The 62,634-nt window shown below is 32.6% G+C and overlaps 3 protein-coding genes, 2 long non-coding RNA genes and 2 other non-coding genes across 11 annotated transcripts; 4 read left to right on the top strand and 3 right to left on the bottom strand.

Annotated features, from left to right (window-relative positions):
- Positions 1-37,448: 37,448 nt before the first annotated feature.
- LOC112295668 (small nucleolar RNA R44/J54/Z268 family) lies at positions 37,449-37,538 on the top strand. The gene has a single exon (XR_002973704.1). It is a non-coding gene; the product is annotated as a small nucleolar RNA R44/J54/Z268 family (small nucleolar RNA).
- A 98-nt stretch (positions 37,539-37,636) lies between these two features.
- Positions 37,637-38,523, bottom strand: LOC149987433 (uncharacterized). The gene is made up of 2 exons (XR_016498326.1): positions 38,462-38,523; positions 37,637-38,293 (listed from the first exon to the last, which is right to left on the bottom strand). It is a non-coding gene; the product is annotated as an uncharacterized LOC149987433 (long non-coding RNA).
- LOC149987434 (uncharacterized) lies at positions 37,652-38,174 on the top strand. The gene is made up of 2 exons (XR_016498325.1): positions 37,652-37,821; positions 37,953-38,174. It is a non-coding gene; the product is annotated as an uncharacterized LOC149987434 (long non-coding RNA).
- Positions 38,524-47,591: 9,068 nt separating the features above from the next.
- Positions 47,592-47,681, bottom strand: LOC112295674 (small nucleolar RNA R44/J54/Z268 family). The gene has a single exon (XR_002973710.1). It is a non-coding gene; the product is annotated as a small nucleolar RNA R44/J54/Z268 family (small nucleolar RNA).
- A 967-nt stretch (positions 47,682-48,648) lies between these two features.
- Positions 48,649-52,004, top strand: LOC112295358 (uncharacterized). Of its 2 annotated transcripts, XM_024546842.3 has the most exons (8): positions 48,649-49,060; positions 49,297-49,416; positions 49,859-50,077; positions 50,311-50,382; positions 50,609-50,662; positions 51,021-51,074; positions 51,364-51,432; positions 51,696-52,004. In XM_024546842.3, the coding sequence occupies exons 2-8, from the start codon at positions 49,366-49,368 to the stop codon at positions 51,759-51,761; spliced, it is 585 nt and encodes a 194-aa protein (XP_024402610.1). In that variant the 5' UTR covers positions 48,649-49,060; positions 49,297-49,365; the 3' UTR covers positions 51,762-52,004. The 2 variants fall into 2 exon arrangements, with proteins under 2 accessions (XP_024402610.1, XP_024402611.1); XM_024546843.3 differs by lacking the exon at positions 49,297-49,416 and having other exon boundaries at positions 48,855-49,060.
- Positions 52,005-52,084: 80 nt separating this feature from the next.
- On the bottom strand, positions 52,085-53,929 carry LOC112295357 (rubisco accumulation factor 1.1, chloroplastic). Its single transcript, XM_024546841.3, has 2 exons — positions 53,828-53,929; positions 52,085-53,608 (listed from the first exon to the last, which is right to left on the bottom strand). Exon 2 carries the CDS (start codon positions 53,554-53,556, stop codon positions 52,174-52,176), a length of 1,383 nt encoding a protein of 460 aa, XP_024402609.1. The 5' UTR covers positions 53,557-53,608; positions 53,828-53,929; the 3' UTR covers positions 52,085-52,173.
- Positions 53,930-56,034: 2,105 nt separating this feature from the next.
- On the top strand, positions 56,035-60,183 carry LOC112295621 (uncharacterized). Of its 4 annotated transcripts, none has more exons than XM_024547442.2 (10): positions 56,035-56,163; positions 56,467-56,716; positions 56,902-56,966; positions 57,266-57,399; positions 57,503-57,570; positions 57,944-58,157; positions 58,304-58,396; positions 58,626-58,754; positions 58,899-58,993; positions 59,244-60,183. In XM_024547442.2, exons 2-10 carry the CDS (start codon positions 56,502-56,504, stop codon positions 59,932-59,934), a joined length of 1,704 nt encoding a protein of 567 aa, XP_024403210.1. In that variant the 5' UTR covers positions 56,035-56,163; positions 56,467-56,501; the 3' UTR covers positions 59,935-60,183. The 4 variants fall into 4 exon arrangements, with proteins under 4 accessions (XP_024403210.1, XP_024403209.1, XP_073397008.1 ...); XM_024547441.2 differs by having other exon boundaries at positions 56,122-56,213; XM_073540907.1 differs by lacking the exon at positions 56,902-56,966 and having other exon boundaries at positions 56,122-56,213.
- Positions 60,184-62,634: the final 2,451 nt, after the last annotated feature.

Below are 62,634 nucleotides of genomic sequence, written 5' to 3'. Positions count from 1 at the left end.
ACCCTAGTGTAAATTCCATGGTCAGCTCCAGGACTAAAACAATTGTCGATTCGAGACTTTCCACATGAATTTCCCAGCACAGGACCAGGACTAAAGGGTTCACATGGGGAGCCGATCTCGCATCAAATGGCAATGTTGCCTGCTAAATAATTTAGCTATGAAGAAAATTGCCAATACATTTAAATTAACTCGTCTTTCACACGTACATACACCTAGAATTACGAGCCTCATCTCCCCCTAACATCAGAACACTGTTAATCTACCCTTCACGAAACAGGAATCAGAATCTAAGGCGTCCAATGCTTGTACCTCGATGACGGAAACTTACCTCGTTCAGAACTGTTTCAGCAATTAGGCATCATCGACTCTCTGGCTTTCTAGGGTTACAATGACAAGCATTGCAAAACCCAACAGCAGCTCCGGGTGTTCGTCCGTGAGAAGATTGAACCCCTTTCAAGGGTACTCTTCAAGGGTTTACATATTGTGGGTACCAGAGAACTGTTTGCAAGCAGAGATTATGCCGTGCTTTGTCTGGACAGCCCTGGGCAAACAGAGAGACTAGTTATGGTGAGCCTTTCACCTAACTTAACAACATATCTGTAAAACAATGGCGTACCAACATATGTTGGTATCATAGTATTCGCTGACGTTGTCATATGTGAGCTTCTGGGGGATGCCATTCCGTGCTTCTGCAGGAACAAATGCAGTCACAATAGTAGATTTGTGGAGCATTTCAACCATCCGATCTGTGCGATTGGGAGCATCAAAGGACTTGGGGAGCATGGTTTTCTCATCTCAGAAAGTAAATTAACGGAGCAAGGTGTTCCCCTAACAGCTCATGCACTCCGTGATCAACATGTTTGCTCTTGCAGTTCTTTACTACACCGTCCTGGATATCACTTGCTGCTGTGTACGATTCCCTGTGAATTGCAAATTTGCATTTATTTAAATTTTCATTGTTATTATACACAGAAACGGTTTACCCGATGCTTAAATTAGAGGATCATAGATATGGGCATTCCTAACACCCTTGAAAGAGGGCAAGAATTGAAACATTGTCACCTATTAAACTAACAGTTCAATTGCGAGCCTTGTTTTTATTGTTTCATGCACAATCAAATCACATAGAATTTTAGAATCCTAGAATATTGTTTTACCTATTCTTACTTCAATGTGTTAGCCATCTATCCTACTAACAAAATGGGGTCTTTTGGTTGTAAAATTACTTTTAGAGTATTTCTTTGATTACTCCCCACATCATAGTTCATAGAATAATTTTAAATGAGGTTTGATCAAATTTGCTCCATAGTGTATTGATTTGACTAAGACTCACAATTAGAAGAGAATCCATTTTGTCACATTTGTATTATTGAGATGTATGAACATCTCAAAAAGAAACAGATTTTTTTGAATGATCTAAACATAGAGGATATTTTTTTGTGGCAAAAAAAATTTGTTTCTACAAAAAAAATAAAAAAAAAATAAAAAAAATCTATGACCTCCAATAGCTTAGGCTAGTATTTAGTTTATATAGAATAGATGTGATTTAATCTTAAATTATTTTAATTTAAATATATTTTAAGAAAAATTAAATACTTCATTATAGAATCAATATATATATAAACTTGTTGAAAAAAAATTATTAGATTATTTTCTCTAAATATTTATCCCCACCCTACTATAGTATATTAAACATGTAAGCATTATTTCTTTACGAGCCCTTGGTTCTAATCAAGATTTTTCTATATATATATATATATATATTTAAATACTAATTATATTTTGGAGTCATTAATTCCTACAAAGCTTAATGTTTTAAAGCAATTGAAACCTAATTTATTTTGTATAAGCCATTATAATAATTTCTCACTTCAAATAGTATTTTTAAGATTAAAATTATAACCTTGAATAGTACTAAAAGAATAATTATATTTTTCTTTTCTTTTTTAGTAGGTTTATTCTTAATATTCATTCTAACAATTTTATCAAAACCTTGTATACAAACCAAATTTCATAAACCTTTCTTAACTTATTGAGATATAAATTGCTTTAAGAACATACTATCATAGTATAGAAAGCTCAACTATGATCTAACTTCATATATTTTTATCTTAATTAATTGAGATAATACATACTATTAGTAGATATTAATTCTTATAGCTATATTTGATACCTTAAGAACATAACATCAAAAAAATTTCTCATTTAAACTACAAAGATCAATCCAATTTCTTACTTTTTGTAGTTGTTATGTCTTCTTATATAAAGTACACCACTAATAAGAAACATTATTAGATAGGTATTCCTCAAAAAAACTATCTATAATAAAGAATAAAAAATTTGTCTAATATTTATTTTCTTTGCATATTTTTTATTCTTTGCATTTTGATTTTGTAATTTTTTAAAAGTCTTTGAATCTTTAAATGTAAATTATTTAATATATAGTTTTTATTTCACCATAAGAATCTATTTTATACTTTAAAAAAAATCTCTAAAATTCTATGTTCAAGAAATATGATGATTTTTATCCAAGATTGGTATATTTAGAGCCATAACTTTTCATTTTAATTTTAATTTGTGCTTAGACAACAAAGCATATTCAAAGTTGAAGCTTTATTTTTAAATTCCTTTCAGATTTTTTCTTATAAGTTAAATTCTTTAAAATTTTTGTAAATTTAATTCACCTAGATACTAGATTCAAATTATCCACTGGAAAAAGTATTGTTAAAGCTTCAATAAAATCAACTAATTGTAGCCTATTATCTTCAATTGACTTATAACATATGGGCCTTAGAACTTTAGTGCATATAAGAGTTTATTTCTTTTTAAATAGCTATGTTAAAAGTTTTACCAATATTAAAGAATATATAAGGGACGATCAAACAATCTTGCTTCATTCCACATTCAAATAAAAAAATATATATATATCAAATTTTATTCACACCTATTGAAGCTTATATACTAATCTATAGTAATTTTTTAATGTTTATAAAGTGAAGGTAAAAGCACAATTTTGTCATAGCATTACATAAAAAATGCCATATTGATTAGTTATATATATTTTAAAATCTAATATTTGAAGAAAGAAAGGTTGTTTAGATATGTTGGCCCAATTAATAATTTCGTGGATTATTATAATGTTGTCTAAAATATATATTATTAATAATAAAGCTATTTGTTTTAGATGGATATTATTAATGTACATCTTTTAAAGACTTTTTTAAAAAGCTTTTGCATAGATTTTGTACATAGTATTGAGTACAATAATAGATTTTCTAATTACTAAGTAAGTTTTATTTTCTATCTTTAAAGAGAAATATAATCTAATTTCTAATGAAATTACTTAGAAATTTTATTTTGATTAATATATCATTCATTAAATAAATAAATAAATAAAAAAAAAATATATATATATATATATATATTTTAAAATTATCTCAACAGATGTCAAAGAATTTAATTCCAATTCTATTTAAACTTAGTGGCTTTTTATTTTCCATGTCTTTTATTATTTTATTTATATTTTCAAACTTAAAAAACTTGATTAGGTTGGAAATTATTTGCTCCAATTTTTTTGGTGTGATTCTTATTAAAAAAATTACTATTTCTTTTTAAATCTTACTTATATTATTATAAAATAAAAAGAACCATATATAAAAATTGTATCATATTTTTTATATTTTTATTTAATTAAAGAATATTATAAATATAAAAAATATTAAAATATTTATTTGTAATAAATATAATGAAAAATTTACAATTGATAATATTATGTAATTTTACCTTTTTTTATTAAAAATAATAGGTTATTGTAAAAATTACATAATAAATATGTAAATAAATAACCTATTATTTTTAATAAAGAAGATAATAAATATAATAAAATTTTTATTATAATTTTTATTTTCTATTTAATATTATTGCTTCTTTATTTTGTGAATTTAGTTAAAAATATGTTTCAACTAATTTCAATTTTCTTTTATTTTTTACTTATTTTTCAGCCATTCAAATTTATTGGTTTTGTAAAAATTATTTTTCAAACACAATTTTTTTAATAAGTCTGGAGGAAGAAGAAGAGAAAAAAAAGAAAAAGAAAAGAAAAAAGAAATCAAAACCCATCTTGAAATAAAGACAATATCCAAATAACTCGTTCTTGTATTCTTTGGTTTATAAGAAAACATAAGTTTAATTTAACAAAATAATATTTAAGCCAAAATATGACTAATCAACTTATAAAATTTAGTATGAAGATGATGAAATGATAAGATTAAGCTATCTTATTACATAGCCTGTATTCTTTGAAAGATAATATTTTATAATGATGAACAATGCAAGTTAGATAGCTATACAATTTTAGAATTTTTAAAAAGATCATTGTTGATAAATATACGTTTATTTTTTGATTTGACAAAAATGTATAATCAAAATTTCTAATTTATATCTTATTCCTACTTATAGTACAATACATTATTATGGATTTGAACTTTATCATTCTTTAGATTACATCTAAGAAATTCTTCTTATTTGGTTGTCACTTCTGAAGCAACTCTCCTAAATTTATTTAAAATGCTTTGTATACATGCATATCCTTAATTCATTTGTGTATGTATACAAAATATCTTTCAATTATTTGAAAGATTTTTTAATTTAAAAATAATATAAAATATAGTTTATATAATTAAAATAAACAATTGTAATGAAAACTTTTAGAAAGTGATTGTATTAGGATTATTTTTAATTGTATCCATAAACTTAACTTTCAATAAAAAAAATCCATATATAATAATTTTACAGAATACTAAATTTTATCTACTATAATTTTTATTATAAATAACTTTTAAAAAGTATATGAAAAAAATATTAAAAATAAAAATAGAATTTCAATATAATTTTTTAAATGTTATATTCTGATTCTTGTTGAATCACAATCAATACACAATTTTTGTAGATTTGTATAAATATAAAATCTAATATAATTTTATTTTCTAAAAAATAATTTTTTTATGTGTAGCTATCATGGATATATATATTTATTTAAATAAAAAGAATTAGATAGAGATAAGTAGAAGTAAGTAAATTTTATAATATCTTGTGAAAAACTTCTTTAAAGCTTTATAAATGAAGATTTGACTTTTTACAAGTTTGTAGGTGATTGGTAAGAAACTTGGTTAATAAGTTGGCCATGTGCTACATATGTTGGTGACTTGTGGTACAAATTGGTCATGTGCGGTATATATGAGAAACTTGTCTTGCAAATTCGACATATATCTCACAAGTTGGAAATATATCAAAGATCCTATAAAACATTTTTATATAGCTTTTATTTAGATAGTATGTATAAAGGTAAGAGTTAGGCTTTTTTTACTCTTATCAACACCTTTCTTGTTCTTAATCATGTTTAAAGAGTTTTTAATCTTCTTGTCTTTAATAATATTTATTTTAATATTAATACTATACTATCTTCAAATAATTATGTATTCTTTTTTAGTGATATAAGAGTATATTAATGTTATAGTTCTTTGTGATCCATATCCTCCACAATTTGATAAGATTGTTAATTCACTATTCTTATTTTGTTTTAAAAGTGAATAAATTACTCTATTATTCCATCAAAACTAAGATAAAGAATCAATCATTTATTTTCTATGAATAAAAGATAGTTTAATAAAAATTGCATTCTATCTACTATCTTTGTTTTTGATTTTTATCTTATTATAGTGTTGAATACATAAAGCATTAATAACTAATAGATTCAACTTAGAAGCTAATTTTTGCTAAGTTATCAAATAAGGCATTGAAATTATTATAATCTTTAAGATAGCTTAATAGACATGAAGATCTTAAAAAATGACATGTTTTTTTTCAAATATATATGTTAAAATAATAGATATTTGGTATCACAATCTTAAAAGATACTGCCATTGTTTGGTGATAATACCATAAGTAAGAATCATTCTTGATGGTATATTAAATTGTTTTCTTGAAAGAAGTTATAAAGGCCTCAACAATGAAAAAATAATAGGATGTCCTTATATCTTAGTATATGATACTATTATTGAAAAAAAAATATCAATCACTTTTGAAAAGAATTAAGATTAAAATATGCTACAAATATAATTTGTTGCATCTTGGACTTCCTAAATATATAAATTTTTTTTTATTAAATTTATTTTAAAAAATAAAGATAATATCATAAATATATAAATTAAATTTAAATAAAATAATTTAGATAGAAATAACTAAAAATAGATGAATTTTATAATATCTTATATAAAAATTGTTTTAAAGCTTCATAGATGAGGATTTGATTTTTTACATATATGTAGGTGATTGGTAAGAAATTTGACTAAGAAGTTGACATATGTCACACATGTTGGTAAATTTTAGTACAAATTGATCATGTGTAATATATATAAGAAATTATCTTACAAATTAGATATATATTATATATGTTGGAAATATGCCAAAAATCTTGTAGAATGCATTAATGTAGCTCTTAGTTAAATATTATATTTGAAAGCAAGAATTAAGCTTTTTTCACTCTTAAAAACGTTATTTAAAAGGCGAGCCTCTTTGGAAGAATACAAAGTCATTCATTGCAAGTAGATTATAAGAAGCACAATGTTGCCTAAATGAAGTCAAATACAAAAGGATAGCCAAAGGCTAAGTACAAAAATTTATATTAATTTCTTTCTTGTGCCAAATTGTATTCAATCTTAACTCAAATCTCAAATTTAAATTTTATTTATTAAAATATCTATAATTTACTAATTATTAATCTAATTTAAGTAAAATTTAGATTTTTGAGCTTAAATTAAGCTATAATTTTAAATTATTAAAGTCCATATATAAAATATTAAAAAAATGAAAGCCAAACCAAGGAAAATAAAATTGGCCGCTTGTTGGAATCGCTGCTTTAAAACCCTTGTTTAAAAATTAGTTTAGATCTCTTTTGTCACAATTTTTTTTTTTTGTATGCTAAAGCTTGTTGAAAAGCTAACAATAAGATCTAGCTTTTTTCAAATTTTCAAAATAAAAAGAAGAAAACCTAGTAGATGGCATAAAAAGTTCTAAACTAGTGTTAAATTCCACTATCCAAAAGCTCCAATAAATCCCCTCCAATAACTTCATGTAAAATCTCCCTAACCATAGATTTATTTCTTGTATGCTATAGCTTGTTGGAAAGTTAATAATACAATCTAACTTCTTTCAAAATTTAAGAAAAAAAAGATGAAAATTTAGAAAATGCAATAGGAAACCTTGTACTAGTCTGTTAGGGACATAGTCCTTAGAACCTTCTAGAGACAAACTTCTAGAACCTTGTAGAAGCAAGTCTCTGGAACCTTCTAGAAGCTTCTTAGTTGGTAGAAGATGTTAGGGACATAGTCCTTAGAACCTTCTAGAGATACGTTTCTAGAACCTTCTAGAAGCAAGTCTCTGGAACCTTCTAGAAGCTTCCTAGTTCGTAGAAGTTGCTTGAGAAGCTTCATAAATAGGAGTGTATATTAGAATCGAGGCTAAAGAGTTCTTCAGTCTCGACAACACATCTCTTGGAGCTCTAGCTCACCTCTCTGGTGTTGTTCTTGTATTCATCTGATTAATCTAGTTCTTGCCAGTTCTTCTTGAACTTCTTGGTAGATATCAAGTCTTTATTCTGTGTCCGTGACAGTTTATCGAGACTTCACTCACCTCAGATATCAGAGCTAGTTTCTTTTTTGTTAGAGTGTAAATTACCCCTCTGCTTGGAAGTGTACTAATACTTTAGAGGTTGCGGATTACCCTCTTCTAAACTGATACTTCTTTTGTTACAATATTGGAGTCTTATTCTTCTTGGAGAGAGTGGATTATCCCTTTTCTTGAAGCTCTTAAGGCATTTTAGAGGTTGTGGAGTACCCTCCTCTAAACCAATATTGTCTTCTTGTAGAGTCATTTTTGTCCTTCTCTTAGAATGGTCGGGGGCCAAGACATTAGTATGACGGAAAGTTCAGAGTCTAAGTTAGATGCTATCATGAATGCCCTCGCTACGTTATCGCAAAGAACTACAGAGATTGAAGGAGTCGTGGCAAGGCTTCATAATGATGGAACATCTGGGATGGCACAATCTAGGTTGCACCAGCCTCAAACTTCTACACTTGGAGAAGCAACTTTGTCTCAGGTTCGATAAGCACCGTTGGTTCTACAACATAAGGAACCCCGAGTTAGCCTTCCGAACAAGTTCGATGGTACACGTTCCAAGTTTCGAGGATTCGTCAACCAAATCAGGTTGATAACAGTTTTATAACCCAAATGCTATCCAACGGAGGAGTCACGTGTTGGACTTGTTGGAACCTTACTTACAGGACAAGCTCTATCATGGTTTGCTCATTTGTTTGAGAAACGATTGTCCATACTAAACAACTTTGAAACCTTTTTGGAGGCATTTGTAGAAGCATTTGGTAAACACGACAAGGTTCGATGGGCTACAACAAATATCCGGTCACTACGACAAGGGATGCGTTTTACATCAGTCTATGCATCGGACTTCAAGCAATTAACATGCGACATCAATTGAGACGAAGAGGCGTTGATGAGTCAATTCTATTGGGGTTTAAAGGACGATGTGAAGGATTTGCTGTTAACTCTTCCTGATCCACAAATGCTCAACAAAGCTATTAGCCAAGCTGTGAAGTGCGATAACCGCCTATTCCAACGTCGCTAAGATCAACGTTCAAGACAACATACGGTTTGCCACATCCCAACTATGTCGGCAAGCAGCGTGAATTCACATTCAGAGGTAGAAGACATGCAAATTGATGTGGTACGTGTCAAATCTCTTACTCTAGAAAAAAAAAAGCGGCGTATGGAGGAAGGTCTATGCTTGTATTGCGGTGAAGAAGGCCACAAAGTTGGAAACTGCCCCAAGAAGCAAAATTGACGTACTATCAAGACTAGGGGCACGTTTATTCAGGAAAACGAGGATGCCCAGCCACAATAGGAATCGTGCGGCTGGACAATGAAATATCGCAACAACAACCAGGTTCCTTTCTTTCCGCTCAACCTGCCCTTTGTTTTACAATCTATTTGCTTATTGGCCCTCAAAAACTGAGAACCTTAGCATTATTAGATTCAAGAACATCTGCTTGTTTCTTAGACAAAGAATTTGCAAAGCGTCATAAGATCCCTTTAGTACAAAAATCCAAACCTGTTCACGTTGAGGTCATAGATGGACGACCTTTATTGTTTGGTAGTGTCACCCATGAATCAGAACCTATAGAAGTGACGTTTAAGGACCATAGTAGTCATATTATTTTTAATATTATTACAACTCCATCAAATCCTGTTATTCTTGGTCTTTCCTGGTTGGAAAAGCATAACCCATCAATAGATTGGAAGTTGCAGAAGATGACCTTTCCCACAAAACCACCCAAGAGCAAGCCTAGTAGAAAACCCCGAATAGAGAAATCCTTATTTATTGGAGCAAAAGCGTTTATAAGATTGTCTAAGGGAGGCACACCGTTTGTCATTTATGCGGCTCCAACTATCGGGGAGAAGATCTCGACAGTAAGTATACCGGAGCAATATAAGGATTTTAAAGACGTGTTTCAAAAGAAAAATGTCGACATGCTACCGGAACACAAACCATATGATTGCGCCATAGACTTACAGGAAGGAACACAACCGCCTTTTGGCGCAATCTACAATCTATCGCAGATGGAGTTGGCGGAGTTACGAAAGTACATCGACGAGAATCTAGCCAAGAACTTCATCCGTCATTCAAAATCGTCAGTTGGAGCACCCATCTTATTTGTGAAGAAGAAAGATGGCTCGTTGCAGATGTGCGTGGACTATCGAGGCCTCAACAAGGTAACAAAGAAGAATCGTTACACGTTACTCTTGATTTCTCGTCTCTTAGAACAACTTGGACGTGCAAGGATCTTTACAAAAATTGATCTAAGGGGAGCTTACAACCTCGTACGAATCAAGGAAGGAGATGAGTAGAAGATAGCGTTTCGTACAAGGTATGGCCATTTTGAATATAATGTCATGCTCTTTGGTCTTACCAATGCTCCAGTGGTCTTTCAACATACGATGAATGACATTTTTTGAGAGTACCTTGATGATTTTGTTGTCATCTATTTGGATGATATTTTGATATTTTCCAAAAATGAGGAAGAGCATGAAAAACACGTTCGTTTGGTATTGGAGAAACTACGCGAGCGAGGACTATATGCCAAGTTAGAGAAGTATTTATTTCACCAAATAGAGATGGAGTTTCTGAGGTTTGTTGGGACTACAGAAGGCTTGAAGATGGATCCCAAGAAGGTGGAAGCAATCGTGTCTTGGGAGGTTCCGAAGATGGTTAGAGACGTACAATGCTTTCTTGGTTTTACCAACTTCTATCGGATCTTTATGAAGAATTACTCTCAAGTTGCTGCTCCTCTCACTCGGTTGACATGCAAGGATAAGCTAGAATGGGGACCTCTAGCAGAGAAGGCGTTTCAAAACCTGAAGACCGCATTTACTATGGCTCCAATTTTGGTACATCCAGACTTTACAAAGGCCTTCTATTTAGAAACTGATGCTTTGGATTTTGCTCTGGGAGCTGTACTTTCACAAATGGGAGAAGACAAGAAGCTCCATCCGGTTGCATTCTATTCTCGAAAGTTCTCTGCTGCTGAAATCAATTATGAGATCCACGATAAGGAACTTCTTGCTATAGTGGATTCTTTCCAAGAATGGCGTCACTTTCTTGAAGGAGCTACACATCTAGTGACTGTATACACAGATCACAAGAATTTGGAGTATTTCATGTCGGCTCGAGTTCTAAATCGATGTTAAGCTCGATGGAGTATGTTGCTATCTAGGTTCCATTTTATTATCACTTATCGACCTGGAAAGTAGCAAGGACTATCTGATGCCTTATCGAGGAGATCGTATCTTGTATCAAAGGCTGAAGAAGCAGCATTTGATCAACAATGTACGACATTATTGAAGCCAGAGCAATTTCAGCTTTGCGCTACTATTATGCCAATTGATGCGGACTTCCTGAATCAGATACGTGCCGTGACCATTGAAGATTCAGTAGCCATTGATATTAAGCAGCGTGCCAATGACGACAAGTTCAAGGTGGAGGGAGATCTTTTATACTTTGAAGAGCGGTTATATATCTCAAAAGGACTAGCACGACTCCGAGTTCTTTAATCTCGCCACGATTTTCGAGCTGTGCGACATTTTGGATTCAACAAGACCTTGGAGCTTATTTCTTGAGATTTTTGGTGGCCCCAAATGTGGAAGGATGTGAAAGAGTTTGTCCTCTCCTGCGACATTTGTTCAAGTTCCAAGAATCCTCGGCATCGCCCTTATGGATTCCTACAGCCATTGTCGATTCCACGTCGACAATGGTCTTCAATTTCCATAGACTTCATTACGGACCTGCCATCATCGAACTCATTTGACAGCATCTTTGTCGTGGTAGATCAGCTTACAAAAATGGCGCACTTTGTCCCTTGCAAGAAGACATTGTCCAATGAAGTCACGGCAAGGCTCTTTCTCGATAATGTGTATTGATATCATGGACTACTAGATGATATCGTATCAGATCGAGGAATCCAGTTCGTATCAAAGTTTTGGAGATCTCTCTTTGAGATACTGAAGGTGGATATCAAGCTTTCTTCGACTTTTCATCCTCAAACTGACAGTCAAACGAAACGGGTGAACTAAGTCTTGGAACAATACTTACGATACAACATCAACTATCAGTAAGACTATTGGACCACATATCTGCCGCTAGCCGAGTTTACATATAACAACACCCTCCATGCGTCGACTCAATACACACCATTCTTTTTCAACTATAGGTATCATCCAAAGCTTGATTTATTGAGTCCATCAACAAATAACAATCCAGCATCTGAAGGATTTGCGAAACAACTATCAGAGCTTCAAAATACGTTGAAGCTTCAATTACAATCCGCTCAAGAATCCAACAAGGCGTCTGCAGATAGATTTTGGAATCAAGTACCTACTTTCAAAATTGGAGATAAATCATGGCTTCTTCAACGAAATATCAAGACCAAGCGACCATGTGATAAGTTGGACTATCGAAGATTGGGACCATTTATCATCCAAAAGCAAATCAATCCAGTGGCATACCGTCTGGAATTATCGGCTTCTATGAAGGTACATTCAATCTTTCATGTTTTTTTGTTGGAGCCTTATCGAGAGTCATCTTTTCCTGGAAGAGTGCAATGTCCGCCACCTAGTATTGAGATCAAGAACCACAAGGAATACGAGGTTGAAAAGGTGTTGGATTCTCGACGAAGGTGGGGCAAGTTGGAGTATCTTGTTCATTGGTGCGGCTACGACATTAATGAGTGAACGTGGGAGCCTACTGGAAATCTCACCAATGCGCCGCAAAAGGTACAGGAGTTTCATCAACAACATCCTCATAAACCTAAGCCAATTCGACAATAGCTTCTTTTTGAAGTAGGCTCACCCAAGAATATAAGAAAGGGGGAGAGCACTACCAAAATTCGTAGTTGATGTAGTTATTTTTTCCAAGATAAAATAGAATTTCTTCAGTAGCCATAGTTTGGTCTTCTGATATGGATAGCCAAGAGATAGATACTATACCAGTCAGATTATCTCAACCGACTAGCTCACGAAGGCGACCCCGAGATGAAGAACCACCTACACCACGATGACGATGGAGGATACCAAGTAACCGATCACTGGTGATTGTATTTGAGTCCGAGCCTACTTACGATGGTCAGCCAGAAGGCGTATTTGCAGGACAATTTCACAATGAAGACACAGAAGTTCATGCTTGGTCAGAAGTTGAAGGAGTGGGCCACTACTGTTGGCTTCAAGGGCCGATGAACAACTTACCTCGTGCACAACAGTTGGAGTTCATAGCAGACGTTATGCGACAGATCTTCATTTTCTTGCGTTGATATTGATTGACAACAACATCGCTTCTCACAGACCTCGAAGCTAAAGGAGGGGGTGATGTTAGGGACATAGTCCTTAGAACCTTCTAGAGACAAGTTTCTAGAACCTTCTAGAGACAAACTTCTAGAACCTTCTAGAAGCAAGTCTCTAGAATCTTCTAGAAGCTTCTTAGTTGGTAGAAGATGTTAGGGATATAGTCCTTAGAACCTTCTAGAGATAAGTTTCTAGAACCTTCTTGAATCAATTCTCTGGAACCTTCTAGAAGCTTCCTAGTTGGTAGAAGTTGCTTGAGAAGCTTCATAAATAAGAATATATATTGGAATCGAGGCTGAAGAGTTCTTCAGTCTCGACAACACATCTCTTGGAGCTCTAGTTCACCTCTCTGGTGTTGTTCTTGTATTCATTTGATTAATCTAGTTCTTGCCAGTTCTTCTTGAACTTCTTGGTAGATATCAAGTCTTTATTCTGTGTCCGTAACATAGTCTTGAATTTCGGCACCCAAAAACTCTAGTAACCTCCCTTTCATAAATTTGCATGGTTCTCCCTCTTTATAGCTCCATTTCTTATGTACTATAGCTTGTTGGAAAACTAACAATACGATCTATCTTTATTAAAAATTTCAAAATAAGAAAAAGAAAATACAAGAAATGGCATCAAAATTCCTAACTAGTCTTGAATCTTGCCGCTTGAAAACTCTAGCAACCCTTCTTTCAAAAATTTGCATGGTTCTCCCTCCTTTCAACTTCAGCCCCTCTCTTTTTCTAAAATTAAAAAAACATTGATGCCAAATATTTCTTATCTTAATCCTCTCCCAATATCCTTCTTAAACCATTATAGAGCCTAATATTTATCTTAAAAGATAATACCTTCAAACTCAAATAATCCATTCAATGCATCAATTTTACATTCTAAATTCTATTCAAATTATAAAATGTATTAATATTGTATTCTTCCTCATCCCTCTCATATGTAAAATTAATTATCTTTCAAATATCATTAATGCACTTAAATTAAGTGCATTATGACTCTCACCTCCTCTAAACGTGCACATACTCTTGTATGTACCAAAGAATTAGACCACAATACTTCCATCATCAAAATTAGAGTCATTATGAGCCATATCACTTTTGAAACTTTGATTTAAATATTGAGATTCAAAAACCTCTAAATCATCTTCATATTTCATTCCATCTCGATACTTGAAAACTTTTATTTGCTTTCTTTCAATTCTTCTCTTCAATGGTGTTCCATCTAACTCTCAAAGAGAATAAGTTACATTTTCATGTACTTCAACCACTACATAGGCTCCAAACCAACATTGTATAAACTTACAAAGAATAAAATATTGGTGTATTAAACTAGTTTCATAAATCAAAACTTAATCGTCTTTTTTAATTAGCTTAGGCCTTAATTAGTGAGTTTTATCAAACTTCTCTTTGTTATTCAACATTGCTGCCTTCATCCTCTCTATAGCAACTTGATGATCTTTAAACAATTTATCTAATTGGAAAATTCAAAGCTCTAATAATTTCTCTCTATCAATTCTATCTTCTTAAGACAAAAGTAATCAAGAAAAAATAGATTCTTTTGTCCCAATATCAATTCTATTGGCATATAGCTAGTAATTGTGGTATGAATGGTTTTATCTATCCTTAAAGTAAATAAAAAAAGCCTAGGCTATAACCTTGATTGATTCCTATATGCCTTAACCAGAGCTTGAATAATTATAAGGCGCTCTCTTTTACTCTTATCATTAGCTTTGAAATTATAAGAAGTGATCAATTTCAATTATACTTCTTACCTTGCAGAAAAATCACATTATCATATTGTAATTGTTTATAGTTTGTAAAAATTAACTTAAATATATAATATATTTATAAGTATTGATGTATATTAGAGGAGTTAGTAGATTAATTTAAAAAGAATTGACGTAAGAATATTTATTTTGAGATTTATTTATTTTGATTATAGTATTTAAATTATATAAGATTTAGATATTTAGTATAAAATTTAAAGAAAAGATTGGGACTCAAAGTTGAAGATTCAAACTTCTAAAAAATTTATTTGGAGGCATGAAAGTAAGGTATGGATGGATGAAGGCAAAAGATAAAGATCTTCATTCATATTGATCAAAGGCCATGCCAAATAGGTATTTAGTAGGCTATCTACAACCATAAAAAAGATTTTAGTAACTTCAAAAGGAGCATTTGACAATCAAAAACAAAGATTGTAAGGTTTAAGATTTGAGCTATAACTTTTGTATAAATTTTAGAGGATTAAGAGATAAGTTGATGAAGTTATAGCGATTTGAAGTTAAAATATCTTTTTGTGACATACTATTGTACTTTTGAAGATACGAGGAGTTTTATGATAGATTTTGGAAATCGGAAGGTGCAGTCGTAAGAATGATTTCAAGATCTATATCTAATAAAAAAGAATTTCTGCATTTGGAATTTGTATGAAGAAGTAATAGAGCATTGAAGACAACACATGTAATTCAAAGGCAATAAGTGAGTCATTTTATTGATAGTAATGGTTGGAGCCATAACTTGAATTTTTAAATGAATTTTTGGCTCAAATTTTTTAAAAGTGTGTATTATTAGGATATAAAGTTATATATCAATATTTTATAGTGTTTGAGTACTTAATTTGTGAGATATGAAGAAATTTTCACATGGATGTATGTAAACAAGGATTTAAAGCTATTATTAAAATTTTGGTAATATCTTGAGATCCATTGTCATATTATAATTGCTTCTAGTATGTAAAAATTAGTTAAAATATATAATATGTTCATAAGACTTGATGTGTGTTAAAATGGTTAATAGATTAATTTAAAGAGAGTGGATATAAGAAACTTTATTTTGAGTTTTATCTATTTTGATGATGGCATTTGAAAAACTATAGGACCTAAATGTTTAGTATGAAGCCTTGAGAAGAGATTAAAATCTAAAGATGAAAATCTAAACTAGTAAGAGGCTTATTGGGAGGGATGAAAGTAAGACATGGTTGGATGAAGGCAAGGAATAAAAATCTTCATCCCTATTGGTCGAAGGCCATATCCAATGGGCTTCAAAAAGGCTGCCCAAGGCCATATTAGGAATTAGAGTTTTTTTTTTGAGGTCATTCAAGCTTTGGAGGCTAAGATCAACAAGTTTAGATTTTTGGATATAGATTAGGTGCAAATTTTGTGTGATTTGAAGTTTTTATGAAGGAATTATTGGCGCTCAAAGTTGAGATATTAATTTTGTACCTACTGTCACTCTTTGGGGCATAGTATACATTTATACAAAGCAACAAAGGATAAGTAAGTGATTTTGTTCATAGTAATGGTTGGATCCATATCTTTAGTTATTAGAAAATTTTTTAGCTCAAATCTTTTGGAAAAGATAGATTATTATATTAAAAAGCTATATATATAAATTTTATGATATTTAAATACTTAGCTTGTGAATTATGAAAAAAATTGTACATAGGTGTATAAAAATTAGGTTTTGAAGCTATTGTTAGGATTTTGGTTACATCTTAAAATCCACAATGAATTTGTAGTTGAAATTTGCTGTGATAGTTGTTAATAGTACATTAGTACTTCATATAAAATTTAAGTATGTTTAAACAGTCCAATTGGAATATATGAGTTGTCAAAATTTAGAAATAATATCTAATAAGGATATATAAGGATTTAGAGTTTTTTTTATCATATTTTGGATGTTTTTGAGAACTTAAGTCTTATATATTTGATGTAATTGCTTCTAAAAGTGTTAATTATATATATATATATATATATATATGTATATATATATATATATATATATGTATATATATATAAAATTTGGTCTTTCTTATCTCAAGACTTGATTGAAGAATTAATAGCAGCTAAGAGCTTAGTGCTTTCTTGAAACAAACTCTCTCTACCACGACACCATAATAAATTTGCAATTAAAATTTATTGTGGTAGTTGTTAAAAGTACATCAATATTTCATGTAAAATTTGGATTTTTTTGGATTTTTCAATCGTAAAATATGAGCTATTGAAGTTTGGAAAAAAATTCAACTTAAGAATATATTAGGTTTTATAATATTTTCATCATTTTTTTTGTGATCTTTGGTCTTAGGGCTTATGTATTGATATAATTTTCTCTATGGAGACAATTTTATATATAAACTTGGTATTTTTTTTATTTTTATTTTTTTATTATTTTTTTTAATCTTGAAGCTTGATTGAGCAATTAGTGATAGCTAGAAGCTCAAAGCTTTCTTAAGGCAAATTCTTTCTATCCTGACAACGTGCTTCTACCATATCAAGCTCACCTTAATTTACTCTCATTCTTCTAATGCTCCCATAGGAATATATAATATCTTCCAAAATAAATCAATACACCACCTCTATAGACTTTGATCTCAATGCCTTCCCTTTTATATAATTGGAGAATTCTTTTCTTGCAAAAACTAAATACTTCATGCTTCATAGTCTCATTGGCATGGCAATAAAATCAATCACCTATTGAAAATGAATAGCAAGTGGATAAGTAAGGCATAATCCATCTCTATACGTCACCTTAGATTGCAATTAGAATTCTTTACGAGAATTCATAAATTCTTTTATATTCTTATATAAGCTCTTCCACCAATAGCGCTCATTGATCTTAGTATAGGTAGTCCAAACTCCTCTATGCCTAGTCCATAATATATTGTGAAATTCACCTATTATCTTATGTTTGATCTCCAAATCATCCATTACTCTCAATGATACACCATCTCTTATTTTTGGCTTCTTTTATAAGAATCCATTATGTAAAAGAGAGTTATAGGATTGATGCCTAATATCTTTAAAGGTCTTATCTAACCAATCTTCTTGCCTCTTCATAAAGCTCAAATACAAGCCAATGTTACTTAAGCTCCTTTCATAAAAATTAATTTTGAAAGGTAGAATTTCATCACGTTGGCATTCTTTATTTGTGATAAATGCAAAGCATTGGACCAAGTCTCCATCTTCTTTTTGTGCAAGCATTTTCTTTTCCTTTCAATACCTAGGCATAGATAACATATCCACCACTAGATTTTTTTTACCCATAACGTTGTCGTATCACGTGATTTACTATTTTGGAATACACTGGGTATCTAGCTATAGAGAGTTTAGCTTAAACATTTATATGTATCTTATCTTAGCTTCCAAAACTCCTTTAATTTACATAAAACTCAAAATATAACAAAATCCCTTCAAAATATATTTTTTCCATGGAGGATTTTTTTATTCCAAACTTTAGAAATTAATAACTCTTGATCTTGCTATTTAGTTTGTCTCAAATTTATAGAAAAGGTAGAATTCACCCTTAAGTTTCATCTCAAAAAGAAACCAACTACAAAATCACTCCCAATCTTTTGACATCTAAGAAATCCTAAAGGATGCTCTAAATCCTAATTTATAAGCACTTGAGCACTATTTTCTTAATATCTCAAGAATCCAATACTCAAATATCATCAAACTTATGTACAAAATTTATTAACATAAATTTACACATTTCATGAAATTTTGAGCCAAAACCTTATCAAATTGCTCAAGATATAGCTCAAGTCACAACCACTAGTAAACCGGTCACTTACTACCCTTAGAGTGCATAAGCTAACTTCAAAATCCAATATCTCTTTTATTCCAACTTGGAATCCAGCATGCAGTATACAAAAAGTATAGCCAAAAAAGTTCTCTCTCTAGTCGTAGTCGCCGATCCTCAATTGCCTTCCGTACACGTGCGTTATGCCAAAAAGAGTGACAGTAGCTTCCAAATCAACACCTTAACTTTGAGCACCTATATCTCTTTCATATAAATTCCAAATCATATAAGATTTGCATCAAAACCATAGCCAAAAACCTAAACTTGCTGACTCTATCCTTCGAAGCTCAAATGGCTCCGAAATACTAACCCTAATCTCTATTATGGCCTCGGGCAGCCTCCTCAAAGCCCATTGGTCATGATTTTTGACCAATAGGAATGGAGATTTTTATCATCCATATTCATTCATCTATATGGATGCCCTAAACTCTCTTTTTATTACCAAAATCCCTCTCCAATTCTTTTTTTTACACGATTTACTCAATATATGTCCTAAACACCAAATTAAAGAACCAAAATAAGACTTCAAGGGTCACCAATGTCTAGTAAATGTGACTCTAAATATTTAAAGTTATTACCAACAAAATCAATCTCAAAAGCTACTATCAAAAAAAAATAAAGTTATACAAATCCTAATAGTAATCCTTTTAATCAATCTCATTTTAAAGTAGTAATTTAACCACATTCTACAACCAACTAAAATCCAGTAACATGGTTCTCACTATGTTGTTAAGTAAATTATACATTAAATATATAATCACATTATTTTCATATGATAGCTGAACTACAATACGACAACATGCTCCAAAATAGGATTTAGAGATTTAATAAAAGAAATCTATGTAAGCATAGCAATATCTGATGTAGTACAATTAGAAACCATTGAAAGTAAAAGCAAGCAATCAGTCTCTAATACCACATGAGTATCTATTAAGTAATTCTTCTCAGCCTTCAATATAGTAAGTGCACCTCAAAGCTCTCTTTTCACTTATAGATAAGCTCTTTGCTTCTCATTGAGAATTGTTGTTCTAATCCTAATTATAAATCAATTATTTTTCTTATTATCTTATTCAATAGTCCATCCAATGGCTATAAGACTTGTATTAATTGTCACTATTATTAGTCTTCTATAATTATAGTCTACTTATTTTAATACCAAAAGTGATTTTAAAACCACCTTTAATTCATCTATGGCCATTTTTTGCTCCTTGCTCCATGTAAACTTCTTTCTTTTCCTCAATAGTAAATACAAAGGCTACATAATATGAGCATAATAAAAAATCTACATATGATAAAATATAAAAACAACCAAAAATCTTCTTACCTTGATGGTATTCCTACATGCCTTCATCCTTGATATTGCATCTACCTTCTCTAGGTTTGAATTTCTTCTATAGCTTCTACATAAATGCCCAACAATCTCAACTTTTTAAAATCCAAATATATTTTTTTTAAGAAATAAAGTAAGATTTACCTCTTTAAATTTCTTTAAAATATAATCCACATATTCAATACATTTTTTTTACAAATATACAATATCCATCCTTTTTTAAAGTCAAATCTTTAGTTTCTTTATTGCAACCCTTGATTGGAACATCATTCAAAAATCAATGTGAAGATTTGGGGATTTCAATGTGAGAGTAGGCCCTACTCTCATCTATTAATTGAAATAGATCATAATCCAAGTATTAATCTCTATTAGAATAAATGGCATGCCTTGTAAAAGCTTTTGTTACTTCATTGGTCCAGAGTCTATATTCCTAATAATCACCTTATTGGCTAGTTATATGTCTTGAATGAATCTAAGTGCTCTAGACTTCTTTAGCATAATAAATCATTGATTGGAGTACGGTGCAATAGATGATTCAAAGATGCCCATTTTGATCCATTTTATTTTTAACAAGTCTACCAATTTGAAAAGCAAAGCCTATGGTACCAAAATAGGTTTTAAGTTCCAAGGCACATGTGGAATAATAAAAATAACCATAGATCCTACTATACTAGAATCTAGACAACCAATTTCTTTAGGTCCAAAGGTAAAAGTCTTACCATGTTTGGAGAGTGGCTCTAGAAACTTCTTCCTTTCTACTTCAGTTAAAAAATCACTCCTTCCAATCTTCAATTTACCAAAAGATTCTTTAATAAACTTGTGACTAATTTTTTTTGACTCCTTCAATCCCAACTCTATGGTAGCTTCTTTAATATATTCTTTGATGTCTTGAAGAAATTGAGTTGTCACAAGCTTTACCTTCTTAGCCACAATCTTATATTTATTGTGTACTAGAGCTTCTTGCAATATCATATGACTATTAACTACTCCAAGTCTCTTAGAAAATTCAAAAACCTCCTCATATAATTATCTTGAGTGAAGCTTTACAACAATATTAGCTCTACTTTCATCCATATGTAAAGCCAATCCTTCTAAAATTTTTACATAATCATCTTCAAATCCTTCTTCTTCAATAACATCCAAAATGCACTCATCACTTGAAATCACATCTATTTTTTTTTTTTTTTTTTTTTTTTTTTTTCATATTTCTTTATCCAACCCTTATACATATGACATAAATTTCAAATTCTTTGAAATCTCAAAATCCCCAAAGTTTTTAAATCCAAAAATCTACATTCAAAACTATCTATATTAGAGAGTATATATATATATAAGATTTTCATGCACCTTATACTCCCATGCTACAAAAATATTCTTTAAAAATCCAAAAATTCTTCATTGGTCTTTAAATGAACTTCTCTTAATTGGTCCGTACTTTATTCATGATTCAATCTTACGATAAAAAAATTGTACTGATTTTTTTCTATTATAATTTCTAATTCTTACATAATGAGAGCCATCATCTAAAACTTTGGTTTCCATCTTCGTAGCTATGATATAAGGTTGCTCTAAAATCACCAGATAAGTAGCAAAGTTTTGCACAAAGAAATTTTGCTCAACTTCTACATCTCCAATTCTTGTCCTAACTCTTGGACATGCCTAAATAAATCATCTTATTCATTATTAGTGGCCCTCAATATCCATCTATGGTTAATCTCAATGGGTCACTTTTCTATTTTATAAATCTTCTTTGATATGATATTAATCTCTGATCTATGATCAATAAGTGTCAAGATGTGCTCTTTGAGGTCTTCCAGTCTCACTTCAGCCTCTATGGTAGCTTTAGGCCAAAAATGATGTAAAAATTAAGTACTCAACTTCTCACCCTCAAATCTCCCATGAAAAATACAATTAGATATATTTATCTTATTTATATCTATTCCATATTTTACTTTTTTGCCGCTTCTTACTCTTTCATGATCTTTGCTTCTACCATAGCCTTGAGTAATCTCCTCCTTCTTTCTTTCAAATAGAATCTCTTCAACTTTAGGTGTACAAAGTTGGAGGAAGACTTCTCTATTTTTTGGTCATCTTCTTTGATTTAAAAGGACTCTAATGCCTTTGCCATAACTTCTTTCGCCACCATTTACCTTGTCTTCTTAATAACATTAATAATAAATCTAAAAAAGTCATTTTTTGTAATGCCAAGTGCTTCCTTCAAAGTAAACTCAATTTTTGCATCAAGAATCTTTTCTTCTAAAATTTCCTTTGTATCAATAGAATTTTTAATATCTGATTGAAGATTATAAAAAGAGCCCTTATTTTTTGGCTTATTTGAGCTTTCTTTTTCTTTGTCTTTTGCTCCACTTTCTTGAGTTTTAAATCCACTCTTTGGTTAAGATGAAGGTATTGCTTATAATTAAAGATAAAAAGATCCTTCTCTTTCATAAGTAGTCTCTTTAATTTTTAGTGGTATTTTCTTATTGAAGAATTCCATGACATCTTTTTGAGAGGATCTAGTTCTCCTTTCTTTCACAATCGCATTTTAGTCTTCAATATCTTTATTGCCATTAAAGAAGGCTTTATTGCTAATAACATCCATTGGATCACCTCGATCCATTGTTCTTCTAATAACTTCAACCCTTCTAATCATAGCCTCCATTAATAGCTAGAAGATAGCTGTTGTGCTCATATTCTCTACTTGAATGAGATAAGACTCAATTTCTTTCATGTGCAATCTACTTGCTCTTCCTATACAATCCTTTATAAGCTCTTTCATACTTTCTCTTCTAAAATTGAGCTTAAAAGATTGTCCTATTGTCGTATTACATGTTGTCCTACTAGAAAATGTACTAGGTACATAGTTGTGGAAGGTGAGGTTGTGTTCTATAAACATTCAAGAAATCCTAATAGATTTCACCCATATGAGAAGAATATAATCCAAATTCTAATTCAAAAGTACTAAAAAACACTCTTTTTAGTAGCCTCTATCACACATAAACCTCAATTATCTTGTTACTTTCATATTTAAGCAATTTAGATTTTTCTTTTAAGTTCCAATTCTAATCAATGAGCTTTGATAAGCTATAACTTTTAATTTGACTATCTACTTGATGTAATATTTTGCATGTAATTGTCAATGTAAGTCCTCTATATGCTTAAGAATTTTCAGACCAATCCAACTTATATATTGTGAAAAAATCTCAAAAAATTACACTGATGTCACTCGGCTGCTAACTTGAAAGATGAAGCAAAAGTTCCAGCAGTGATTGTCCCTTCTTTAACTATTAACTTCAACTCAAAATTGATATGTAGCTTGATCTTCAAGTCCTACAATACCATGCCAAATTTCACTTTAATCCAACTCGTAGATTTCTAGATGTCACAAAAACCCTATCTAACCCCAAACTGCCAACTTCCAATATGTTCTTGTATAAAAACCTAGATATCTCTCAATTGCACTATTGAATTATCACAAAAATTTTCATACACTTAGAACACCTAATTATCTAAGCACTATCAAAATTTGATCTATAGATGTGATACCAATTTTAGGAACTAGCCGAGAATGCTAGCCCTAATTTCATTGCATAAATCCCAAGTTGCCAATACAAACCTTGATTTCCAACAACAATTGCTAACTCTCCTCAAATCTTACCAAAACCAATCTTATGTCTTTGAAACAAGTTCTAACCTAGCTCTCAAATTCTAATCTTTGATCTTCAAATGAAATCCTAATTTGCCCTAGGCGGTCATTTTAGTAGCTAGAGGTCTGATTTTGACCTTGTCTCACAAACAGTCAATCCTTGATTATCAATCTAATCTAATCTAAGGATTTTTTAGCCCACTCCTACCTTCGACTTAATCCTAGTATCAATTATACTAATTATTTATCTCTTTTGACCTGATTTAATTAATTTATGGTTTTTCTAAGGTAATAAAAAAATCTCTATAGTCTAGAAGGTAAAATTACTAACTAACCTTCAACCTAATAACTATTAAGATAAGAAAATAACCTAAGGGGATTTTATAAAAGCCATTTTTAAATATTTCAAATTATTATTGAACCAAGATAATTAGATATTAAATAGAAATTTAATTTTGATTATAGTTTTATTATATAGTTGTAGTACATTACAACATCATAGTAATGAGTCTCATTCTACCTTCTTTAAAGAAGGTAACTCACTTTTTGAAGTTTTCATCTTAATTAGAGCAATCTTTTTTTTCATGTTTTAAACTATAATAATACATATACTTCCTAATAAATTCCTTCGATCTCTTGAATATATGCAAAGATGTAGCTTTTTGGCTCCTCTTTAATTTACTTATCTTTACTCTCAATTCTTTCATACTCTTAATCAATTCTTTAAGAGTATCTTTGAAAAGAGTCTTACATGTCTCTTAGATTGGAGTAGATGTCATTGGATTTGATGGAATTATTAGCATCATAGGTGCTAGAGCTTTACACTTCAAAGTCCATCCTCTTACCTTTATCTACTGTTGCTTAGTCACAAATAGCACAACATCTTCCACTCTTCTCCAATCATTAATCAAACCTTGCTCAATGGATTTGTGAGCGAAAAGCACAAAGAACGTATCTTCTAGTACTTCATCTGCTGCTTGGAAGAAGAGCCTGGTCTTCCTTACACTCAATAAAAGTCTCTTTAAAGATGAGAGTTTTGAGAATTTTATCTAAAACTCCCTAAGAAAATCATTGGAGGCATAGACCTCTCTAGTTATTGCTCAACCTACTCTAAAAATGATCTCTTAGTAACTCAATCAAAATCTTCATCATAAAATTTATCTCTCAATCTCCTTTCAAAATCACTCTAAGTGTCTAAATTACCTTTATGTAAATCCCTCACTTTCTTCCTCATTTCAAGAATGTATGTCAATTCAAAACTAAAAATATAGCGATTCTAAACAACTTGATGTACCTCCATGACTCTTGCATATGCTTAGAGAAACTCAGTGATGTCCTTTTCATTAAACCTTTTATGATTATTAACCTTACTTTGTAGTACCTTCATCATCTTCTTTTTATTTTCTTGTATCTTTTATTGTCTCTCCATGAACATATTCAAAGCTAAGAACAAATCATTGGCACTTGCTTTTCTATTGCCACTTATACTAGCCCCTCCAAAATCACCCATCATCTTTAAATGTTAAAAAACTTTTCACTTCCTCTTTTCTATTCTTCAATTCTTTCTCATGTTCCAAGCTTGCATCTTAGCTTTATAACTCTGTTATGTTTCACTTGTCTTTTCAAATACCTTGAAGATTCTTTCAATAGAAGCACTAAATTTATATCAAAAAGACGAGATTTTTTGAAAGAACATAGGGTCTTTCATTGCAAGTGGATTATAAGAAGCACAATATTACCTAAATGAAGTCAAATATAAAAAGATAGCCAAAGGCTAAGTACAAAAATTTAGACTAATTTCTTTCTTGTGTCAAGATGTATCCAATTCTAACTCAAATCTTAAATTTAAATTTATCTTATTAAAATATCTATAATTTATTTATTATTAATCTCATTTAAGAAAATTTTAGCTTTTTGAGCATAAATTAAGCTATAATTTTAAATTATTAAAGTCCATAAATAAAATCTTGTGAAAATGAGAACCAAACCAAGGAAAATAAAATTGTCCGCTTGTTGCAATCATTGTCTCAAAACCCTTACTTATAAATTAGCTGGGATCTCTTTTGTCATAGCTATTTTTTTTTGCATGCTAAGGCTTGTTGGAAAGCTAACAATAAGATCTAGCTTTTTTCAAATTTTCAAAATAAAAAGAAGAAAAACTAGTAGATGGCATAAAAAGTTCCAAACTAGTGTTAAATTCCACTACTCAAAAGCTCCAATAAACCCCTTCCAATAACTTCATGTAAAATCTCCCTCACCATAGATTTATTTCTTGTATGCTATATCTTGATGGAAAGCTAACAATACAATCTAACTCTCTTCAAAATTTTAGAACAAAAAGATGAAAATTTAGAAAATGCAATTGGAAACCTTGAACTAGTCTTGAATTTTGGCACCCGAAAACTCTAGCAACCTCCCTTTCACAAATTTGCATGGTTCTCCCTCTTTATAGCTCTATTTCTTGTAAACTATAGCTTGTTGGAAAGTTAACAATATGATCTATCTTTCTTAAAAATTTCAAAATAAGAAAAAGAAAATACAAGAAATGGCATCAAAATTCCTAATTAGTCTTGAATCTTGCCGCTTGAAAATTCCAGCAACCCTCTTTTTACAAATTTGCATGGTTCTCCCTCCTTTCAACTTCAGCCCCTCTCTTTTTCTAAAATTAAAAAAACATTGATGCCAAAAATTCCTATTCCTAATCCTCTCTCAATATCCCTCTTAAACTATTATAGAGCCTACTATTTATTTTAAAAGACAATACACTTAAGCTCAAATAATCCATTCAATGCATCAATTTTACATTCTAAATTCTATTCAAATTATAAAATGTATTAATATTTTATTCTTTCTCATCCCTTTTATAAGTAAAATTAATTATCTTTTAAATATCGTTAATGAATTTAAGTTAAGTGCATCATGACAACGTCATTTTTGTTTTTAGTCATGTTTTAAGTATTTCTGATGTCTTTATCTTTGACAATAGTGATTCTAGTTTTATTACCACACCATCTTTTAGTTGGTATCTATACTTTATTAGTGATATAAGAGTATATTGGTATTGTAGCTCTTTGTGATTCTATGTCTTTAATAGTAAATAATGATATTATTATAATTAACTTATTAATTTGATTATCTTGTAGTATATTTTTTTTATATTTTAAAATTTCTTTTATTCTAATATTCTAACTTAAGCAATTCCACCATTTTATAATGTATATCTATTTGTTTATAAAAATTTATACTAAAATTATTTTAAATAAAAGAAAAGAAATAAAAAAATCTTTAGAAATTACAAATACAAATTTTTAAAAATAATTCTATAATATTTATCATAAGATACAATGATAACTTCATCAATTTGTTAATATAATTACTAATAAATTATTCTTTAAAAATCAATTAATATTATAATAAGATGTGAATTCTCAATTATACGCCAAACTTTAAATTTTTGTTATTTTCCTTTTTTATGATAATTGAACATGTTAGATTAGAATTTATATAAGTAGATTTTAGTTTTATAGAATTTTTAGGATAGTAACCTTTGATAGTATAAATCTTAGTCTTATGCCTTGAATTTTGCTAATTAGAACCAAAGAGATAAGGATTAGAAAATTAAAGTAGTAATTTAATTAGTTTTAATAATTTAGATATCATTCATCATTTTTATGATGGTTGACTAAGAGCCTATGAGCTCACCTACAATCATCTTATATGATTTAAAGTAAATAAAATTTATAATTTTTTAAAAGAACTAATAAAGTTTAACAATGATGATTTTGAAGATTTTCTCCAAATTCAACAAATCCAAGCAGTAAAGTAGTTCTTTTAATTAATAGAAGTTGTTTAAATGCAATGGCGGCATTGGATTCACCTCATGAAGTAAAGAAAACAAGATCAGCACCCTCTCCTTCAAAATACAAGTAGAGCAATGAAATTCTCATTTTTGAAGAATTTTACAAATATTGTCAAAATTCTTGTAGATAAAAATATTCATAAAAATTACAAATGAGCATGGATTGAGGCATGTGCGTAGTCGAACATAGCATAAAAAGGTGTTTTGAACACAATGGTGATGTTAAATTTATCAAGAAATGTTCTTTTGATCACTTACAAGAGCCATCAGCATTGATAACGGATATAGCTTTTGAATGTATTAATGCTATAGATCTACATTAGGGATCTTAGAAATCAAGGGTGGAGGTGTGGCCGCCCTCCCACAAGCCACCACTCAATTGTATAAGAATGACTTAGTTTCCTAAGCTTTCTCTCTCTCCTCTTTGGTGAAGGGTGAAACTATGTCAAATTTTGGCCTTGAATTCTAATCTTAATTTCAATTTTGATTTTAAATCTCATTGTGAACTTTGAGGATGTGTGTGCATGGATCTTGAGTTTTGAATGATGGTAGTTGGATTTTAAAATATACTTCATTGTGGTAGATAGCTCCCTCGGCCTCCCAAATACTTCAAAGATTTTAAGAGCTTTGAATTTCTCTCAATCAATCATTCAATTTTTTAGTTTTAATATATTTTTTTTAGATTCTAAATTTTAATTTTAGCTTTTCAATAAGGTAAGGCTCACTTAAATCGGAATGAAGACGAATTTATGGAAAAAATTTGAGTGCAAGGGAGATCGGCTACTTTGGAAGTTTAGATCAACCTTATTTGGAAAGACATTTCTCAGTGCCTCCTAATTTAATTATTGTGAATTTTTAAAAATAAGTTAACCTTTAAGCTGAACTTTTAATGGCACAAATTTCACTGAATTTAAAGGCAAATTGAATTTTTAATGAATTTCCAAGTAGAGGGAGGTTGTCTGCCACAGCATTCTTGGTCAGTCAACTTTGAAGGAACATTTCTTGCGGTTTAGGTACTAGATTGAATTAAAAATTATAAGAGCAAGAGCGTCTTTAAGTTGAAGTTGTAATAAACTAAAATTTATTCACATTGAAGCTAATCGTGATTTTTGGCAAACTTTGGAGTAGAAGGAAGTTTGCTGCTCTCAATTCTTCGGCATTATCAAGGTACCTTAGTTTTTATCTCTCTTTAGTTCTATTTTTACTTTTATTCTTTTAGTAACATGTAACTTTTATATTTGAATTTTTTCTTTTATTTTTCAACCTTTAACTTTTAATCTTTAATCTCTTCTTTTTTACTTTTTACTTTTTACTTATCATTTTAGATTTTACTTTTATTATAGATTAATGGTAATAATTTGATAAATTATTTTTACCATCAATTATTTAAAGATTAAAATTTTATTATTTTAAAATAATTAATTATTTATTTACTCTAATTAAGTATAATTTTATAATCACATAAAATTTAGCAATTAAGTAAGGACCATATAAATGATCTTGAACAAATTATTGAGATTTAAGTAGAGATCATGCAAATAGCCTTGAAAGACCATAGTAAATTTCATTAATTTTTTTCATTAATATTCGTAATCATTGCTTGAAGGGCTTAAAATTAATTGAACTAAAAATACTAAGATTTTAATTAATTTAGCAATTACTCAATTAGGAGTTCTTCCATTCAACTTCTTAAACTTATTATATGGCATCAATTTGATTGTGTGGTGAAATTTGGCCTCACATAGGATTTTTTTAGTATTTATGTTTATATATACATTTGAATATGAATTTATGTGTAGTTTTTTTTTATCATCTTTTTTGAAAAAAAATCACTTCTTTATGTATATTATTTGAATTAATATCTTTTATAAAACTTTAATTTGCATTGAAAATTTTTTAGGTTTGTTATAGATGGCAATAGCCATTCTTATTTCTTTATATTATAAATCTATTTCTAAATTATCTACTTTTGGTCTTTCAATGATATAAGAGTATTTTTTTTTTAGAGTTTTATTTAAATTTATATTTTTGATAGTGTTAATACATAGAAATTCAAAAAAAATTGATAAAATACTATTTTTTGAAGATATTAATAATAATCTAAATGTCTTCTTTTATCCATAGCATTTGAAATTTTTACCAAAGGTAAATATTTTTAATACATAATAAAAAATAAAATTTAATTTTATAGATTTTATATTGTAAACTTATAATATTATATATTAATTATTTACTTTAATGATATGTGATAAAAAAAGCAATAGCAAATTGTTTGAAAATAGTATTATAAAAAAAAAAATTAAAAATTAAAATTAAGAAATCCAAAAAATTTAAGCTTTTTAATTATTTATTATTCAAGACTAAATTTTAATTTTAATAATTTTTTAAAAAAATAAAAAAATATTTAAGTTTACAATAATTCAATCCATTCAAGGATTGTATCTTTTTTTTTATCAAACTATGACAAACACAAAAAAATATAATTACTTCAAAACTAAATAATATTAGATGTTATAATTTTTTTTAAATAATTATAATGAATTTTAATAGGAATTTTTATTAATGGTATCTTTAAATAATTCATATTGCTCAATCATGATTTTTATGTATATTTAATTTATTTTTTATATTTAATAATATAGTTTTTGTACTTAAAAAATATTGAATAAAATAAATATATAGAATCTTTTTAAATTAATAAGATAAAAGTAGATTAATATAATTAAATATTAATGTGTTAATATGATACACTTTGTAGAAATAAAAATAGACTTTTAGATCTATTATTATTGTATTTTAGATAAAGTACTATTTTTTGAATTTATATAAAATATATGAAATAAATTAAATTTTAAAAAATTAAAAATTAAAAGATCCAAATCGTGTATATTATTATTTAAATTTTGTTTTATTTTTTATGTCTACATTAATTAATTTTCTTTCAATTTATTGAAGTTATTTAACATTAATTTTATTAAAAAATAATAAATTCAAATAATGGATGAATAAGCTAAATAATGCTCTATTTATCTCAATTTGTTATGTTGAAATTCTATTTTATTGTAATTAAAATTTAATGTCAAGTTGTGCTTGCTTGATAGTTCTTCAAAACTTAATATTTATCTTTTTAAACTTCGTAAAAAGAAGAAAGTGTTTATTCTTTAGAATAAAAAAAGAAATGTTATAATGATCCAAGATTTTATTAAATTGACTCATCCATCATTACAAAGGATATAAAATGGCAGTCACAAGTACATCATCATTACTCTTATCTACATATGGATTAAAAAAATAATATTTTTTTTTACATGAGTATAATACAATGATAGTTATCTTATTGATAATAAAGACAAATTATAAATAGCTACATTTAATGGTTTCTTTCCTTTGCTTTTCATTATTAATACTATATTTTCTCATGTATTGACCTTGTTTGCTGCTCCTTCTACATTATCATATTGTATTATGTTTTTAAAAATAGATAGAACTTCTTTTAGAATATTTTTATTTTAAAATAAAAAATATTTCATTAATATATTCTCTACAAAAAGAGTTTTTTATTTTTTTTAAAGAAGAAAAAGATATTATAAAAGAAGTTGTCACTGCTCAAGGTTATATTTTCTTATAAATATCGATCTAATAAAGATTGCATAGATTTTAAGTGTAATAGAAGAAAGCTCTATTGTAAGAACACTAATCTAATTTGGCAATATGATACTCTAAGTACATTGATTGGATGTCCATTTGCTTTATATGGACAATCTATACAAGGTACTACAAAATGACAACTAACATTTTGAAATGATCATTACAACCATGGCCCTTTATTTTCTCTTATAAGTGATTTAGTGGCTAGACAATTGCAACTAGGAGAGAAAGCAGTAATAATACAAATGTTTTTAACAAGAAATCTATTAAAAAAAATTATTAATATATTATGTAAAAGAAATATTAATACTTATATTGTTACTTATACTATTTATAATATATATCATAAATTACATCAAATAGTTTTTAATGGTTTTACTTCTATTATTTCACTAATAAAAATCCTATCCAATATTACATATAATTTTTTTTATTAATGTGATGAGAATGATATGATAATTTTTTATTTTCTTTGCATATACAAAATATATTAAATTAGCTAAAAGATATTCTTCTTCTATTGTTATAGTTTGTATTTATAAAATAAATAGATTTAAAATACTTATATTATATATAGTAGGAATAATGAATTTATACATCCTTCATAGTAGCTATTTCTTATTTCCAAGAAAAAATAGAGTTATTTATTATTAGAGCTTTGACACAACTTATCTATTTGTATGGAAATACCAAACTTATTTGTATTAAAAACAATCCTAACTTTGCAGAGCTCTTACAAAGTCATTACAAATTCAAATTACCTAAAATTAATACTTAAAGAAATCCTATGAAGTCTTCTCTTAAATTCCATTCTTTGATTTGTAAAAGAATCCCAAAGTTGCAATAAGTACACAGTTTTATATTTTGGGGTCTGATTTCAATCCTAATTGGTAACCGGTCCTTTTTGGGTATCAATTCAGTCTATCTTAGAGATTTTTAAGCACAATCCTATCTTCACATTTATTCTTTATATCAACTATATCAATTATTTATCTCATCTATCTTATTTTTATTAATTTATGATTTTTTTAAAGTAATAAAAGAATTTCAATAGTCTAAGAAGAAAATTTGATAATTAGCTTCTATCTACTAGCTATTAAGGCAAATAAATAATTTAAGAAACTTTCACGAATCATTTTTTTATTTTCTTAAATTTTTATTCGACCAAGATGGTTGAATTATTAATTAGAAATAAAATCTATTTATATTTTTATCATATAATTGTATTACAACATGACAGTAGCAGAGGCAATTATGGAAAAGGCATTAGATTCCTATTTGATTTAGGAAGAGGATCAAGAGATAGGACAAGTCTCCTCCCAATTTTGTGCAATTAGATTTAAAAAGATGCCACTTAAAAAGATGAAAGAGGTTATTATTCAAGGCTATGGTAGAGGCAAACATCAGAGAGGAGCAAGAAGCAATAAAGAGGTGGAGCATGGGATAGACATAAATGAGGTAAATTTATCTAATTATGCTTTATATGAGATATTTGAGGATAAAAAAAATGAGTGCTCAATTTACACATCTCTTTTAGGCTAAAACTACTATGAAGGCTCAAATGAAGTTGAAAGAGCTTAAAGAATATACCTTGGTACTTATTGATCATGAATTAGAGATGAAGATGATGTCAAGAAGGATATATGAAATGAACAAGTCGTCTATTGATGTTAACTATGGATGGGTGTTGAGGGCCGCCAACAATGGGTAAGGTGATTTTTATGAGGCATGTCCAAGAATTAGGACAAGGATTAGAGATGTAGAGGTAGAACAAAATTTCTTTTTGCAAAACTTTGCTACTTATTTTGTAATTTCATAATAACTTTATATGACAACTATAAAGATAGAAACCAAGGTTTTAAATAATGACTCTTATTATGCAAGGATTTAAGTTTATGATAGAAAAATACCAATGTAATTCCTTGTTCTAAGACCAAATCATAAATAAAATAATGACCAATTAAAAAAAGCTCTTTTGAAGATTAATAAGGAATTTTTAGATTTCTAAAGAGAACTACTGTAAGACGAAGGTACAATGGTGCAAGTAAATCTTTTATTTATATAGTTTCCAATATAAATCCCTTTGAATGTTGATTTATGGATTTGATAACTTTGGAGGTTTTAAAATTTTAAAAGTTTGAAAGCATAGATCATATGTATAAGGGTTGGATGAAATATACGAAAAAAAATTCAAAAAATTTGGATGTGATTTCAAATGGTGAGTACATTTGGAGTGTTACTGAAGAAGAAGGATTTGAAGATAATTATGTGTAGATTTTATAGGTATTGGCTTTATATATAGATAGAAGTAGAATTTTACTCAAGGCAAATATATGAAGAAGTTATAGATTTTTTAAGTAGGCTTGGAATAGTTGATAGCCATATAATATTGTAAAAGGCTATGGTGTACAATAAGTAAAAAATTAAGGAAAAGAAGATGAAGCCCATGGTAATTCAATTGAATCAAGACACAAAAGAGTACATTAAACAAACTACCATGGAGCCGAAATTAAGAGAATGAAGAAGAATTGATCACAAGTCTAGTTTAGAATCTTTAAAAAAGTTAAAAATTGGAAGGGATGATTTTTTGACTAAGATAGAAAAGAAGAATTTTTTAAAAATATTTTCTAGGTATGATAAGAATTTAGCCTTTGCATCTAAAGAAATTATTTGTGTAGATCCTAACATAGTAGCACCTATGGTTATTTTCATCATTCCATATGTGCCTTGAAACTTAAAGCCTAATTCAATGCCTAAGGCTTTACTTTTTAAGTTGATAGATTTATTGAAAGAAAAAGGTTAAGATAAGTATTCTTGAACCATTTATTGCACCTTACTTCAATTCATAGTTTATTGTACTAAATAATTCTGAAGTATTTAGATTCATTTAAGACATGCAACTAGTCAATAAGATCACTATTAGAAATATAGAATATAAATCAATAGTAGATGAAATAAAAGAAGATTTTGTAATGCATTTCATTTCATCTAGTAGAGATTTATACTCGGCTTATGATCAATTTCAATTAGCAAAAGAAAATAGCAACCTAACCACTATAAATATTTTTTTGGATTTGATGTATATGTGAATTTTGTCACAAGGTATAATATATTTAGTGACTCATATGCAAAATGTAATAAATTAAATTTTAAAGAATTTTTATCAAACAAGACCATACTATTTTTTGATGATGTTTCAATTAAGAATTACCAGAGAGAGGCTAAAAATTTGATTTTAGAAAAAGGTGGATGTAATATATTTTTAAAAGAATATATTAAAGATATGAGACATATTTTGAAGAAACTTAATGAGGTAAATTTTACTTTATTCCTTAAAAAGTTGACATTTGGATTTAATTTTTTTTTTGTTAGTTAGGCATTTATATAGAAGGTATTAAAGGAAACCAAATCTGAATAAGGTAGATGCTATTATATTGTGGAGTTTTCTATTAGGGAATACACTGGGTACCTAGTTGTAGAGAGTTTAATTTTAACTTATTAGCCAAGCTCCAATAAGTTATTTGAACTTTAAAGTAGAAGAAAAATAAATACTATAATATCAAAAAGATATTGTACTAGTAAAACCTCTTATATTTAAGAAGATTTATACATAAGACTTTCTAAAGTATCTAGAAATTTTATAACATTCTTGGCTATATCAAATCATAACTAATCAATTGTTGGTAAGTTAAATTTTCAATTATTCCAAAGAAAATCCATAATCTCCTCTCAAAAACTTATCTTTATATCAAAATTTAACCATAGCTCCATATATCCATCTTCAAAATATATATAAAGTCTTAACTTCTAAAGAATCCCTTCACTTTGAATAAAATGCTCAAATTGGAATGAAATCCCTTCAAAACATATTTTTCTTGCAAAGGATTTTTTCTTCTTAAAATTTAGAAATTCATATCTCTTGATCTAACCATTCAGTTTTTATCAAATTTACACATAATATATAATTTATCTTTAAGCATTACTACAAAAAAATTCAACTATAAATTTTCTACCAATCGTCAAATATCTTAAAAATCCAAGCAGGTGCTTCAAATCCTAATTCACAAGCACCTGAGTATTATTTTCTTCATATCTCACAAATCCAAAATCCAAATACCACAAAAATGTATGAAGGTATGTAAGAGCACGAATATGGTCAGAAGATTATTGGATGTTTGTATATTTTATCATATAAAGATTCTTCATTATGCTAATATTGTAGTGGAATTGATTTCATTATTTTAAAAAATAATTGCATGGAATAAGGAGCAAGAATTGGCGATTGAGGGATTTAAAGTGATTTTGAAATCCCCCCAAGTATTAAGACAAGTGGATTATAATGGTGGAGGACTGATAATAGTAACAATTGATATAAGTTCTATAGCCATTGGATCGACTATTAGACAAAATGATAAAGAAAGTAACTGGTTTGTAATTAGGTTTGGAACAAGAATTCTCACTAAGATGCAAAGAGCTTATCTACAAATGAAAAGGAAGCTTTGGGATGCACTTACTGTATTGAAGGTTGAGAGGAATTACTTAATAAGTGCTCATGTAGTATTGGAATGGTTTTGAATTGTATTACATTGGATATTGCTATGCTTAAATGGATTGCTTTCATTAAGTCTCTAAATTCTTTTTTGATGCACATCATGGACAAAAAGAACTTGGAGATAGATATATTTTGTAAAAAATCCTAGTATAAATTGGCCAAAAAGAAAATCAATTGGAATACCTAATAATGCAAGATATAAAAACTTTCAACTCAATAAATATCTTCACAATTTAAAGTGGTTGAAGTAGCAGAAAGTGGAAGGTATTGCAAAAATTGCAATTATTGTAGACACAATATTTGAACTTATTCTACACAACCTTTGATAAATTCACAAATATCTATAAAAGATTCTAAAATGTTATGAAGCTTTTATTAACTATATACTTACATTTATTTAATAAAAAAAAAATACTTGTATGCATTTTATGAGGAATTAGATAGTTCAATAAGGTGAAATGTGTTTTGATCATGTATTTCTAAAAGATTTTCTTTTGAGTCTTGTGCACCTTTATAAATGTGTGTGTTTAATTGGTGGAATTAAACTAACTTGTATGCATACAATTATAAATTGCTTTTAAGTACAATGTAACATTTCAAAAATATTCATTGAATAAGAGCCGCCAAATTCCTTTGAGTCACATCAAACAAGTGTACACCATCAATGGAAAACCATTCTCCTCTCATTGGAGTTCTATATCACAAACTCACAAATCATTTTGTACAATAATACTACACATATAGCAGCTTGATAGGGTGAGAAATGTCAACTTAACATTATTTTTTTCACCACACAAAATAATTGGTAACAAACAAAATAAATATATGTATCTTTATATTCACTTGTAGTCCCTGAAAACACATATTACTTCCTTGCCGCTCGTAGAAACCTTTTCTTGAAATACCTCATCTATACTACACACTCATGGACCAATTAAGTGTCTATGGTCAAATGTTTCCCACACAAAAAACCTCACACAATTCAATTAAGAAATGAGCAACACAAACAAAAAGGAATGCAACTGAAACCTCCAACTATAGCGAAAAAAATAGTGTACATGTCAGAGGATTTAACCAGCTTAGGTGGCAAGGACTCACTCAATCTGGACCCAAACGTCTGGTTGCAAAGGACTGCAGTTGAGAAATCCCAGCACTCGACAATTTGACTCCATCTTCACCATTGCTGATATTTGATCCCAAATACACTATTGATGTTTCTCCAAATGTTCTACCACGAAATGAAAAAATAAATATATAAAAAGGGTACCACTCCTCCATAATTAAAAAATGTACTGTCCAAGATGCAATGCACTCAAAGGGCAACTGGGACTCCTGTATCGTAGGGGACGTGGGGAGCGAGGGGAGCGTGGTGATGCCCTAACGAGGGGAACGGAGAAAGCCCTAATGGAAGGGAATGGGAACGGGAATGGAAAGGGAGGCTTCGGAGCCCATGCGAGGCGAGGCGTGTGCGAGTTTGTCCGGGTGGGTGGGTATATGTAGAGACAGAGAGTGAGGGATTGAGGTATCTGATTGTAGCGCGGGGGAGGGATGTTGGGGGTATGGTAGGAGTGGAGTGGAGTGGAGTGGAGGTGTTCTCACAGCGCAAGGCTGTGGGTGTTGCGGGTGGGTTTGTTTGTGTTTAGGGTTACTGTGGTTTGCGGTGAGTGGAGGCTTCTCTATCTGATCCTTGGTTAAGGCCGTGCCAAAGGATCCGTTCCCTGAAGCAATAGGACAAGGAGGAAGACGCCTAGGAAACGTGTTCCTTCTATGCGGCCTTCGCTATGCCGTGGTCGATGATTTTGGTTCGGCCGGGGTACGATGGGCTGTTGACAGCGTGTATGTAAAGTGTGAGGGAAGGTGTGGGGTTGGGAGGAGCAGATGATGAGAAAAAAGAATAGGGACATCTTAGAAGCCCTTCGGGGATGTGATGACGTATTCTATGGGAATCTCTATGATGCTATTGGGTGCGGGTGGAGGAGCAGAGGGTTGGATGTGAGGGTGAAGCGGCGCGGTGGGAGCCGTGTGTTTAGGGTTTAGGGTTTAGGTGAGGGGATCCCGGTGATGACGACTTTAGATGACGAATCTGAGATTAAGGCCCAAGGGAAGGCGTGCGGAGCCGGCAGTGCGATGTATTATCGTAATGCTGGAAGAAGCTTGCCGGAGCTTGGCAGCCGCTGGCTTGCCAGATTCTCTGAAGCACACACGAGGCATTTGTCTGAGGGGACTGATGTCGCTGTGTAGAAGGTTCGTACCATATGTCACAGCCTGAGTAAGATCATGGAATTCATAAGTTCTTTAATAATGGAGTAATTTGCGAATAATTAAGCAAGGCTGTTTATCAATCAATTTCTGAGGACTTGAATACTCGCTGACAGGAGGGAAAATGTTCTGTACTTGACTGGCCTTCAATTTCTTCAACAATTTTCCTAAGAATCACTGTTTTGAAATGTGAAGGATAAATAAGAAATTACATAAGTAGGAGTCCATAAACTGTGATAAGGATTAGAAATGCAAAAAGTCCATGACATTTTTTTGTCAAATATATTGAAACTGGAGAACCTTTAATATAAATAATTTATGCATCAATTCTAAGTAAATGGTCGAATTGATTCATGTGTTCCTCAAGTCCTAAATTTGTTGAACGGGATCACTTACAAAATGTTCATCTATATACTCCACAAAGAATGTGTGGATTCTTCAAGCTATCAATATTGTCCTTTAATAAGGCAACAAGATAAATCAATTAGTCGTACATTTTTGAAGCTACCCTAATTATCTTAAAAGAATACATTTATTGTTCTATCGAGTATACAGTCAAGCTATAAAATTCTGGTACCCTATATATATATATATATATATATATAAGGATTTGTGAAAGGCACACCCCAAATTTGTTAAAGCCACACCTCTCTATCCATCTCATGATCCATCTTGAACATGTCCCTTGTCATTGACCCTGTTCCTAGCTTCCATTCCATGTCTCCACCTCCCATCTCCACCTTGTCTGTATTCTACCTCCATCTCTGTCCCCACTCCGGTCCTCAATCCCACCCCTTATCTCTGACCCTATATTCAATATTATTAATTTCTCAATTATACTCTGGCCTTGTGATGAAATATTCAAGACTCTTTGAATATGAAAAAGTCTATTTTAGCTTATTATTATTTTAAAAAAATCTTTATAAATAACTACTGAATGTTTATGTTGTTTCTTTTTTCTTTTTATTTATTTATTTATTTATTTCACATTATTACACACCTTAGTATTTTACAAATACTTTTATACAATTTTTTTCAAAATACTAATTGGATAGGAAAATAAAAGGTAAAAAAAAAAGTTATTTCATTTTGATTAATTCATTGAAATAATCTAAATTAAAATAATTGAAGAATTAATACATTGACAACTATTTTATTATAACTAAAATAGCGGTCAATATCTTATTATAACTAAGATAGTTCCAAACTATAAATAACAACTATTCTATTCAGTTGATTGAGTTTTAATTAAATGATAATATAAAATTAAATATTAATAATATTTTTTAAAATTTTAAGTATTTATTTTATCATATTTTAGAAAATGATTTGTAGTATGTAAAATTTTGTATATTATTATTTAAAATCTTACGTAATATGCTTTTAGAATTTGTTAAATATCTTAGAGTGTTTCAAAGATAATTTAGATTTTAAAAATTAATATTTTAATTATTTATAAATTTAAAATATTATTTATTTATAAATTAAATTAAAATATAAAATTTACTTTGTTTAAAATCATAATCTATACTAAATTTAAAAGTATAAATAAAAATTTCTTAAGTTTCTATTTTAGATACAAAGTATTTATTTATGTTGTTTTTAGGATACAAAAAATATTTTTAAAAATAAAAATATAATTACTATGTTAGGGATGATGGTAGAATTGGGACAAGATAGAGACAAGGTAGGGATAAGGTAGGAACAAGGGTGGGATTAGGAGATGAGGTCAGAGATGGAAGTAACGTTGGGATTGGATAGAGATGGGAGGAAGGGATGGTGGCTAGCAAAGAGGTCGAGGATAAGAGACATGTACAAAATAGATCATGAGGTTGGAGGAGGGGATGGGGCTTTAATAAAATTGAGATGTGACTTTAACAATTTCCTATATATATTTATACATATTATACATATTATATATTTAATTTAAAGAAAGACATATCTCCATTAAAATTCTTCATTTTGGTTTTGATAACTTAAAGGTTGACACAATCTTATTGATTATTTTGACATTCTATAAATTATAACTTTTGAGATAAATTTTCTAGTTGTTGATTTATCACCTTGCAAAGAAGTTGTAAGAATTGATCATTTGATTTATTTTTTCTTTAATTTATACCATTTTATTTTTATTGATCAATCTTTGATTATTATGGATATCATCAATAAAAAGCCATTATAAGTTTTGACAAATTTGTAATATCATCAAATGGCTCTAATGTGCTTTCTTTGATATTACAATTGTGCTAGTTTTGAATAGACTTTAATGAATTTTTGTGCTACTTATAATTCAAGATTTCTTCCCTTTCAAACTTGAAGTTGTATTTTAAATATCTACTTTGGATTGTAGTAGAAGATTTTTTTTTTTTTTTCTAATACATTGATTGTAATATACAATATGATAATAATAATAATACATATATATATATATATATATATATAGATCTTTATTCATTGCAATATTTTTATATATTTTGTATTTTTAATAATTTTCTTTTGGACAATGAACATACTAAATCTTTCATAATCCATCTTGTTACAAAGTCAATTAATGTCAATGCTATGATAAAATAAGTAGAATCTATTAATAATTTTAAATTGAGGTTGTTTTATTTTAATGATGTTTGTATAAATAATTTAAAGATCTTAAGCTTTTTTTAGTTATATTTTTATTATCATATGAAGTTTTATTATTGTCAAGGATACAAACTAGAAAAAAATGCATAAAGTCCTGGAATCTGTGTCAAAAGGAAAGTGATAAAATAGAAGAAAGTATGTATATTCAAGGAAGAACTAGAATGACTATTACCAAAGACTTGAAAACATAAGACTCTTGAAATTAGACTAAAAAGCAAGAAAGGAGTTGACAAGAGTGAGGAAGGCCTCACTCTTGCCTCTATATATACTACTTAACTAAAAAATATGTGGTAACATGCTACAAGACATCTATTATGCATCCAACTTATAAGATACATGTCTAATTTGCAAGGCAAGTTTCCTAGGTGTGCGCCATATATCCATCTTGTACTACAAGTGGTCAACATGTCGACACGCGGCTTCCTTGTTGGCCAAGTTTTCAACCTACCAATCACTTATAGACATGTATAAAGACAAAGCAGTGTCTATGAAGCTTTTAGGAAGCTTTTTACAAGATATTATTATATTTATCTACTTTGACTTACTTCTATATATTCTTATTATCTAAATAATTATTAAGATAAATATGTATATTCGTGATAATTATTCTATTTATAAAATCCTTTTATATTGGTTGTTTTAATTTTAAAAGCAAAAAGTGTTAAAGTAAATGGAGGATAAGTTAGAAGATAAAAGATATTATCTTAGAAAAGTTTCGAATGGTCAAAAGGTAGCAAAAAGATGAAAGAAAGTTACCAAGGTCATGGCTAGGATTATAGGTGGTGGCTAAGGTTTAAAGTGGCGGCTAGGCTAAGAGGAATCTAGGGTTTAGTTGGATGAAAGTAAGATAAATGCTAGCCAAAATGGATATAAATTCTACCTATAAGTAAAGGGTGTTGGAAGTAAGAGGTATCTCATTCCACACTTCTCTTGTGTCTAACCTTGTTGTTTTCTACTTACTTGTGTCTTGTTTGTTATATTTCTTCAATAAGTTATGGGCCCACATATACTTTGTTGTGCTATTCAAGTAAGTTGAAGTCATTTGCTGGTTGTTGTTCTTGTATAGAATAGATCTTATGGTGTTTGCTGATGTTAAGGATTGTATGATCTAATCTTGTGTTTTGACTTGTAGAGGTTCTGATTTGGGCCTTATAGATCTCTAACATCAGTTTGAAGGTTCTTAACTCCTAGGATTGAGTGATTAAGACCTTATACAAAGACCTTGATAGTGTCTTTGGTGTTGTCATGAGAAAGTGAATTTTATGAGTGGAAGAACTTAATGGTGAGGTTAATTGGAGTTCACATACTTGTTAAAAGCTTCAAAAGTTGATTTGGAAGTGTTTGGAGTGAAGAAACATTCATTTGTTCAAAAGAGGGCATTCTGAGTTTTTGCTTGTACAAAATTGTTTTGATGATTTTAAGCACATAGAGACTCCTTTTCTTGATATTTTTTGATAGACGTCTTCTAAGACATGGGTTCAAGTGAGGGTGAAGATTTGAGAGTGATTGAGAAGTTTAGAGGTGACAATTTCTACCATTGGAAGGTCAAAATAGAACTTTTGTTGGCGTCTTTGGACCTTTGGGATATTGTAGATGAAAGTGAAGAGCTTCCAAGCATGCATGCTGATGCTAAAAAGAGGAAGGACTTCACAAGACGTGAAAAGAAGGCTTTTGGCATGATTACCACCAATTTGGATGAAGCCAACTTTTCTCACATCATCTCTTGTAAAGAACCAACAGAAGTATAGAAGACTCTTTGCAACATATATGAGAGCAAGAACTTGTCCAATATCATCTTCATAAGGAGGAAATTCTTCACTTGAAAGATGGAAGAAGGTGAGGACCTCATGGTTCATGTCAATAAGGTAAAGGCCCTTGCTAATCAACTTACAATTGTTGACAAGCCTTTAGAAGAGAGTGATATTGTCATGACCTTGCTTATGAGCCTTTTTGAGTCCTACAACTACCTCATTGTGGCATTGGAGTCCATAAAGCTAAAAAAAACTCACAATGAATTATGTGACGATAAGACTTACCCATGAAGTGACCAAGAGGAAAGAAAAAGAGTCCCAAAGTGAAGATTCGGCTCTCTTTTCAAGACAAGGCAAGGGAAGTTATTCTAATCAACATGACAATGTGAGAACTTGCTTCATTTGTAGAAAACTATGTCACTTTGTTCAAAATTACTACAAGGCTAAGAAAAGAGATAGAGAAAGTGTAAACAATGCTTGTGATGAATATAGAGGTGATGATTATGCATTCATGGCAAGTGAAGGTACTTCCATGGCTGCCATGTCCAAGTAGATCATTGATTCTGGTGCCACCAAGTACATAACTCCATACAAGTGTTCATTTGACACTTATGAAGAGATTTCAACAGCAAATATCCTCATGAGAGACAATGGCATATTACAAGCTATTGGAATGGGCTCCATTGTTATAGAGATTGTTGTCAAAGGCCAAACCAAGAGAATCAGATTAAAGGACGTCTTACATGTACCAAAGTTGAAGAAAAACCTTCTCTTCGTGAGTAAACTTATTTTACATGGTTGTAAAGTGTAATTTGATAAGAATGGGTGTTTTGTGAAGACATTGGAAAGAGATCATATTGCAAAGGGCTTTAGAGATGGCAACCTCTACTTCATCAAGTGTAAGAAGGTGAATGGAGTTGAAGTGGTGGCATTTGCTGAATTTCCTTTAGATCAAGACAAGTTTGGCATTTCGCATCGATGCTTTGGTCATTTGAATGCCAAGAGCATGAAGGAGCTCCAATCCATGGTAAGTGGCTTAGATCTTGGTCATATAAGCCACAATGCTATGACACTTGCTTGTGAAAGTTATATTCAAGGCAAACAACAAAGAGAGTTGCAACATGTGAAACCAAGTTATTAGAGATTGTCTATTCTGATGTTTGTGGACCTATGAGGATGCCATCAATAGGAGGTATAAGGTATTTTGTCACATTCATTGATGACTTTTCGAGGAAGGTGTGGATTTTCATCCTCAAAGCAAAGAGTGAGTATTTCACATGGTTTAAGGAATTTAAGGCACTTATGGAGAAGCAATGTGAATGTAAAATCAAGGTATTGTGTACGGACAATGGAGGTGAGTATATGTCAAAGTAATTTAATGATTTCTTGAAGATGTATGATATTACAAGACAAACCTCCACTCCTTACATTCCACAACAAAATAGAATTACTGAAAGAAAAAATCAGACCATTATAGAGATGGCAAGGAGTATGCTTCATGTATAACACCTTGGACATGAGTTTTGGGTGGAAGCAGTGGTAAATGCAGTGTACACAAGAAATAGGTGTCCTACAAGTGCTCTTACATCAATAATGCCAGAAGAAGCTTGGAGTAGGAGAAAACCTTGTGTTTCTCACATGAGGACTTTTGGATGCATAGCATATGTAAAAATACCAGATTGTATGAGATCAAAATTTGATGCAAAAGGTGAAAAATGTGTATTTGTTGGATGTTGTGAAGGTACAAAGGCTTATAGGCTCATGTGTTTCGAGACTAAAAAGATCATCAAAAGTCGTGATGTTGAGTTTTTAGAGCACAAGAGTGCTTGTGAGGACTTACAGATGAGTCCAAGTAGGAGTAATGGTGTGTTTGTGGATGCATCTTCAAATTCAGCAAAGAAGGAAGAAAACAAAGACAATGATGGTTGTAAAGGTAGAAATGAAGATGAAGAGGCAAAGAAGGTAGACAAAAAAGCCTCTACAATTGCTAAGACGAGCAATGAAGAGCATGAAGATGTTGATGATGATGGTGATGAGAATTATGAATCTTTGAGTGAGAAAAGTCTATCTTCAAAAGAAAAGAAGGTTGGAGGTGACCATAGAGTGCAAGAAGTGGAGACTTCTTCAACTGAAAGGAGATATCTTTTGAGAGATAGAAAACAACATGGTGAATGGTAGAAGGACCACATTTTTCTTCAAGTAAGTGAAGAACATGCCAATGTTGCACTTCTTACTGATCTATTGAATTTATGTGATGCAATGAAGTCCATGGATGCTATGAAGTAGGAGAATGCTATGGAAGAAGAATACAAATCCCTTATGGACAATGGAACATGGAAATTGACTCAACTTCCACCAAATCGAGCTTCAATTGGTTCTAAGTAGGTGTTTAGAACAAAGAGGGATGCAATGGGCAATGTTGTGAGGTATAAGGTGTCACGGACATACACATGTAAGCCAATAATTACATGTATAAATACGTAGAAGTAAGTAAAAGTAGGTAAAAGTAAATTAATTCTATAATATTTGCTATTGAAGCTTCTTAGAAGCTTCATAGATATTGTTTTGACTTTATAGGTGTCTTTAATTGTCTTTTTGGATTAAAAACGTGGTCAATAAGTTGGCCATGTGCCACACATATTGTTAGCTTGAAGACCAAGCTAATTATGTGGCCCACACATAGAAAAACTTACCTTGTAAGTCAAGGCATGTGTCCTATAAATTCAACACAAATTGGAGGTCCTATAGAACATCACCACGTAGTCCCTAGTTAGATAGTATATATAGAGACAAAAGTGAAGCCTTCTTCACTCTTGTCAATTCATTTCTTGCTTCCTTTCTAGTTTCAAGGGTCTCTAGTTTCTTTGGCTTTTGGCAATAGCCATTCCAATTTCTTTCTTATTATACATATCAATTTATTTCTATTTTATCATCTTTCTTTGAGAGAAGTCTCATTTGTTTATTTATTTTTATCATATTCTTGTCCTTGACAGATTAAAAAGATTGGTTGCCAAAGGTTACTCACAAGTTACTGGTATTGATTTCAATGAGACATTTGCTTCCATAGCCAAATTCACCACCATTAGAACCATTATGGCAATTGAGGCAGCAATGGACTTGGAAATGCACCAAATGGATGTGAAGACGGCTTTCTTGAATGGAGAATTGAAAGAAGACATCTACATGGATCAACCTCAATGATTTGTTGAAGAAAGCAAACAACACCTTGTATGTAAGTTGAAGAAATCCTTGTATGGACTCAAGCAATCATCAAGGGCATGGTATCAACGTATTCACACCTTATTTGTGAATGAAGAATTTGCGAGGAGTGAGGCTGATGATTCCATATATGTAATGCAATCAAAAGCCTTCTTGCTGATTGTTATTCTTTATGTTGATGATTTGATCATCTTGACCAATATTTTGAAAAAGATGGATTGGTTGAAGACAAAGCTAGCAAAAGAATTTGAAATGAGTGATTTGGGAGAGCTCTACTATTGCTCAGGAATGGAGTTTGAGAAAGATCGTTACATTGAGCCAAAAGAAGTACATTGAAGAAGTATTGAAAGGGTTCAACATGGAAGAGTGCAAGTCCATTGGAACACCTTTGGAGGCAAATTTGAAGTTGATGAAGCTCACGGATGAGGAATTTGCTGAAGTTGAAGAAGAAATGAAAGATGTTCCATACAAAGCAGCAGTAGGCTCACTTATGTATGCAATGGTTGGTACAAGGGTGGATCTTGCATATGCGGTGAGTGTTGTGAGTCAACACATGTCAAAGGTTAGACCAATTCATTGGGCAACCATTAAGAGGATTTTGACGTATTTAAAAGGCACTTTGAACTTCAAATTATGCCTTGAAGATAATAGTATTACATAGCATGGATATTATGATGCTTATTGGGCTAGAGATGCAAATGATAGAAGATCAACAACGGAATATGTATTGTTTTTTTGGAGTTGGAGCAATTTCATGGAATTGCAAGAGACAACCAACAATTGCAAGGTCTACAATGGAGGCGGAATATATGGCAACAAGTCATGGTACAATGGCTAAGACAAGTTTTAGAAGACATTGGATTTGTGCAATTGGAAGCAACTCCAATGAAGTGTGACAATCAAGGATGCCTTGTTTTTACCAAGAATCCAAAGCATCATTCAACAATAGAGCACATTGACATTCAACATCCCGTTCGATTTAAAAATGGAATTGAAGTGATTTCTTTTACTTGCTAAAGCGATTTGTCATCAGCCAGGATTGAAAAAGGAACAGCGAACATTACAATTTTCGTAGTTAAATTGTGTCTTGTGAAGTATTTTCCTACCACAGTTTCTCCCTGCGTTTGACTTATTTAGATTAACTAGAGCCTTAATTTACCAAATACATTGAAAGAAGTAGTCTTGGAAAAGAGTGGAACAAAGCTATGGTTCAATTGCTTGATTTATCAATTTTTCCCTTGTAATTTAAATAAGTTTTTTGAATACAACGTCCAGAATTTTGACATAGTCACAAATGAAAAGGACATTACACTTACAAACTTATTTTGCAGTGAAACATAATTTGTATGGGTTGGAAATGGTCGTCAATCATATACGGGCATATATTTTAAAGAACAATTTCTTCACCGTCACACAAACTATTCGTTTAAGAATGAGAGAAGTTGTCAACACCAGATTGTCATTTCCAAATTTATTTATTTGAAAAAGTATCGAATGTATAATTTGTCTTTCGTGAAACAGTGTACACGTAACGTTGGGAGTGTATCAGAGGGTAATTAATCAGACTGACAGATTCAAGCAGTGTGAACAGGGTGTTGCCTTGCACTGAACCGTAACATATTTCAACAATAAATTGACCTTGTTTTAATAAATTTGTTATTATTCCGATTTGATTCCGAACAATGCGTCGATTGTAGCACCCCACTGCATCTGAATTGACAGAATGGTGGGTGTTTCCTGTATGTCAACTTGGTTATTAGTTTGTTACATTTCCTGTTCAATCATACTACTTCAATTGTACCGAACACTGTGGCAATTCTGTTGGCAAACTCGAAATCAACTTCGGACAGCGAATCATGGCCCAAACTCCTAATCAATGCGTCAATCCCCTCAGACAAATGCCTCGTGTGTGCTTCAGAGAATCTGGCAAGCCAGCGGCTGCCAAGCTCCGGCAAGCTTCTTCCAGCATTACGATAATACATCGCACTGCCGGCTCCGCACGCCTTCCCTTGGGCCTTAATCTCAGATTCGTCATCTAAAGTCGTCATCACCGGGATCCCCTCACCTAAACCCTAAACCCTAAACACACGGCTCCCACCGCGCCGCTTCACCCTCACATCCAACCCTCTGCTCCTCCACCCGCACCCAATAGCATCATAGAGATTCCCATAGAATACGTCATCACATCCCCGAAGGGCTTCTAAGATGTCCCTATTCTTTTTTCTCATCATCTGCTCCTCCCAACCCCACACCTTCCCTCACACTTTACATACACGCTGTCAACAGCCCATCGTACCCCGGCCGAACCAAAATCATCGACCACGGCATAGCGAAGGCCGCATAGAAGGAACACGTTTCCTAGGCGTCTTCCTCCTTGTCCTATTGCTTCAGGGAACGGATCCTTTGGCACGGCCTTAACCAAGGATCAGATAGAGAAGCCTCCACTCACCGCAAACCACAGTAACCCTAAACACAAACAAACCCACCCGCAACACCCACAGCCTTGCGCTGTGAGAACACCTCCACTCCACTCCACTCCACTCCTACCATACCCCCAACATCCCTCCCCCGCGCTACAATCAGATACCTCAATCCCTCACTCTCTGTCTCTACATATACCCACCCACCCGGACAAACTCGCACACGCCTCGCCTCGCATGGGCTCCGAAGCCTCCCTTTCCATTCCCGTTCCCATTCCCTTCCATTAGGGCTTTCTCCGTTCCCATTCCCTTCCATTAGGGCTTTCCCCGTTCCCATTCCCTTCCATTAGGGCTTTCCCCGTTCCCATTCCCTTCCATTAGGGCTTTCCCCGTTCCCATTCCCTTCCATTAGGGCTTTCCCCGTTCCCATCGTTAGGGCATCACCACACTCCCCTTCGCGCCCCACGCCGATTCAATTGTAATACTAACGTGCAAATGAAAGACATCATTATTTTTTTTGTCAATAATTTAGTTATTATAAAAAAAGAAATTTACCATGACAATTATAGAAGTTGTTTCCTGTATATGTACATTTGTACAAATAAGTGCGTACATATAATTATTCCCACGAGTACAGATATACACGTCTACATAATCCACTATTTTTAAATGCTAAATTTCATGACAATAATTATCCATGACAGTCTTCAGTTCTGCACAAAACATCGTAGAATGCTGCCATTAAAAAAAATTGCACCGAAAATATTTTGCTAGTGTTTCCTTTTATCATTGTTTTGCATTGCTATTCTGGACTGCAGGGGATGAACTTCTGGCCCTATCCATGACGACGAAAAACGTTCACGTAGTAAAGAGAAACATCTACTATGATGACTCTACAAAGTGGTTTTACATCCATAGCGTTCAAACCCCTACCTGGGAATCATGGCGCCTTAGCTAGATCTTTGCTTGCGTCGTTTCGAAAGAGTTTTGAATTCTACTGCACCGCATTCCCACAGCCTTGCCTTGTATCGGTAAATTCCAAAAGACCCTGGATTATCTGGGGCAACCCCTCAATGATCCCTCACACCATTGCATCGGATCTGTAGCCACTAACACCGTAGCATCACGACAATCGATGTTTCCTCTGCTCGGATTGAAATTCGATCGTTTTGTAATGCGTTTTCGAGGAGCTCTGAGGTGCGCTTGTGCTCGCATTTTGCTGCATTGTTGTCTTTTCTGATTTTTAGTGTACTTAATGCTGATGCGGTATTCTGTTGAGCCCGTAGAGTCAGTGCATATCTCTTGTATGCGTTCAGCCAGATATTTTGGAGATAAGATGCTGTTAATGTGGTTAGGGTTGGAGGTTGGATGTTTGAGGTCTTGGTACTATCCTTGTGACTGAGATTACGTTTCGCATGCGGGGATTTTTGTAGCGTGTAGGTTGCGCATCACTTTAAAGATCATCGAGCGTAAGTAGCACTTGCTGTGTCGGGTCTTTATCCATGGCGGATTCTAGTGCTTCCCCGTCTCTTTCTAGCTCCCCAGAGAAGAATGTAAGCTTCTTTGACTTCCGCACTTTTTTTATTTTTTATTTTTTGTTAAAATTTTTTATGTTCTCTATTCCTGTATCTAATCATTCTGATGTCATGTCTCATCTGTCCAGCTTTAAGGTTTCGTGTAGTTAGATTTTTGCAATGAACTCGGTGATTTGTATGCTCGATCCTCTTCTAGTCTATGTGAGCATAACTGTACTGCTCTTCAAGTGATTGTGAGCCGTCGTTGCGGTATTCCAATATGATATAAAACATAAACCTGTTTGAAAATATGTTTGTTGCTCTCCAGCCATAGTTGAGCATCGATTCGCGTTGATTATGTCCATACTCCACGCTGCCCTAAAACTGGACCTGTGGTTACACAGCGATTGCTGTAGTTTTTATGACTATGTGACAAATAGCTGTAGTTACAGCTCATAATTACATGCCCCTGTGTATACAGGACATGACTCTTGAAGGTACCCTGCCTGAAGCTATGGATACGCAGTCCAAGCCAAATACTGTAGACGCTCGTCTGCCAGAGGCATTGAACACGGGACCAAATGCAGTCGCTATGGTTACAAGCTTACGAGACGCAGCGGCTATGGGAGCAAAGGAAATGAGTGTCGATGAAAGTCATCACAGTGAAGCTTTGGGGCCATTGCAAGAGCCCGCTCCAACTGTGAGAAATTATATCCTCATAATTGACTTAACCAGTGATCATTCTCTTTCATACGTTTGTTCTCGCCTTAACATCTATCATATGTAGCCGGTAGTTTTTATGTTGAATGCTCTTTCTTAATTTACAGGAGGATGCCATCTGTTGTGCCTCTCATGTTTCCACCTTGCGGTGTCTCGTAGTATGTGAAAAGTGGTCTTAATGAATATCCTCCTTACCAAAGAGATGATTCTCAGGAGCTTCCGGTGACAAAAGGACTAAATGAGTCAAGGAATGAGTTGCTACAGCGTGTGCAAGCTCTGAAGAAGGTAAAGGCGAACAGGAAAGCTTTGAAACTGGCCTCGGAATATGGACCATATCGTGTCCCTGTGCCCCGAAGTATCATCACAGTTAGAGCTTGTTTCTAATCTAGGCTACATGTTCGTTCACTTCTACATGCCGAAGAAGTACTAAAAGTAGTGGAAACTTATACCATTAGCTATGTATGAAAAGCCTGGTGCTCAATAATTGGATATTCTACCAATTGCTTGGCAGGATCTAGAGAACTGGCGGGGGAAGTTGGATACTCAAGTCAAGTCGTACAGGGAGGTCAGTTTTCTTAAAACGAGTTTCGATCAAACTGTTGTGATTATTTCCGAAGGTTTTGTCTGAAACTTTTGTTCAGACTTAGGCCCGAAGAACTCCAGCAGCCCGCAGACTGTAACATAACGCGCCATCAAATTAAATTTCTATTGTAGCTCTTGATGCGTAATATCTGTTTTACGTGCCGCAATTGTCGGGTTTTATTTTTGAAGGAAAGTACTTAATAATACGTGACATTGACAAACATTTGAAATAGATACAACTACGAAATAGTGAAAATGCATGTGTCTTACGGTCCCGAGTCCAAGATGATATGTATAATGCAAGCACTAGTTTCATATTTGTGGGTGTGTTACCTTTTCAGGAACTTGGAGATCTACGCAGCGCTCTCAACTCCGAGGTTGAACAACTCCGAGTTGTAAGTTCATGTTCTTTCGTGCATGAGTTTCTCTCAAAGATGTTATATGATCTCATTTGATACTTCATTATTATGCATTAGTTCTCATAATCCATCATCCGATTGGTCAATGGGACGCGGTGATTTTCAAGCTAATATAGGTTGACTAGTTTAGCGTCTCTAATGGATAAGATCTTTTCAAGTCTACTCTGCTTCTCTGTAGGTGGGATTCTAGACAGGAAGTCAGGTAACTAGTTTTCAAGGAGAATACCAGCGAGTGATGTATTGAAATTCTTTTTACTTCTCTCAGGAATTTCAAGACTTGAGAAACACTTTGAAACAGCAACGAGAGCTTACGGCCACCAAATTAGCAAAGCTGGTACAATTTTTACTTCATTTTTATTGAGATGGTTTCTGTATCATGCCACAAGGACCACAATAGTCGATGTATGCGTTTAGCACATGTCGTAAAGCTCTTCAGGTCAATTGCTGGACTAGTGTTAGGATCAACACGTGTATCTTATGCTACCTTCCGTCCTGTGACACAATGGACACAATGTAGATGGAATCACCCTTAGGTGTCGGGTATACAGCTCTGTTATTTCCAGGTCGTTTCTTACAGAAAATGTCTTCTGGTTGCAGGATGAACCTGCAGACGCAATGATGAATTCAAAACAGCCACTTTCAACAACTGAAGAAACTAATTAGTGTTTCTTACATCGCTAATTTCTCACGCATAGTATAATATAGTAAGGATACCCTATTTGGTCATATTCAGATGCTTTGTTTAAGCTTGGCACAGTGCGGATCTAGAAATGGGAAATTCGCGCTTGCATCCCCTCCTACGATGATCTCAAAACTGGGCATGTCTTAGGATCACCGGTTGAATAGAATATTGTCACACTCGTATTCGAGTATTGCGTGCTAAGATATTCAAAAATTGAACAATGAGCCCTGAGTCAGTTTCGATATCTAATGAGTGCATGCAGGGTAAGTAGACTACCTCACATTCCTCACCAAATGAAAGAGTGTAACATATAATGCAGCCTGCTCCATTGTACTTAGAACATATGAGAAGCTACAATTTGGTACTCGAAATATATCTGAAATCCATAACTTTCTACTCCCATTCCACTGCTTCCTCAGAGGGTGGGACGGGGGGTCTCAAGGCAAAGATCACCCTCCCTAGAACTCTGCTATCTAAAACGTTACCGGCAGATGAGATTGAAAGCTCCTGGCTATCCTTCTGAGCCACTACGTACAAACATTGGTTATCGTCAGCTTCCGTGTCTGACTTGTCTACGATTATTAGAGTGGGCTCTTGCAACCTAGGAACCCCATTTTTATTGGATTGCAAGGGAAGCTTAGCAGCATCAGGAAAGTTAACCGCCACAGGAGCTCCAGCACTGACAATAGGATGCCAACCCGGAAGCGCAACCCAGGATGTCCAGGCATTGATGGAGAACACATTGAATGGACCCTCACCCTGTGGTCGGACAGATGGAACATCTTCGAACGACTTTAGGGTTGCGTCAGCGACGGGCAGCATGACTGGAAGATTGGTGCCGACGGCCTCACCCTCCAGAAGACGAATTACTTGCAGGAAAGTTTTTCCCTCCTCCTCCAGTTCCTCAGAGACGGCTTTGCCGGCGAGTTTCTTCAGTGCATCCCGAAATTTGGCCTTGGCCTTGTCCGAAACGCAAAATTGTAATCCCTTCTGGAGATTCTTTTCAATTTCTGCTTCGTCCTGGCATTCTATGCTCTTGCGGTAGAAGGCGAACGCCAGGCAGTCTCCAGGGGCGGATGTAAATTCTTTGTAACCCTCGGAATTCTTCCGTCTCTCAAAGTCTTTAACCGAGCGCGCAAGCTCACAGGCTTCCTTTGGGCTCATTTTGCGCTCGATGACAAACTCCGCTGAAGTTCTCCGCTGCTGTGCAGAGAGAATTCGAAGCTCGTAAAGCAGCTCGCCTCCGCCGAGATCAAAAGTCCGAAGCATCTCCTCATCGAATCCGTTGGCTTTGAGAGAGTTACGTACCTGCGATCCCACCACTATAATGTTCTGTTCCACTCCAGTCATTCCCGTCTCTTCTTCAATCATGGAGGGGGTGTAACCAGACCGAACCAGAATTGGAATGAGGCTGGCATATTCGTACCACAACCCGCGTCGCTCTCTCAAAATCTCTAACTGCTCCGTGACTGTCGTGGCGCCACTCGGTGTCTCAATATTGATTGGAGGTCGGAAAGGTTGGTACAAATCCCTTCCGCCACCTACTGCGCTACAGACCAACCTCCTCGATTCCCTAGCATTCTCCCTGTCCGAAATCTGTTGTATTTTACCAATCTCCACTCTCAGCTTCAAATTCCGCTCGCCAAAGCTTGTAGTCGACAAATCTCTCCACCCTAGGTTGCCAAGGCACGTCCCAAGCCTGCAGACCCCCATTCCGGAGCCGGAAGCAAGCGCTCCCGCCGTCGTTGCATGGCAGGTATGCATATTCATTTTCATACTCTCACCTAATTCGCTAACTCACTACTCTTTTGCGAAAAGGATTATCTCTCTGTAATGCACCGAAACACACAAAACACACCCGGTTCCTCAGCACTCTAAACCGCCATAACAATAAAGCTTCACATTCATGCACACAATCACAACAACACTACCAAACAGAAACTAATCAAACATAAAACAAAATGCAGCAGGAACTATCCACTGCGCCTCAAAACTCCATAAAAAAAGTTGCAAAAGGTTCAAAAACAAGTAGTCCGAGAATAAGCACCTCGTTGGCGTCGCTGCCCAAATTCCTCGATCTGCTACAAAATTGTTCGTGTTCAATGCAAAATTGTGAGCTATGGATTCGATACGAGGCACTAGAAGTTCTGGCTCTGGGGACAATGCCTTCCTCTCCAATGGCTCGGCTTATCCATCTGAATTCTACGGAAACATGAACATGCGTCGTAGTTCACAGTGTTTTTGCTGATTTGGTAGATTCAGATGAAAGAGCGTAAAGACCACAGATTTCAGATCAGCTGCTTCAACGCCCTATGATATACTTGTGCAACAAATAGCGCCGCCCACACTAATTTGTGGAAATTCTGGCTACTCAGTTTCCTCCTCTTTGACCCTTTTAGTACTCTTAAGTTAAATGGCAGGTAAAGAGTGTTACGTTGACAATTAGTGCAGAATACAGTGCTAAAAGCCTTATGCATCAAGATAAAATGGTTCTCGTTGAATGTCAATCCCATAAGATATCGTGAACAATGAAATGAGTGAAAGTGGGTGCTCCCAGGAAGGGAACTTTTTTTTCACTTTTCCTTTTTAGGTTACTTTTGGGCTCAGACGAACTAAGTTAAAGATATTCGTCGATGTGAAAGATTTGCATCAGGGCTTGTGGGTTAGAATGTTGCGTTCTGGATATGGTCCCAGTGAGAGGGTATCCACCTAGTTTAAGAACTTTCGAATGGCCTAAGTCTTCAACAGAAGCAACCACTTCCTTGCTGTGTGCAGTTTTACAATACTCCTGTTTTTGCATGGTGTATTCTATAATTGCTGATTTGCGTTGAATTGCATCATGTATCCCTTGAATATGAAAATCTATTGAGGATGGAATTAATCAGTAAAATTTTGTAATAAATTGTTTAATATGATAATTGTCTGATTGTAGTTTTGAAAATATATAAAACTCAAGTAATCTGAAAGTAAAATAATCTTGAAAAATATGTTTTTAAAAATCAATCAATTATGATTTTAAAATAGAAACTATCAATTCTGGGTGTCATTTGTATTTTTTTCATTCAATAAACTTGGAGTTGGAAAACAGCACATTAGTTTTGCATCCTTTTTTAAAAACATTGTTACATTAAAAATACAATCAAAACTTTTGTAGTATATATATATATATATATATATATATATACATAGATTTGTATTCATACACAGACATGTGTGAAAAAACATGACTTTTGGCAACAAAAGACTAAAATGTGAAAAAAATGTTATATTTAAAGGTATTAGTGAAAAATCATGACTTACTAAAAGATATGGTAGTGGTTCAAAACAATTACATGATTTGATTGATTTGTGAATCCTAAATTCTTTGGATTTTTTATTTTATTTTATTTTATTTTTTCTTCTATTTTCTTCTAGAGAGTACTAAATAAATTATTGGCATTGAAGCAAAGGTTAGTTATTAATAAATTTATTGTATATTAAACATGTATTTATATATTTAAGTAGTTATTTTATAAAAATAGATTCAAAAAATTACAAAGACTTAAAATTTTATATTTCTATTTTATTTTGATTTTTATTTTTTAAAGAATTCTTGTAGAAGGAAAAAATGATACATATCAAATATTTTGCAAGGTGGTACAAAAGTGATCATTTTTATCATATATTTTCAAAAATATTTTTTTTAAAAAAAAAACAATTGTGCAGAGTATAGTGGCTTAGTTAACTATAAATGGTGTAAGTTTTCTTGTATCGAACTATATTTATTATGAGATATACAGAGATTGTTTGATATACTTTATTTATCTATTTCTTTATCTTTAGCACAAAATATACATAATTGTGATTGAAATTATCTGGTCATATTTTGAGACATAAAAATTTAAGATTATTTGATCAATACATTAGTTTGTTATGTAATTTTGAATTAGATATAATCTGGTAGTTGTTAACCATAAAACAAAAAAGAAAAAAGAAAAAAACGTATGTATGTATGTGCACAAATACACCTTAAATGAAGTTACTTAACATACCTAAAAAAAAACACAAAGTAAGATACTAATCAATTCAGTACATTATTTGTTCTATAGTTGTGAAGAAAACAATACTAAAATCTTTCTTGCACATAGTCACAAACTAAACTATTATAAAATGAGAAAATAACAACTATCACACGTAAAACTATTTCTTTTTAGAAATTAAGAACTGGAATATTCATGTCGTATTATCCCGGATAAAGCACAACTTTTCATTTTTACATATTTACTCTTTGGTTTTTTTGCCCACTTTTTGCTTCGTGAGAAATATCGCAGAGTTCTGTGCAGCATTGCTAACAACCCTCGTGGAATGGATTCCCGAGAGTATTTTGAAGCCTTCAAGTCGCAGGTAGGTCACGCGATCTTCTTTTCCTCTTCACCTTAAAAGCAAATTTCACGGTGAGTTGTTACATCTGCGCGAGACTTGTTTATCCATTGCCTCCTACGCAATTTTCCTACACAATTTTGCGGTTCTGTGTAAGTTGTTGCATCGAAACCAGAATTCGATGCTACATTGCACCTTGTCCGATGATGATCGAACCAACTCTTCAAGCGCTTCGTTTTGTCGTCGAGAAATGTTGAGCTGATTTGGCACGACGAGTATTGTTTGCTTTGTTGCATGTGCACTGGATTTGTAAACGGCGGGGGGCAGGAGGGAAGGGAGGAAGCGGGAGAAAAAGAGAGGTGATGAGTATGGAGAGCTTGCGACGGGGAGATTGCGGCTCTTCGTTTGTCGAGGACGTGCTTTCGCAGCATCCTGCTATGTTTGGAAAGGTGCTGTCCAATGCTTCTCACTTCCGCCTCCAAGTGCTGGTGTCAGTTCCCGTTGACGCTCCCGATGGCCGCTCTCGCCTTGTCCGCCATGGCTACCGCGTCGATGAGGAGTATTTCTACCCTGCGAGGTGAACAGTTGATGAAATATTTTGTGCATGTCATGTCAATGCGTGCAATTGAATTTCTCTTTCTTTTCCCTGCTTTGGACCGATGCGGTTGCATCAGTGTTCGCTAGCGGGCTCGCAGCACGGTGTTTGTTTTTTTTTTTAGTATACGGTTGTATATTTATTGGATCTCCTGGGCGGTCTTTCAGTGCAATTAAAATGTGTGCTGCGGTTACAGCGTTACAAAAGCTCAAGCATCTTCAATCTTTACTCGGTTCTCATCTTCTTATTACCTTTTGTTGCTGCTTGATAGTAGTCTTTCGTTATCAAATTCCTCACTCCTGCTGTTTTGATTTTCAATTTTTTTAGACATTCAATACTTCTGTTGGGAGATAATCAGTTCGATATGAATGCGTATAAGTTATTCTGTGCGGCTGGATCGTCGAATTCTAGTACACTATGCTGAGTACTTAGTCTGAGTCGGAAAAAGGGATCTGTGACTAATGTTCGCTTCCGTTTGACTACATTGTGGTTTGAAGATATATATTTTCCAACAGCGTTTATTGTATGCAGGAATAAACGTCGATTGCTGTACTCCAATAGCTCTTTGCTCGCTGTTCGAGGGAACTAAGGATGATCGCACTGACCCATCAAACAACAGCCAGAATCTAATAACCGTTGCTCATGAAATTCGCAAGATTTTTCTGGTACTTTTTGAAATCACATATAGCCGCACTTTTGGACTTTGCATCATGGCCGGAAGTTTGAATGGTTTTTATGACAACTTGTCTTTCTTTTGATGGGTATCAGGTTTCAGATAACCAAGCCTTCAATCGGCTTTTTTCTTTCGTCGGACATCGTACAATCAACGAAGCCATGTAAGCGTTTACTGCTTCACGCGAGGCTTGAATGAAATTAGGCATGAGATGTGCGGTACTTGCTTGAAACAACAAGAAGTAATTTGAGTTATTCGAGAGGTCAGAAATTCAGCTGAAACAATATTTTTTTTAATATTAGATACAGTACTCGGTGTCAGATTGACTCTTCACTACAGATTGCAGTATTTAAATAGTTTTTGTTTATTTTTGTTTTTATGCTTGCTTCAGATCTCTCTATTGGATATTGCTGCCTGTGCTGAAACTTTCTTCCTTTTTTTATGGACCACTACAACCACGAGAAAGTACTTCATTCAATGAAAACAAAATATTTGGATTGATCATGAATTCTGCACGTTGATGTTATTGGAGAAAGGTGGAACTTGGGTTTGCAGAGTACAAGACTGCATCACCGGCTCTCTGAGACTAGGTCCATTGCTGCAAACCTTTACAGTGAACCTGTTGATGTAAATGTAGCAGTCACTGCCCTCACATTACTACCAAAACGCAGTGGACTTGCTCTCCAAGATAACAGTGGTCTACCGGGAGTAAAAGTTGGGACTGCTTACGTAGCAGATGACGGCCGTGTGGTAAATCCTGAAACTGGTAATGTATCGTTATATTTCGCATGCAGGAGAAAAGCGTGTGTGTGTATGTGTTTAAATTTTTTTGTTTTTTGTTTTTTTTTTTCAAACTATTTTGAGCGTTAATATCTATGGCAACTCTGCTTTCACAGGTTTCTGAGCCAATGGATTTCTCCAAGAAAAATTACATGAGTTTGATGGATCAACAGGATCTTTTGATAAAACTTGTCCGACCAGACATATTGGTAAAGCCTCAAGTGACCTAATTTTATTTTTAGTCTGAATTCATAAAGCCTCAAAGCTACTTAATCCAAAATCCATCTAAAACATTTCGATGTAATTTGACTTCAGCATCTTCTGGAGTTCTCTTTTTCTATGTGTATAACAATGATCGAGAGAGGCCTTATTGGTTTGCATGAAGGTATCGTAATATGTATTAAATTGTAAGTTAATTGTGAATGTATGGTTGCCAAGGCGGATTCGTCAGGCTTAAGTTTGGACACAGCCATGCGTATGTTTCTAATGGAGGCGATGGCCCAGTTTCCATCTCAGAGTGCAAATCCTAAGTACGATGGTTCGGATTATCCTGATGACTATTGCAAGGTATTTCCGTATCTGTAAGCCTTTAGCATTATCTACCTCCAGTGCGTCTGTTATCACGTGACTATTCGATCTGTTATGATTTTCTTCTTGAACTGGTTGCGATGTCTAGGGAATAAAACATCAATCAATACTGGTGCATTTCAGTTCTTTCTTCCAGGTCTCTCAAGAATTAGACCCAAGGGAGCCTTGCGCATATTCAACAAAATCGGGAGAGCCTATGGCTTTACAATAGATAATTCGTATGTTGTTTACATCCTTCCCATTTCTGTTTGTGACTGGATGCTTGACGTGACTATTCCAGAAGTATTCCAAGGAATTGTTTACGACCTTTCTGAAAAGGGAAAAGCACCTTCTTGTTCTGCAAAGATGAAACCCAAAAATCTCTTTTCCTACACACAGGCACCTCGTTGTCTTCTCTTAGATCTTTGCGAGATTTAGTGAACTTGTTACAGATGCCACTATGGGTTGCTGAATTGCACTTTCTTGCAGGTACGTCTTCGACGTCGAAACAGGTCGAAGTTTTTTCTTGACAGCCGTTCTTTATACTAATGCTAATGGAGTTCTAAATGATGACCAATATGAGTACGAATTTGCAGATCGCATCTTTGCTGATTTGGCAGAGGTTTTGGGAAGAGCACTGTGGCAAATACCCGACTATTCAACCACTTCGTCTAATTCATTGGACTGCACGCCATCATCCCTTTGGGAAAAATTTAGCAAGCCTTTGATGACCTCCGCATCCTGTCAAACCAACGTATTCGTTCAGAGAACACAAGATTCAGACTTACCTGCGATGGAGAAGACCCACGTTATTGGCCAGCCCTTAATCCAGCTTGCGCTACATGAAGAAAGGCACTCTCTTCCTCCAAAATCTCATGGGCAGGGACTGTGCGAGCAAATCTCCTCAAATCCTGTTGTATCTAAAGCAGTGGCTCTCTGTGGTACTAATGCGAAACAGAGCAATTCAAACTGCTCTTCAGTAATACTGCCTGCTGCTACTAAACCAATGGAGGGTTACGAAACCAGTTTCTCATGTGTGAGAGATCAACAGTGCAACTCTTCTGACATTGTGCTGCCGATGATGCAGCTTTCAAGCTGTGATGTTGTTTCCACCTCAATTTGTGCCAAAGTATTCAATAGGAGTGTGAAGTCTTGCTACAAATATTTTCTGGATGAATAGGAAGTATCAGTTGTCTTGTAAGATAACATTCCGCTGGATGTCACTTGCAGCACGCTTGCTGATTTCATCTGAAGGGGAGAGTTCTATGTTGCGGCATCTATCTCTAGCAGGAAAGAACTTAGAGCTTTCAGTTTGGAGCGTAGCCCTCTCTGAAAGCTGGTACCGATGTTTATTACACTAATGGTGTGTGAGTGGTTCAACACTTCATATGAATGGAATACTACTCGAGAGAGGATTAGAAGGTCGCAAGATTTGTGCATATCAAATTCTACTCACGATCTCCTCGAAATGCAGATCGACTGAGCTACTTGACCACTTGCTTGGGGATGCTCGTGAACTGGCCTTCACTCACTTGCGAAGGAGCTTTGCTGATGACCATCATTCGTCTTTTACTGATGCGCTTGAATGGAAAGAAAAATGATTCCATCTTTGGTACTAGCGTAAATCGATACTTTCATTGCTCACATCAATTTCACTAAGCTGAAGCTACCTCAAAATTCGATAATAATTGGTTGAGGTTCATGGGGAATTGCGTACAAGAGCCTCGACTGACTTCGACTTTTTCATCATTCCTTCTAGAGTATTCCAACATTCCTCCTGCTCCTGTATGTCGAACAGTTGCCCCCAAGGTGAATGCGAAAAACGAAGGCTTCCACTGGGGAATGTGATCAAAGTTATTCAGCATTATCCATTTCTCCTACAGTACTGTGATTGTTGTGCACCCACTATTACGGATTTCTAATTCCACCAGTCCTTGTCATGGAGTCAGGGGCCGATTTCACTGTCAACTATTTGCAGAAACAACGTAATAAGGCATCTTTTTATTTATTATTATTATTGTTTTAATCTTGTACGTGGCTTCACCAGAATCGATCGACTCGACGTTGATAATGCAGATTGCAAATTCTCAGCGTGTAAACTTTCTGACACAAGCGAGATATGGCAAGACATGATTTGCACAAGATTACTGTGATCTTTGTGCCAGCTTCAGACATCCGAAATGTCTTCATTCTGGAACCTCTCGCTGGATGCTGGAGAGGGATTGCATTCGTTGACACCAACGATTAATTGCATTCGTTGACACCAACGATTGATTGCAAAAAGAATAAAGGTAAATTTTTGAACAAGATCTGGCACAATACATTAAAGGCAACCTGAGGTCACCCAAGCTACGGTGCTTAAACACCACAAGCGATTTCGAAGACTAAAAATGTGGCTCTACTTCTAATGTATTTGATCATTGACCCCAACGTTGGCATGGGAAACCTTAAGGTTGTGGCATGGCATGAAGCACAAGATGACTTGTTGGTTTAAGTACAGAATGCTTGTGTTTTGGTCAGAGATAAGTGGAAACATGGAGGGCATGATAAATTACTGACGTATTGGTTTATTGGAAAACCAAGGTTGCTTCATGACTTGTTATTGTTTCACATAATTTAAAGACAACTTATTCATTCTTTTACCTCTTTTTTTATTTTTTTATTTATTTTTTCTTTTTTTGTTGTTTTTTGTCATGTATTACAATATTTTAGAATTAAGGCACATATGTATACTATCAAATTGTCTTGGTTTTCTTTTTTTTTTGAAATTAGATTAAGTTACTTGCTTTATAAATTTTACTTTTTTTTTTACAAAGAAAAATAAAATAAAGAATCACACTGATTTTTAAATCACTTTTGAATACTACTCTTAAAAAAAATGATTTATGTTATCATTTTAAAGAGATTAAGTATTTATAATTAGCATTATAATTTAAAAAATTAGTAAAAATTTAATTTCTTATATTTTAAATGGATATTAATTTATAATTTTAGTTTTATGGTTTTATAATTAGATTGAAAATTTAACAAAAATTTAATTAATTTTTAAATTTAAAAAATCTTTTTTTCTTTCAAAACTATAATTTTTAAATGATAAAAAATGGCATAGAAATTGATATCAATTTAGTTTAATTATAAGTTTAGTGTAGCTTGTAATGACATTAGCAAAAATTATGATAGATATAGTAGATGGTATGTTGTGGTAGCAATAATAAAAATTATGGTGGCATGACCAACATCTTTGTAAAATATATATATATATATATATATATATATATATATATATATATAGAGAGAGAGAGAGAGAGAGAGAGAGAGAGAGAGTTGATAAAACCATACTTTAATGTTATTAAAATAATATACAGCTTGCGATCTCATGATTGATTTTGTCCATCTCTTGTCTCTAGCCCTTGTTCTTAGTCCTTCATTCCTAATTTCTTGTTTCTAGTTCCTATTCTTAGTCCATTTGTCTTCTATTTCTCAACACTAATTCCATAGTGTCAAGGACATGAACTAAAAGATGATGCATAAACCAATGAAATCCATGTCAAAGAAAGAGTAACAAAATAGAAATAAAGAAGTACATATATTAAAAAGAAACTAGAATGGCTTATTGCCAAAAGACAAGGAAACTTGAGACTCTTGAAACTTAGCTAGGAGCAAGAAAGGAATTGACAAGAGTGAAGAGAGCTTCATTCTTGTCTCTATATATACTATCTAACTAGAGGCTATATGACAATGTTCTATAGGACCTTCAATATGTGTTGACTTTGTAGGATACATGCCTTGATTTACAAGGCAAATTTTTCTACGTATGTGCCACATAGTTAGCTTGGTCTTTAAGCTAACAACATGTGTGGCACATGGCCAACTTATTGAT

Source organism: Physcomitrium patens, chromosome 18, assembly GCF_059467195.1.
Source record: "Physcomitrium patens ecotype Gransden chromosome 18, ASM5946719v1, whole genome shotgun sequence".
Classification (NCBI taxonomy): Eukaryota; Viridiplantae; Streptophyta; class Bryopsida; order Funariales; family Funariaceae; genus Physcomitrium; species Physcomitrium patens.
The sequence above is the reverse complement of the archived record's forward strand: the minus strand, read 5'-3'. Positions and strand labels throughout refer to the sequence as shown.

Bases quoted from the DNA above. Each gene is read 5' to 3' on its own strand.
- LOC112295358 (XM_024546842.3), top strand. From the start codon at position 49,366: ATGGCGGATTCTAGTGCTTCCCCGTCTCTTTCTAGCTCCCCAGAGAAG. The intron at 50,663-51,020 runs GTCAGTTTTCTT...TTACCTTTTCAG, and splicing joins AAGTCAAGTCGTACAGGGAG to GAACTTGGAGATCTACGCAG. The intron at 51,075-51,363 runs GTAAGTTCATGT...TACTTCTCTCAG, and splicing joins AGGTTGAACAACTCCGAGTT to GAATTTCAAGACTTGAGAAA.
- LOC112295357 (XM_024546841.3), bottom strand. From the start codon at position 53,556: ATGAAAATGAATATGCATACCTGCCATGCAACGACGGCGGGAGCGCTT.
- LOC112295621 (XM_024547442.2), top strand. From the start codon at position 56,502: ATGAGTATGGAGAGCTTGCGACGGGGAGATTGCGGCTCTTCGTTTGTC. The intron at 56,717-56,901 runs GTGAACAGTTGA...GCGGTCTTTCAG, and splicing joins GAGTATTTCTACCCTGCGAG to TGCAATTAAAATGTGTGCTG. The intron at 58,397-58,625 runs GTAAAGCCTCAA...ATGGTTGCCAAG, and splicing joins TTGTCCGACCAGACATATTG to GCGGATTCGTCAGGCTTAAG.